The 72089-nt window shown below is 32.0% G+C and overlaps 2 protein-coding genes across 2 annotated transcripts; both read left to right on the forward strand.

Annotated features, from left to right (window-relative positions):
• Nucleotides 1-10931: 10931 nt before the first annotated feature.
• On the forward strand, nucleotides 10932-45756 carry LOC139526302 (uncharacterized). Its single transcript, XM_071321432.1, has 8 exons — nucleotides 10932-11018; nucleotides 11346-11419; nucleotides 13283-13448; nucleotides 28343-28630; nucleotides 40088-40130; nucleotides 43231-43301; nucleotides 44889-44966; nucleotides 45752-45756. The coding sequence occupies exons 2-8, from the start codon at nucleotides 11384-11386 to the stop codon at nucleotides 45754-45756; spliced, it is 687 nt and encodes a 228-aa protein (XP_071177533.1). The 5' UTR covers nucleotides 10932-11018; nucleotides 11346-11383.
• Nucleotides 15896-25373, forward strand: LOC139527389 (uncharacterized). Its single transcript, XM_071322802.1, has 6 exons — nucleotides 15896-16505; nucleotides 17472-17543; nucleotides 18242-18328; nucleotides 21077-22814; nucleotides 23220-23493; nucleotides 24170-25373. Exons 1-6 carry the CDS (start codon nucleotides 16094-16096, stop codon nucleotides 24914-24916), a joined length of 3330 nt encoding a protein of 1109 aa, XP_071178903.1. The 5' UTR covers nucleotides 15896-16093; the 3' UTR covers nucleotides 24917-25373.
• Nucleotides 45757-72089: the final 26333 nt, after the last annotated feature.

Below are 72089 nucleotides of genomic sequence, written 5' to 3' on the forward strand. Positions count from 1 at the left end.
ATTGTGAATGCTGAATATTCTGTCTATGTTTTGGGGAAAAACGGTATTGAACCCTAAGTACCTATAAATATGAATGCTGGTCATTCTGTCTATGTTTTAGCGAAAGACCGTATTGTAACCTAAGTACCTATAATTGTGAATGCTGGTCATTCTGTTTATGTTTTAGAGAAAGACCGTATTGCACCCTAAGTACCTATAATTGTGAATGCTGGTCATTCTGTCTGTTTTGGGGAAAGACGGTATTGCACCATAAGTACCCTATAATTGTGAATGCTGGTCATTCTGTTGATGTTGTGGGGAAAGATGGTATTGCACCCTAAGTACCTATAATTGTGAATGCTGGTCATTCTGTCTATGTTTTGGGAAAAGACCGTATTACACCCTAAGTACCTATAATTGTGAATGCTGGTTATTCTGTCTATGTTTTGGGGAAAGACGGTATTGCACCATAAGTACCTATAATTGTGAATGCTGATCATTCTGTCTATGTTTTGGTGAAAGACGGTATTGAACCCTAAGTACCTATAAATATGAATGCAGGTCATTCTGTCTATGTTTTGGGGAAAGACGATATTGCACCCTAAGTACCTATAATTGTGAATGCTGGTCATTCTGTCTATGTTTAAGGGAAAGACCGTATTGCACCCTAAGTACTCTATAATTGTGAATGCTGGTCATCCTGTTTATGTTTTAGGGAATGACCGTAATGCACCCTCAGTACCTATAATTGTGAATGCTGGTCATTTTGTCTATGTTTTGGGGAAAGACGGTATTGCACCATAAGCACCCTATAATTGTGAATGCTGGTCATTCTGTCTATGTTTTGGGGAAAGACGGTATTGCACCCTAAGTACCTATAATTGTGAATGCTGGTCATTCTGTCTATGTTTTAGGGAAAGACCGTATTGTACCCTTAAGTACCTATAATTGTGAATGCTGGTCATTCTGTCTGTTTTGGGGAAAGACGGTATTGCATCATAAGTACCCTATAATTGTGAATGCTGGTCATTCTGTTTATGTTGTGGGGAAAGACGGTATTGCACCCTAAGTACCTATAATTGTGAATGCTGGTCATTCTGTCTATGTTTTGGGAAAAGACCGTATTACACCCAAAGTACCTATAATTGTGAATGCTGGTCATTCTGTCTATCTTTTTGGGAAAGACCATATTGCACCCTAAGTACCTTTAATTGTGAATGCTGGTTATTCTGTCTATGTTTTGGGGAAAGACGGTATTGCACCATAAGTACCTATAATTGTGAATGCTGATCGTTCTGTCTATGTTTTGGGGAAAAATGGTATTGAACCCTAAGTACCTATAAATATGAATGCTGGTCATTCTGTCTATGTTTTAGCGAAAGACCGTATTGTAACCTAAGTACCTATAATTGTGAATGCTGGTCATTCTGTTTATGTTTTAGAGAAAGACCGTATTGCACCCTAAGTACCTATAATTGTGAATGCTGGTCATTCTGTCTGTTTTGGGGAAAGACGGTATTGCACCATAAGTACCCTATAATTGTGAATGCTGGTCATTCTGTTGATGTTGTGGGGAAAGATGGTATTGCACCCTAAGTACCTATAATTGTGAATGCTGGTCATTCTGTCTATGTTTTGGGAAAAGACCGTATTACACCCTAAGTACCTATAATTGTGAATGCTGGTTATTCTGTCTATGTTTTGGGGAAAGACGGTATTGCACCATAAGTACCTATAATTGTGAATGCTGATCATTCTGTCTATGTTTTGGGGAAAGACGGTATTGAACCCTAAGTACCTATAAATATGAATGCAGGTCATTCTGTCTATGTTTTGGGGAAAGACGATATTGCACCCTAAGTACCTATAATTGTGAATGCTGGTCATTCTGTCTATGTTTTGGGGAAAGACGGTATTACACCCGAAGTACCTATAATTGTGAATGCTGGTCATTCTGTATATTTTTTTGGGAAAAAACCGTATTGCACCCTAAGTATCTATAATTTTGAATGCTGGTCATTCTGTCTATGTTTTGGGGAAAGACCGTATTGCTCCTTAAGTATCTATAATTGTGAATGCTGGTCATTCTGTCTATGTTTTGGGGAAAGACCTATAGCTTCTTAAGTACCTATAATTTTGAATGCTGGCCATTCTGTCTATGATTTGGGGAAAGACGGTATCGCACCCTAAGTACCCTATAATTGTGAATGCTGGTCATTCTGTCTATGTTTTGGTGAAAGACCGTATTGCACCCTAAGAACTCTATAATTGTGAATGTTGGTCATTCTGTCTATGTTTTGGGGAAAGAACGTATTGCACCCTAAGCACCTATAATTGTAAATGCTGGTCATTCTGTCTATGTTTTGGAGAAAGACCGTATTGCACCCTAAGAACTCTATAATTGTGAATGTTGGTCATTCTGTCTATGTTTTGGAGAAAGACCGTATTGCACCCTAAGCACCTATATTTGTGAATTCTGGTCATTCTGTCTATTTTTTTGGGAAAAGACCGTATTGCACCCTAAGAACCTATTATTGTGAATGCTGGTCATTCTGTCTATGTTTTGGCGAAAGACGGTATTACACCCGAAGTACCTATAATTGTGAATGCTGGTCATTCTGTATATGTTTTGGGGAAAAACTGTATTGCACCATAAGTATCTATAATTTTGAATGCTGGTCATTCTGGCTGTTTTAGGGAAAGTCATTATTGCACCATAAGCACCCTATAATTGCGAATGCTGGTCATTCTGTCTATGTTTTGGGGAAAAATGGTATTGCACCCTGAGTACCTATAATTGTGAATGCTGGTCATTCTGTCTATGTTAAAGGGAAAGACCGTATTGCACCCTAAGTACTCTATAATTGTGAATGCTGGTCATCCTGTTTATGTTTTAGGGAATGACCGTAATGCACCCTCAGTACCTATAATTGTGAATGCTGGTCATTTTCTCCATGTTTTGGGAAAAGACGGTATTGCACCATAAGCACCCTATAATTGTGAATGCTGGTCATTCTGTCTATGTTTTGGGGAAAGACGGTATTGCACCCTAAGTACCTATAATTGTGAATGCTGGTCATTCTGTCTATGTTTTAGGGAAAGACCGTATTGTACTCTAAGTACCTATAATTGTGAATGCTGGTCATTCTGTTTATGTTTTAGGGAAAGACCGTATTGCACCCTAAGTACCTATAATTGTGAATGCTGGTCATTCTGTCTATGTTTTAGGAAAAGACCGTATTGTACCCTAAGTACCTATAATTGTGAATGCTGGTCATTCTGTTTATGTTTTAGGGAAAGACTGTATTGCACCCTAAGTACCTATAATTGTGAATGCTGGTCATTCTGTCTGTTTTGGGGAAAGCCGGTATTGCACCATAAGTACCCTATAATTGTGAATGCTGGTCATTCTGTTTATGTTGTGGGGAAAGACGAAATTGCACCCTAAGTACCTATAATTGTGAATGCTGGTCATTCTGTCTATGTTTTGGGAAAAGACCGTATTACACCCAAAGTACCTATAATTGTGAATGCTGGTCATTCTGTCTATGTTTTTGGGAAAGACCATATTGCACCCTAAGTACCTTTAATTGTGAATGCTGGTTATTCTGTCTATGTTTTGGGGAAAGACGGTATTGCACCATAAGTACCTATAATTGTGAATGCTGATCATTCTGTCTATGTTTTGAGGAAAGACGGTATTGAACCCTAAGTACCTATAAATATGAATGCTGGTCATTCTGTCTATGTTTTAGCGAAAGACCGTATTGTAACCTAAGTACCTATAATTGTGAATGCTGGTCATTCTGTTTATGTTTTAGGGAAAGACCGTATTGCACCCTAAGTACCTATAATTGTGAATGCTGGTCATTCTGTCTGTTTTGGGGAAAGACGGTATTGCACCATAAGTACCCTATAATTGTGAATGCTGGTCATTCTGTTTATGTTGTGGGGAAAGACGGTATTGCACCCTAAGTACCTATAATTGTGAATGCTGGTCATTCTGTCTATGTTTTGGGAAAAGACCGTATTACACCCTAAGTATCTATAATTGTGAATGCTGGTCATTCTGTCTATGTTTTTGGGAAAGACCATATTGCACCCTAAGTACCTTTAATTGTGAATGCTGGTTATTCTGTCTATGTTTTGGGGAAAGACGGTATTGCACCATAAGTACCTATAATTGTGAATGCTGATCATTCTGTCTATGTTTTGGGGAAAGACGGTATTGAACCCTAAGTACCTATAAATATGAATGCTGGTCATTCTGTCTATGTTTTGGGGAAAGACGGTATTGCACCCTAAGTACCTATAATTGTGAATGCTAGTCATTCTGTCTATGTTTTGGGGAAAGACGGTATTGCACCCTAAGTACCTATAATTGTGAATACTGGTCATCCTGTCTATGTTTTAGGGAAAGACCGTATTGTACCCTAAGTACCTATAATTGTGAATGCTTGTCATTCTGTTTATGTTTTAGGGAAAGACCGTATTGCACCCTAAGTACCTATAATTGTGAATGCTGGTCATTCTGTCTGTTTTGGGGAAAGACGGTATTGCACCATAAGTACCCTATAATTGTGAATGCTGGTCATTCTGTTTATGTTGTGGGGAAAGACCGTATTGCACCCTAAGTACCTATAATTGTGAATGCTGGTCATTCTGTCTATGTTTTGGGAAAAGACCGTATTACACCCTAAGTACCTATAATTGTGAATGCTGGTCATTCTGTCTATGTTTTTGGGAAAGACCATATTGCACCCTAAGTACCTTTAATTGTGAATGCTGGTTATTCTGTCTATGTTTTGGGGAAAGACGGTATTGCACCATAAGTACCTATAATTGTGAATGCTGATCATTCTGTCTATGTTTTGGGGAAAGACGGTATTGAACCCTAAGTACTTATAAATATGAATGCTGGTCATTCTGTCTATGTTTTAGCGAAAGATCGTATTGTACCCTAAGTACCTATAATTGTGAATGCTGGTCATTCTGTTTATGTTTTAGGGAAAGACCGTATTGCACCCTAAGTACCTATAATTGTGAATGCTGGTCATTCTGTCTGTTTTGGGGAAAGACGGTATTGCACCATAAGTACCCTATAATTGTGAATGCTGGTCATTCTGTTTATGTTGTGGGGAAAGACGGTATTGCACCCTAAGTACCTATAATTGTGAATGCTGGTCATTCTGTCTATGTTTTGGGAAAAGACCGTATTACACCCTAAGTACCTATTATTGTGAATGCTGGTCATTCTGTTTATGTTGTGGGGAAAGACGGTATTGCACCCTAAGTACCTATAATTGTGAATGCTGGTCATTCTGTCTATGTTTTGGGGAAAGACGGTATTGCACCATAAGTACCTATAATTGTGAATGGTGATCATTCTGTCTTTGTTTTGGGGAAAGACGGTATTGAACCCTAAGTACCTATAAATATGAATGCTGGTCATTCTGTCTATGTTTTGGGGAAAGACCGTATTCACCCTAAGTACTTATAATTGTGAATGCTGGTCATTCTGTTTATGTTTTGGGGAAAGACCGTATTGCACTCTAAGTACCTATAATTGTGAATGCTGGTCATTCTGTCTATGTTTTGGGGAAAGACGGTATTACACCCGAAGTACCTATAATTGTGAATGCTGGTCATTCTGTATTTGTTTTGGGGAAAAACCGTATTGCACCCTAAGTATCTATAATTTTGAATGCTGGTCATTCTGTCTATGTTTTGGGGAAAGACCGTATTGCTCCTTAAGTATCTATAATTGAGAATGCTGGTCATTCTGTCTATGTTTTGGGGAAAGACCGTATTGCTCCTTAAGTACCTATAATTTTGAATGCTGGCCATTCTGTCTATGATTTGGGGAAAGATGGTATCGCACCCTAAGTACCCTATAATTGTGAATGCTGGTCATTCTGTCTATGTTTTGGAGAAAGACCGTATTGCACCCTATGTACTCTATAATTGTGAATGTTGGTCATTCTGTCTATGTTTTGGGGAAAGAACGTATTGCACCCTAAGCACCTATAATTGTGAATGCTGGTCATTCTGTCTATGTTTTGGGAAAAGACCGTATTGCACCCTAAGAACCTATTATTGTGAATGCTGGTCATTCTGTCTATGTTTTGGGGAAAGACGGTATTACACCCGAAGTACCTATAATTGTAAATGCTGGTCATTCTGTATATGTTTTGGGGAAAAACCGTATTGCACCCTAAGTATCTATAATTTTGAATGCTGGTCATTCTGGCTGTTTTAGGGAAAGACCGTATTGCACCCTAAGTACCTATAATTGTGAATGCTGTTTATTCTGTTTATGTTTTAGGGAATGACCGTATTGCACTCTCAGTACCTATAATTGTGAATGCTGGTCATTCTGTCTATGTTTTAGGGAATGACCGAATTGCACCCTAAGTACCTATAATTGTGAATGCTGGTCATTCTGTCTATGTTTTGGGGAAAGACCGTTTTGCACCGTTAGTACCTATAATTGTGAATGCTGGTCATTCTGTCTATGTTTTGGGGAAAGACCGTTTTGCACCCTAAGTACTTATAATTGTGGATGCTGCTCATTCTGTCTATGTTTTGGGAAGAGACCGTATTACACCCTAAGTACCTATAATTGTGAATGCTGGTCATTCTGTCTATGTTTTTGGGAAAGACCATATTGCACCCTAAGTACCTATAATTGTGAATGCTGGTCATTCTGTCTATGTTTTGGGGAAAGACCGTTTTGCACCCTAAGTACCTATAATTGTGAATGCTGGTCATTCTGTCTATGATTTGGGGAAAGACATAAGTTTATTGAAATGATTATTGTTATGATTTTACGAGGAACAATAATCTTTTATTAAAGTTTCAATCAAAGATCTCCAGACGACGCTACTGTTATTCAGGTTATTTAATATCACATATCAAAAAATTATAAGTAATCTTGTTTGTTTTGAACGCCTAAGCCTCACAAAATTCTGTAAAAACAACGGTATACTGCCGACTATGCATGTTCTCTACAAAGTTGTTGTCCATTGCATTGACACAATTTCTGTCCGCAGTGAAAGAGGATATGTTTATTCCATAGAAGTATCAAATAAACGCAACAGTTGTATACCGCTGTTCAAAAGTCACAAATCGATTAATCCATGTAGGGTAAACAAAACTGGGTAACAAACCTAATCCGTGGGACACAAATCAATTTTGTCGAACCGATCGGATAAGAGCTTTTGACGAACATGGCTATATTTTAAAATCATTTTTGATGAATAATTTTCAATTTTCATATATTGAGTTTGATTCTATTGAACATAGATTTTTTAATATATTTTTTAAAACTTTTATTTACTTGTATCATTGTTTTTTTTTATGCATTATAAAGCGCTTAGGGTAAATGTTTATTTAGATAAGCGCTATATTAAGCACTGTAAAATATAATAATAATAATAATTAAAAACCAATTGTTCAGAGAACAATTGAAGGTCTTTCCATCAAAACAATGTATTTTGATATGAAAAGTTGTGAAACTAAGTTTAAAATGTCATTTCAATCGTCAAATGATAGCTCCTAGTAAGCTGATTCCAAAAATATATTGTTTCCATACATTTTTTTTAAATAAGGGAGATAATTTGTTACTTCCGGTTTGAAAAATGTTACTTCCGATTATATTTGAATATTTACTTGACACTGATTCCAAAAATATCTGGTTCTATATACTTTTATATTAATAAAGTACAAAAAAATAGCTATTTCCGGTTTACAAAAGGTCACTTCCGGTTGTTTTTTACAAGGTTAAATGGTTTGATACCTTTTTCTAAAAGTTGTATATCTTTATCATGTATACATATAGAATAAAAGCAAAGGTCAAAATCTAGAACGTCAAATTAAGCTATGACCTTGAGATCAATTTCAAGGTCATAAACCAAGGACCTCAAATCAAAAGACCATAGGTCTTTATTATATTTAGTTAATGAGTTATATCACCAAACGCGTATTTTTAAATACAAGAGGGGAGAAAACTCCCTTTTACATTCAACGTACGCTTGCAATCAAAATTTACATCTTACGACATGTCGCAACTAACAATTTAGTAAAAATAATTTGTTGATATCTTATACAGTCTTTGGATATAAGTGAAAATAAGCCAAATTCAAATATTAGAATATGACCTTGACCTTTGACCTTGACCTAATTTTCATTTTTTGGGACCAAGGACCTCAAATCAAAAGATCCTAGGTCTCTATCACTTATGATTTATAAGAAAGAAATTCATATCACTTATATCAGATGCATAAGGGGAACTAACTCTCATATGGAGCGGACATATCGCTTCGGTCAAAATAGGACAAATCATGCGAAGGATATAACGAGCAATTTTGTAAAATAAATTTGTCATAATCTTTTACGGTTGCGAAGGAGATGCGCTAACAAGGAAAACAGTGTTTGGGGAGATAACTCCTACAAAGAAAAGTATTCGTTTACGCAGGGTAAATTTCAAAAGCGCATAAACTGTTCGATATCATATACCAAATATCTAAGCGACATATTGCGAAACAAATGTTTATCGCAAGAACAAAATTAGGCGGAAGAAAAAAAAAATAATCAGAAGAAAAACAATAGGTCTTTCCACAGAAAAGTGGAAAGACCTAATAATAATAAAAAATAACATGTATATTTTATCTTTTGATAATTGATTAATATCAAAAGGAATCTCAAAATACGATATAACGTTTTTTTTTCATTTATTAATATTACATCTGTGCATTGCCATCTTGTGCGTTTAAATGTTTAAGAAAAGAACTTTGATGAAACTAAATTTCTTACTAATGGTTTTTGAACAAAAAACGAAAAAAAAAAAAAAAGGATTAATTTCGTATTTGCTATCGTGACAACTAAGATTAGAAAGAAAGCATATACTAAACAAAGAACAAAACACTAATTGTAAATCATTTTCAAGGTGCATAATGTACAATTCTCTGTAATGACCTATGTCAGGTACATACACTACAAAAGTCAAAAAGTCTGAAAAGACCAGTTTTTGTCTGAATTTGCATGAATTTTTACTCGACATTCTTGATTTGTCTTAATAATTTTAAAAAAATCTTGACATTGTATGAATTTGTTTCATAAGGTTCTTGATTTTTCTTGACAAGTGTCTTTACAGTATGAACATTGTCTTAAAATTTCTCGACACTTCCTGTATCATCTGGTAAGAGTCTGGATTAGTCTCGACCAATTCTTGACTGTCTTAAATTTGTCTCGATCTGTCTTGACATATTCTTGACATTCTTAATAATGTCTGAATATGTCTTGACATATTCTTGACATTCTAAATAATGTCTGAATATGTCTCGACACATTCTTGACAGTCTTAAATATGTCTTGACACTATCTCAACAGTATAAATTTCGCCTAAAAATGTAAACAGACTTATTCTGCACTGTTTGTGACATTCTTTTGCTGTTATATACTTATTATGGCTAAACTAAACTTTGAAGAATCAAGTATTAATTTTGTGTAGTAAGATACCCTTTTGGTGCAACTTAGTTGGAATACCCTGAATAATCCCCCATGTACTTTGATTTTAATTAATTTTTATTAAACGTTTAATTAATTGTTTTCACTTGGAATATAAGTTGAAGTTGCTAACAAACAGCATTTAGATTTGTTCGTGAAGGTCAAAGACTTAGTTCGCATCTTGATTCAAAAACCTTGTTCATTTTTTAGGACAACCAAAAAAACATTTTTTATTTCATTTTGAGTGTTGAATTTTATAAATTTTTAACAAAAATAAATATTTTTGATAACTGACCTTCCGAAAAAGAAAAAAATGTTAAGATCTATATTATGCATGTCTGTTTGGGATCCATTTCATAAGACCAATGATTTCTATAGAAAATGAACCCATTATAAATACATTTTTTATTATTCCTTGGGTAGATAATACTTTTCTTTTAATCTTTGGGAAATATTCAATTTTCAGTTCATTTTTTTTCATCAAAATGATGATTTCCTTTTTCGTCTATGAACAAACTTTTTAAACTGTAGTGGCATGGTCGGTCAATTGATAATTTGTATGGCTTATTACAGGTAATTCAGTAACTTCTATTTGACAGTTGCGTGTATTCTGGGGGTGTGGAATATCTTAATTTTATGGGGAACATCCTGTCCATGTGTAATACTTAAAATATATTCCAACAGATGACATTACACAATTTTTCTTCTGATAAATGAATGATTTGTATATCATCATAATTTGCTTTTAATATAAAAACCACATTTTGGTACAATAATTTTTTACCATATAAACATTTAATATTATGAATGTAGAATGAAATATGTCTACAGTATGATTGGTTTTAATCATTTAATTTATAAAATTTAGGAATCAAAATTTGTTATTATTTAAAAACTCAATTTTAAATTGTTTTATATCAACACATTCAAATTTAAATTATTTTAAACATTAGATATAAACTCAGAACTGTCAAGTAAATTTAAGACACAATTCAAAATGTTCAGAATATGTCAAGACATACTGAGAAAAAATAAGAATGTCGAGAACATGTTGAGAAATTTCAAGACGGTATTTAAATGTCAAGAATTTGTCAAGAAATTTTAAGACCATATTCAGAATGTCAAGAATATGTCAAATAATTTTCATACAAACTTGATATAAATGAGAATTTGTCAAGAAAAATTAAGACACAAGTCATACTTTTGGAGAATGTCGAGTAAAGTTCATGCAAATCAAGACAAAAACTGGTCTTTTCAGACTTTTAGACTTTTGTAGTGATACAATGAGACCTTAACAATACACTGGCCGCATAACATCAATTTTACTTGAAAATGTTGCATAAACAGTTTAATTGAGATCAAACATAAATAAATTTACAATGTAACATAAACCTGTTGTCTTTGCTAGTCTTGCTTGTACTTTTTTTTTATTTTTTCATTTGCAGGTTTAAACTCCGCTTCCGGATGAGGAATTGCCTTTCTGTGTTGAAGACCCATTGATTATCATTGGCGGTATTCTGTTCGTTGGTCAGGTAATTGTCTTTTTGACATGTGAGTTGTTTCAATTTCAATTTTGAAAATTAAATTAAAAAAAACAACAGAATTTAAAAATAAAAAAAACAAATAAAGATGTATTACGATGTCAAAGCCTTCCTATGAACAAAACGAATATTGGAACAAAAGATACTTTCAACTTAAACAGAGCTGATTAATTGTAAATATTTTAGATCCGAGTAATAAGGTGTTTTATTGGCTCGAGCAAAATCATCGCAATGATTTCTGAGTTAACTTTTATCTAGTATTTATTATTTAGCTGCTGACTTTAAACTTCATTTGTTCGTTTTTTTTATAAATTATAGATGAAGAACATAGTTTTACAGAAGAGGAAAGCTAGATAATGAAGATTATTCTAAGCATTATTTTTGTTCTTAAGGTTCGTATAATAGATTTATAAAATCGAGATTAAAGAGACATATTTTCATTCTAAATGTTCTTTTTGTAAACTGACTTTTCTAAGAATACTTCGCCAGTAACTGGCTGTATTGGAATTGCGGGATGGTACACGAATTTACACTTATCCCTTATATTTTTAAAGTTATTGAATATTTTGTCGAGACTGCAATCAATACGGAAAAAAATAATTGACGATCGCTGATAATTTTTTTAACATACTCAAACTGGTAAGTAAATTTGTTTTAATATATTTTCAGTAGTTAAAAACATAACTTTTGAATATATTGTTAATCAATTATTGACACTTAGAAAAGAACCGACATCAGAATGATAATTAATGTTTGCATTTTGGCACAATGAGCTCGTAATTATCCGTAATAACTCGAAATGATTTAATAATTCATGAGTTTCAAACAAACAAATAGTGCTTTAGTTTTAATGTCAATGTTTACTTAAGCTAACAGACACATTTTCAGAAATGAAACCTTTGGTGAAAGAGTATAAATATAAATTTGGTTTTGAAATTTGGTTGTACCTTACTTATTTCAAACGGGATTGCATACCCTCACTTGTACGGAGATGTTGTTTACCGTGCCCGGAAATTTAGAAACGATACTCAGTCTGGTAATATAATCGTATCTATCCTTTAAATTAATATTTTCTAAAATTTACCAATCTAACACTGTCATTGAGTATTGAATATTGTTTTTTTTGGTATTAATATTGACATTCTTATCAGTAAATACAAATTAAACTGAATTTTATTGTTCTAGTAGTTATCAAAAGTACCAGGATTATAATTTAGTACGCCAGACGCGCGTTTCGTCTACATAAGACTCATCAGTGACGCTCAAATCGAAATATTGATAAAGGATTAGTCTTTATGGATCTACAATCTTTCGATTCCTGTATATTGGCATTGCACAAGGTCATGTATTTTTATCTGATTGTTGATGACGTCTTTACACTTAATCCATTGGATGTTGAATGTGTACTGATTGTGATTTTTTTATTAGTTGTTTTTTGGTAAGACCTTGCTGTCAGTAGCTACAAGTACTCTCAGATCTATCCAACAGTTATCACAGGTATCAGGCTTATAAACGATCTGTGTCTTTGTTATATGTTTTGGTAAAATCATTGTCCAAGGTGATCGGGCGTTGGTCCTGCTAACATTCTGTATATGGGTGCCTGTAATTCGTTGGTTGTCATTTGTTGCTGTGTTAAATATTTATTTTTCGTTATTATTTTTTTGGTACATTAATTAGGTCGTTGTTTTTTTTCGTTTGTATTGTTTCACATTTGTGATTTCGAGGCCTTTTGTTGTTTGACTATGTGGTATGGGCTATGCTAATTTCAGGCCGCACAGTGACCTACAGATGTTAATTTTTGAGTCAGTTTGACTCTTGTGGGAAGTTGTTCCGTTGGTAATCATACCACCTCTTTTATTCAAATTAGTCAAAATGTACTTGTCCATGATGTTGCATTCAAATTTAGGAGTGATGAACTTATTTAAGATATGAAGAAACAAAGGGTCCTTTTAAGTACCAGTTAACCTTACAAACGCTCAAAAAGGAAAACTGTTCTATCGATATAATGCAGGGCTCCATGTACTCTTGAACTCAATAATTGATTGGCAATAAATATTAAGTTATGTTTCATTGCAAGACATTTAACATAGGTTTAACATTGTCATATAGAAGTTCGATATATCTATAAATTCGAATATTCCTGCGTAATACGCAATTAAACTTTTAGTCGGTTGCAAATTGAGTATCGGACAAAACATATCAAACCGACTGCCTACCTGTCTTTGTTAATTTACAAAGCTTTTGGTATTTTGAAGGTTATTACTGTGAAGTCGGACTATGAAGTGAGATGCCCAGTTGCAGCAGAATGGCGGTTTAGAGGGAGAAAGTTTAACTGTGGTAATACTCAATACGTGTGTTTGTTTCGTTCACCAGGAAATAAGAATCACGAGACTTGCGATGGACTGGATTATAGCAGCACAGGTAATACATGTAATATTGTCTCTCATAAAAATCATCGACTGGTGGAATATTAATGATGATGCATATTTTACTTTACCCTTCCGAATCACAATAATTGAACACCAGTGAAGTTTGCTCAACATTAAGTGCTCTATATTTTGTTTCGTCAATCTTAGTCCTAGATTATATTTTGAGTAACTAATCATTGACATTTGTCTTTGAAAATGTAAAATGTGTTTCGGCAAAATTTTCAATTTATATAATATATTTATTTGTGAACACTCTGATATTTAATCTGATCAAGTTTTATCTAAATATAAAAAGACGAGATGAGGTATGATTGCCAATGAGACAACTATCGACCAGCGTTCTAATGAAGTCGATGCAAGAGTTTATCGCACTTGTATCGCCTCTAAAAAACTAGAACATCCCATCATGTATTATCGGGTTTTAAAACGTCCTGTCATGAAAAATGACATTAACTGTACTGAACTTTTCTTGATTTTGTTAGTACTTTTGACAGAACACTAGCGCTAAAAAAATGTCTCAAAGTCATTGTAGACGCATATAACTGAGCCCCAGTATTGGGTAAATATTTACATGCTGTTGTGTCGTATATATTCCTGAGTAGTAAACTATTGATTCTGACTTGTATTATATTGATTCTGACTTGTATTATATGTTTGGATGGGATTTTCTTACATTTTATTAATCTATAAGTCCAAAGCATATAACATATCACACACTTTTTTTTTTTTTTTTTTTTAAAGTGTCAACTTGCAAACACTCTAGCCGTTGTATTCACGTTAGAATTTCACTTTAATAACTACGTTACATGTTTCATTCATTTCGGGAAGGTAAACGAAATGAAAATCGTTATCGAAGTCCATAAAATATTCCTCATGTAAACGTAAATACTTGCAAAATTAACAGTGAATGTAATTTGAAAACCGAAATAAATAAAGAAATAATTCATGGACAACATATATTTGTTTTAAATTTACACCTTGTTTGTGCCGTGATATTGGAACTTCATCCTTTGCGTTAGCGAGGGATACAATTACAAATGTCACGGTCCAGGCCATGTGTAAATTTACAACAAATCTATTGCTGCCATGAATTATTTCGATTGTTATAAGACAAATACGGTCATGACAAAAGTGTAACGATGGTGGGTATGTGGTGTGTGGGGCTGTTCTGTATTTCTCCATGTTAGATAAAGATAAAACCTTCTAATAAATATGTTGCTTGCATGAATAAATTTGTAATTAACCGCTAGTAAATAATGTAATCAATTCTTTCAATTCTAAAACCCAACATTTCTCATTTAAATTTACATGTTTTTCTCGTAAGCTACAATAAAATCCAAAGTTGACATTTCGTAACTAAGGAGTCACCGTGTTGACTTGCTGTAATTAGGAAAAAATGCGAATAATGGAATAGAATAGAAAATAAAACGACACCTACCTAAACATTTTATTTTAATATAATAGTATACGAATTTCGATGGTTCGCGTGATTGAAAAACTTTCAGAAATTTTTGAAATGCCTTTTACGTGCCAAAAAGCAGAAATGAATTTTAGCGGATTTGTTTATGATTTTATTTCGTAGATTTCACCAAGCTCTTTTGCTTAAGAGCTTGTCCATGAGAAAACCATGCAATATGCCAGAAATCGTCCGGAAGCTAGTTTCGAAATATAATGTTATGTGACATGTATCTGGAAGGCTACCATGTAGGGACTCTGTGAAAACCATCAAAAGTGCAAATATTTGATTCTATTTTTAGAAATAAGCAATTCTATTTTTAGAACACATTCAAGCATTGGCACAAGCATTTTCTAATGAAAAATGGCCATCTTTGTAATAGTTTTTTTTGTCATTTATATAACAAATGTAGTAATTTTCTTTGACAGAATGCAAGTTAAACATGTTTTCAACTGCATAAAAATGGTTTTTACCGTCAAATGTTATGAATTGGCATCATGCCAACTTTTGGAAAATGATTGGTACAGAGAGGTTGATGCTGCTTACTGTTTTTAGAAGTTAACAATTTGCAAGATAACACTTGAATTTTGTTTCTGTTGTGCTTTTTATGTTTCATAAGGTTGATATCTTCAGAATCTCTAAGCTTTTGCTTTGCAAATAAGTTTTAATGACATTTTGAGCATGTCAAAAAATCAAAAATTTTAACGAAAAAAAAGAAGAATTCCAGGCAGAATATACTATTTACTTGTCAACGAACTCCTCAATTTTATCTTAAAGTTACTGGTATATAGAAAATAATTGAAGGAAAAAATTTTAAACACAACATTATTTTTTTAAAGTCAAAATTGAGAAATTCAAGGGTTTTAGATAAATTTAATTATCAAAATATTTTTCCTATCTTAATCCAATATTCATATACTATAGTTTTTTATTAGGAAATAACAGTTTTAATTTCAAATATTTATTTGGTAGATATATTTGATTTAATTATAATTTCAAACTTATTCTTTAATTTCTGTCTGTACAAAAAATAAGAATAAACCTTCATGGTGCCCCAGTAAAAGATTGATTTACCTCCCCTGATTGTACTCTTTAATGTTTACATTGGAGACAAAATGGAACCACATCTTCTGCTGTATTATTTCATGGACAATTTGTAAATATGTAATTAATGCATAACTATGCAGTATGAGAAAAAGAATGAAATGAAATGTACATTTGCTTATAAATCTGAATGTGGTCAATCATTACATTATGCTTCAAATGTCCCGTGTATCCCTATAACCAAATGTGACAAACCCACAAGTACCCATTTACGTAGTCTTGGGTGTAACTCCACGGACTATGAACTACCAGAAGGGCTTTTAATATTGTACAGAAGTGGGATATTTTCAATAAACTGTTCTTCATGTGACATTTACATATGCCCGAAACACAGGGATGATTTTGGAATATATTGGAGGCGTCAAACGAGAAAGTGTCAGTCACCTACACATCCATACCAGAGTGTTGCAAAACCAAACAGAGGCATACCAGCATCAGTATGCAAAGAGCTATGGATGACAAAGAGAATATCTCTGCCAGTTGGTTCAGGTAAAAATTTCTAGTATGATTTAAAAGTGATAAAATTTCTTTAGATAAAACTTTGTATGGAAAAGGGGGAGGGGGAGGGGGTTATACATGTACATGCACTTCATATGAAATACTCAATGAAATAAAATTCTTACAAAACATCAATGTCATGCGTAAAAAAATATATGGGAGATACTCTTAGACAATTTGTTTGTGGTGGTGGTGGGTTTTTTTTTTTTTTTTTTGGGGGGGGGGAGGGGTGTGGCTATAATTACTATGCATATGTCATGTATGTCAACACAGATTGGTACAAATGTACATGTACATCATAACACTGACACAGATCAACAGAAACTATCACCTCACTGCAGGTGTTATATAGACTGAGCACTGGTCAGAGCAGAATCATTTGAAAACTGACTCACAACAACTGTGATGAACTAAGCTATCAAATAATATTGATAACAAAATCTGCCATATGAATCAAATTTTCCTGTCAAAATTTAGTCAACAATCACAAAGAAGTTTACCAAATGTTACACACATTTAGCATGATTTGACTTCCACAGGGCACTTTAAGATATATTGAATTTACAAATATGACTATATTATGAGTCGAACTAGAAAAATCTAAATAACACATTTTAATTATCAAAATTTTTTCATTTGCACATGATCTACATGTGCAAGCTTAAGGTCCCTATATAAAATAATAATTTTAGTCACTGTACATGATGTTATGGTATGAATTGTTTTAACTCAAAAATGACTTGAGACAAAGTTTGTATTTTGTCTTTCAAGCCTACAATTATTATTAGAGTTTAAACTACATGTACATGTACTAAGTGGAGGACATCTGTTTTAGAATTACTACATTTTTATTAAAATTCTTTGTCTGCAATACCTACTTATCTTTGGGTACTATGTGTAATATTTATAATATACATATATACATGCATCATTGTAAATTATTTCTCTTTCTTTTAGGAATATGTTACTCGTGCATCAGAAAGTATCCTGTATCTCAAGACAGCAAGCAGGCTTTGATAACCGATATTGGTATGTACATGCTTGTAGATGAAGTAAAAATAAATGTGCCTAAGTGTACTCCTTACTTCTTGAAGTGGGCAAGGTACATATTCAAGAATATATATATAGAGATGGGGTTTAAATTTAGTATGGAAATGTGGAATATATGTCAATGAGACAATAACCCAACCAAAGAGCAACCAACAGCTAAAGGTCACCAATGGGTCTTCTACGCAGCGAGAAAATCCTGAACTTGGTGGTCCTCAAAAGTTGTGTACTAGTTACTGAAAATTGACACCAAAACATATTTATAAATGAACTGTCTGTTTTAAAATAGGTTTGTCCTTTTTTTCCGACTATGCAGTTCCTGAACAGGCTGATTGAATTTATGAAATTTTATTATAATGTCATTGTGCACCTCTTGTTTAGACCTTTTTTTGTCCTAAGTATTTTTGTGGTATTTTTTTGTGTGGATTTCTAGTTATAATGCCTGGTTACATTTATATAAAAACAAAGGATATGGGGTACATGTATCCATCATTGACACAAAATTAGTTCATGCACAGCCAAAAAACACACAAAAAGCAAAGAAATAGCGCTTTTTCCACTGCTATTCATCCAAAGAGTCCCTAGCACTTGGCTTGGGCATAATTCTTTACAAAAATAACAACCACAAAAATAAGTTTACAATTTATATTTTTGTTTTCATTATTTTCATAATGTTTTAGGAAAATTTTACGACAGTTCAGAAAGACTATCCACAACAGAAACAGGAATTTCAAAGGCAGAAGAATCTGATAATTTAGCTTTCACCAGTAAGTGTTTACAGTACTATTCCTTTTCATAAATAAGTAAATATTCTGTCAATTCAGAAATTATTGCACTGTTTTTGTTATTACAAAAAAGGGTTATAATCGCAAGAAATCAAACTCTATTTTGCTAAAATATCAATTTATAACATATTATGAAAGAAAAACAATATTTTTTGGTTATTGACCTGGGACAATGAGCAATTGGGATGGGGGGAAGGGGGGGTTGGGTTGTATCCCATCAATAAGTTTATCAAAGCAATCAGATCATTAATGTTTATGGCATATAACAAGTGTTTGCATCATTAATTTTTTTTTACCCACCTATATTAATTATGTTTTTCAGTCTATGCTTCTGTTGTCCGTATTCTGTCTGTTCCCTATTATATGATCTTTCTAATTTATATAGATATATATAGAAAGATGTGGTGTGAGTGCCAATGAGACAACTCTCCATCCAAATAACAATTTATAAAAGTAAACCATTTTAGGTCAATGTACAGCCTTCAACACAGAGCCTTGGCTCATACCAAACAAAAAGCTATAAAGGTTCCCAAATTTATTAGTGTAAAACCATTCACACGCTTAATCCAAATCCAAATCTATATAAAAAGATGAGAAACGAGAAACACGTATAAATTACATAAACAAACAACAACTACTGTAGACAGATTCCTGACTTAGGAGAGGTGCAAACATATGCAGCGGGATTAAACGTTTGAATGATACCAAACCTTTACCCTTTTCTGAAACAATAGCATAACATCAGAACATAGCAAACCAAACAATAAAATATCAATTGGAAGGCTTAACTCATCAAAAACGTAAATTAACACACTATGAACGAATAAATTTGATTGCGATTCCTGAATGCAAATGCACATTTAACAAAATTTCAAACTGATAATTGTATCACGTTTGCTGTCGTCAGAGAAGTCTGAAGACACTTAATTTCTGGACAATAACCTTAGATTAAGTGAATGGATCTCTATAAAATCTAAACACAAACTGACAAAGTTTGAAACTGAAAGAGTATAAGGCTGGGATTGATTTTGGGGGTTACATATAGTTCTAACCATTTAGAAATTAAAGGGCTAAAAAGGTGTCCAAATAATCATTTTTAGCTCACCTGGCCCAAAGGGCCAAGTTAGCTATTATCATCACTTGGCGTCCCTCGTCCATCGTCTGTCCTCGTCCTGCGTCTGTCGTTCTTAATTTCTACAATAATCTTCTCCTCTGAAACTACTAGGCCAATTTTAACAAAACTTGGCCACAACCATCATTTGGGTATCTAGTTTAAAAAATGTGTCTGGTGACCCCCCCCCCCCCCCCCCCCAACTAACCAAGATGGTGGCCATGGCTAAAAATAGAACATAGGGGTAAAATGGAGATTTTGGCTTATAACTCTGAAACCAAAGCATTTAGAGCAAATCTGACAGAAATAAAATTGTTTATAATGTGAAGATCTATCTGCTCTGAAATTTTCAGATGAATCGGACAACTGGTTGATGGGTTGCTGCCCCTGAATTGTGATTTTAAAGAAATTTTGTCGTTTTGGGTTATTATCTTGAATGCTATTATAGATAGAGATAAACTGTAAACAGCAATAATGTTCAGCAATGTAAGATCTATATATAAGTCAACATGATCAAAATGGTCAGTTGACCCCTTAAGGAGTTATTGACCTTTATAGTCATTTTTTACCAAATTTTCATAAATTGTTATCTTTTACAAAAATCTTCTCCTGAAACTACTGGGCCAAATTTAACCAAACTTGGCCACAATCATCATTGGGGTTTCTAGTTTAAAAAATGTGTGCACTGACCCAGCTTACCAATCAAGATGGCAGCCATGGCTAAAAATAGAACATAGGGGTAAAATGTAGATTTTGGCTTATTACTCTGAAACCAAAGCATTTAGACCAAATCTGACAAGGGGTTAAATTGTTTATCAGGTCAAAATCTATCTGCCCAGAAATTGTCAGATGAATTGGACAGCCGGTTGTTGGGTTGCTGCCCCCCAATTGGTTGAAAAACAATACTTTTATAATGCATAGTATAAATTGCTTATTTCTTGACCAATTTCAATGGGGTTTTATTCTTGAATGCTTTGACATGCTAAATCGAACCATGTATTTTGAATTTTGATGTTTGGCTCTTTATTGAATTGGTCCACATAATGGTCCAAAATTTTACTAAAGTTTTATTTTAATATAAATAAATTTGGTGTTTTTACTGTGTTTTGATTGGTTAAAATTATTAGTTTTATTTTCAATGTTGTCAATTTTGATTGCGACACGCCCACTCTGACGTTGTGTATTCATACGCCTACATGTGTGTACGTTGTTTTTGTTAATATAAATAATATAAAAAGATCTTTGAGCCTTATTTTTGATAGAAATTTATTTATAATGAATGGCAATAATTTATTTTGATTTTATTGAACCATAAAACTAATTTTTGACTCTTCACATTTTACATAATCCGCTTCGCTGATTATTCAATGTGAAGAGTCAAAAATTAGTTTTATGGTTCAATAAATTCAAAATAGATAATAGCCATTCATTAAAAAAATTGAAAATATGGGGTTCTTTGATAATATATATATGCTTCAACTATACATGCATTTAAATTTTTGATATTGGGCCCTAGTTTCAAATTGGACCAAATTGGGGTCCAAAGTTAAACTTTGTTAGATATCAAAGTGTACCGTCCAAAGTTCTAAAAAAAAAATTATAATTTGATTTTTTTTCAGATTCAGAATGTGACTTTCTACTATCATCACAATCCACTCAGACATTTTCCCAGACCACAACATCTGATTGGGAAGAACAAAACATGGCTCCAAGAGAGATTTTCAATGCTGCAATGAAAATGCTTTCCAGAAATTTTCCAGCCCTAAATTCACAGCTACAGTTGCCATGGACTAGCCTCTCAAAAAGTTCATCCTCATATTATACCAAAATTATTACAGAAGCTATCCAGTTGATTGCACAGTATGTTGCACCAGGTCAAGAAAATAATCTTTTGACAGATGTGTGCAAGAAGTGGATATCATTAAAAGTAGACAAACCTGACACAATGACTGAGGCACTGATTGCATCCTATCAACAGCAGAACAACAGATTAAGTCAGATGCAAATTTTATCCCTATTTGCAAATAAGCATACAAAGGAAAGATTAATGGAACTGGTACCAGGACTTAGTGTTTTTAAAATTGATGCTGCCCGAAGACATGCAACACTAACATTTCCAGGACAATTAATAAATCCACCAAAGGTCTACCGTTCCAGATTGAGCATGCCAAGAGTAATGCATTTCATTGAATTTATTTCTTGCCCCACTTACCATCAGGCTGTTGGTTATGGATCCAAGACCTTAAAATTGTCATCTGGATTAGAGATAACTATACCTAAGGTTGTAAGAAATGTAATTGCATCTAGACTTGTGAGTTCATACAGCCAATACTGCAATGATGAGGGTTATGAGTGCCTAGGCAGATCCACACTGTTTAACATTGTTAAGGCTTGTGCAGCATCACAAAAGAAAAACATGCATGGACTTGACAATATCACTTCTGAAGGTATGCGTGCAATTGATATTCTACTTAAAATTGTGTCCAAATTGGAAATGTTTGGTTTATCTTCTGAATGTGTAGTCAAGCTTAAATCATTACTTGACCATGTGAATCAACACCTGAAGTTTGAGATGAAGGGGCATGTGGAAAACAAATCAAAATGTGCAGAACACTGTTCTACATACAGCCTTAGTGATCCAACATCAAAATGTTTCAGCGACAAATGTGAGCATGACCATGACCAATCCTGTGATGACTGCTCAACAACAGGGGTACTGGATACAGTTATGTTGGATGCAGTATCATCTGTCAGAAACGCGATTCCTGCTGACATCCAAGAGGAGATAACCCATGACTTGCAGATATCCACTTTAAACTTATCAACTTGGAAAGCTCATTGTATTAGAACAGTACACCAAGAACAGGCACGTAGAGATGTACTATTACAATTAAAATATCATCAATGTTTAATTGTAATGGACTGGGCAATGAAGTTCCTACCTATAAAACACAGAGAAACACAAGCTGATTTCTATGGAAAAAAAGGCATTGGTTGGCACATTTCTTCTGTAATAACAACTTCACAGATTTTAGGTGAATCACCTGCAACTCATACAGACAAATTTGATGTTCAAACCTTTGTCCATATTCTGCAGTTAGGAACTCAGGGTTGGTTCTCAGTTGCCCATATACTAACAGACTTGTTAAACCAACTGTCAGTCAGGACTACAGTGAAAGAGGTCTTCTTGAAGAGTGACAATGCAGGATGTTATCACTGCGCACCACTGCTTTCTTTTATTCAGCATCTGAACTCATGTTCATCCATCAAGGTTCTCCAATACAACTTCAGTGAGGCACAAAGTGGGAAAGACATCTGTGATGCCAAGACTGCTCATTGCAAAATGCATATGATCAGGTAACTTTTTTAAACAAATATGTTCATACCCTTTAGACAGTTATGATTTCAAGTCATATATAAATAATTTTTTAGGAGAAAATATAAGAAAAAAATAAATATTGGACAATGACATGAAGCAGCACTAAACCACACAATGAAAGAAGAGCCTTCAACAATGAGTAAAATCCCTGCCACATTTTTAATTATAAATGACTATGAAATTAAAAATAAAAAAAAATCAATTTAAGCAACTAACAGCTTGATTCATGTACAAATCAATGAACGAAAATCATATAGGATATATAGCAATAAACTGTATCACAGGATTCTGACTTGGGACAGACCCAGTATATTGCGAGGTTAAACCAGTTTGCTAGTTGTTGGTTAATGTCTTTACTTATGTACTTTCATTTTATTTTACAGGTACTCTGGAGAAGGACATGATATAGTTACACCACAAGACATGAGAGCAGCACTTCATGCAAATGGTGGGGTTAAAGGTGTATTGGCATCAGTGGTATCTGTGGTCAATCAACACGAGAGAAAAATGTTGTCCAAAATTCCCAACATCAGTCAAATGAATAACATCACATTTCACAAAAATGGAGTGACATGCAGACGGGCCTATAAGATTGGTACAGGAAGCTTTTTGCCACCCAATCAGTTTAAAGATAGTGCAACATTGACTGGATTTATGGTAAAAAAAACATAACAATAGGAAGACGTTACAATTGTATGGAATATTGCATATGTAAAATTTACACTTCACTAATGTTTTAGATATCTGTTGTCTGCTTACAGCTTCATTTTCACAGTAAACATTTAAATTAAGATTAAAAAGGCTGCAAAAGTGAACCTGGTTTAGTATACATTAAAAAATTGAAAATAAATATATTATTAGTTTAGTGTAAATATTCTATAGTTTTATATATCCTGTTGTCTAATTTGTATTTGTATCTTCCTTAATATAAATGGCATAAATGACTTTTAATTAACAACAGCTATATGATGCAGTCTGGATTTTGTCATTGTTGAAGGCAGTTGGTTGCCTATAATTGCTTACAACCACTTCATTTCATCTTTAATTAATTATTGTCTATTTGGCAATCATGCCAACTCTTTTAATTTTTATACATTTCAACTTGCTTGACTTAGTTTCTAGGTCCAATTTTTTCAATAACCTGGATGGTAACTTAATGACATTTTGCACAAACAATTCTGTTATTGATACAAAATCAAGGTCATATGCACATTAATTTACATTTGGTTTCTTTTTGGTCAATTTTTTATTGGCATTTTAAATTAAGTTAGTAGAATGCTAGCTTAATACATTGTATGTGTAATGTTTGTAATATGGAATTACTTCTTTGTAGGTTGAAGAGCCATTCCCAATCTTGCTTAACAACAAAGGTTCCTTGAAAATCCTCTCTGTAAGACCTGAAGAGCAAACTATTGAAGAAGTACCAAGGAATGATGGCCATGAAACTGATCAGTCAATTTCTGAACCAAATAACCAGTTGTATCCATGTCCTGATATGTCTTGCTCAAAAGTGTATACAAAATTATGTTATCTGGAAAACCATCTTTGTCTTGGTAATCATGTGTACAATAATAAAAAAGAAAATCAGTTTGACTCTATTAAAAAAGCTTGGGCTTCACAGTGTGTTGCAGTGGAGAGAGAACACAAAGTGCTTGTACGAGCTACAGCACCTTCAACTGTTTTGGTTTTTAACAATGAAGGCTGGGCATTGAAAACTTCTAAATCTGTCAAACGTTTCTCAACAAAAGTCAAAGACTACATATCTTCAATACATCAGTATTTTAACACAACAGGCAAACGACCAAATTTTGAGGATATAGCTGAAGAATTAAAAACTAAAAGGGATGATGATGGGAACAAAGTATTTAAGCAGGAAGAATGGCTTTCACCATCACAAATAAGAAGTCTGTTTTCGAACTTTGTGAGAAAGAATGCACAGTCTATTGAAATTCATACTGGTACTCAGAAAGAAACCAAGAATGATGAAGATCTTCAACAAGCCCTAGCTGAAATAGATGCGTTGGAGTATCATGCTGACATGGTCAATGTTGCTTTGGCATCTGAAAATGATTTTTCATAAACTATATAGTGCTGTATTCTTATGCAGATATTGTTGTTCACAATTATCCATTTTAAGTTGGTACCCAACACTTTAACTGAAATCAATTTGGCTCGTTTAATTTTGATAAAATTTTGACAAAGTACATGTATTTACTTTGATCCTTAAAGTTTGACAAAGATATAAAAATTTCAAAAAATTTGAACCAACTGTTTAATCAGAAAAAATACACTGGTTATATAGCAGTTTGACAAACACTTATTTTAATCATTGAGAAGCTTAATATTACCTAAACAACACAATGTAAGTAAAACGTTTAACTGATTTTACAAAGTTATCTCACTGTAGTGTTAGGTACCACTTTAATTGTATAGAATAACTTGAAAGTAGAAGACGTAATTAGCATAATTGATAATGGGACACCTCTCCTGGTATGTTAATTCTCAAATTGATATTGTCACACTTAAAGCTTGAAATACTTGAGTTTTTGCTTATTAGAATGAAATTCAAAACAGTGTAGCTGTGGCCATTGATTGACACATTAAAATCATCCATTGACTGGGACAATTTACGTGAACGTTTGTCTGTAACGACCACTGTTCACGACGTACCTACGATAGACATTTAAACTGAGGGGTCACCAAATGTTTCTTAACGCCTTTAATTATAAAATAATTCGAAAAATTAATCAGGAATAACCTTTGTGTTTTGATTTATATCTTGATATCAATCAAAATATCGTGTTATTTCTGATTAATTTTTCGAATTACTTTATTTAGGTGTTGAGAACCTTTGGTGACTCCATAGTTTAAGTGTCTTTAAAAAGTACATAGTGAGCATTGGTCGTTACATACAAACGTTCACCTAAATTGTCCCAGTCAATGGATGATTTTAATGTGTCAATCAATGGCCACAGCTACACTGTTTTGAATTTCATTCTATTTGGGTTTTGCCCATTTTCTTTTCCTCTACGTACTGATGAAATATTAAACAAATGATACTTTAATAAGACAAATTAAATTGATTGAACACCTATGAGTATGTTAAAATTTTTATGTGAAATAAAAGGAAAGTAACTAGGGACAAAAACAGCATAAAAGTAATGATGAAATTTAAAGAATCATTTTTTTAAGTGTTCAGAACAGTTTAATAGACTTCAGTAAGTACAAACAAATGTTCCGTTTGGATAAAAAAATATCAATCCTCAAACTAAAGCATGCAAGTAAGTAGTAAGTGTTAGTGGTATAACATTGTTCTATATAAAACTGTTGTAAATATTACCATGGGAGATAATTAGAATTATAGAGGACCAGATTTATCTCTTTGTTTTCACTAATCTTTATTTGATTACATGCAAGTTGTTATTTTTATTGTATGTCAAACACTATATTAATTATATGTTCAGATGTTGAAATTATTGCTACATTAAGGGACATACACAGACTTATAATAATGTGTTGGGGTCAGTTATGTTTTTCATGTTAAACAAATTCATGCTTTCTGTAGAAGAGGAGCGAGTGATATCAGATAGTCATGTAGTCGTTAATTAATGTTATTTTATTTTTATAGAATACAGCTGTTTGTGCTTTAAAAAAAAACGTTGGCTATAAATTTAAGCAAGGAAAAACTAATTATTCATGAATTCTTTTTAAAATATTTTGAAACAAAGGGGGTTACTTTATTTTAGAAAATTGTGTATTTTTTTTGTTTTTAACCTCCTTATAATAAATTATCTCCCTTTTGATAGAACTGTTTTAAAATGTGTAAATACATTATTACAATAGGTTCAGAATTTTATCATATCAACCTTTTCATGTTCTATTTATAATTCAGCAATATTTGATAAAGTACTTTCACAGAAAATAATTTGTTTTAAAAGGCAAAAAATGGTGTTAAGCCACTCCCTCCTCCCCTATCATTTTAAAGCAACCAAACATCATTTTCTAAATACTGTGTATTTATTATTTCTATGTAGTCTGCTTTTTATTAATTTTTATGTAGACCAAATTTTAATATCTGGTAGAATTATTATTTTGCAATAATGTGTCATTTTTTTTTCCCTTTGCTCAAATTTGTTGTCAACCAATAACACCATGATTTTTAATTGTCCATACCCACCGAGATATTTTAAAAGAAATATTTAATTTAATGTAGTTTCTTGTATAATCTGAGTAAAACCCCACTCCCAGTGTTAATTTTTAATAAGTCACTGTTTACTTTATTGAATCTTGAATTTTATCAATTTTTCAAGTTTGAAAAAAAAGGGGGGATAGTGGATTGGATTTTTTTTTTTATTAATATTCAAATGCAAAGCAAAACCTGTTATATGGTAGCAATTAAGACTTGAATAATTGTAAAAAAAGCAAAAAGAAAGAAATAAAAGTGTTATCTTAGTATATACAACCCTATGAACTTTGGCATTTTTTAGAAAATAGGGAATTTGAAAAAATTGCAAAATTTACAGAGTTATCTGCACTTGGGTAACTTCAAATTTTTTTATGGCAGATATGGCTATGAAAAGGTCTTTGTGTTATGTTTTATAATTGATGCCACTTTTGTTGATGATATGTTTATAAATACATTAAATATTGTTTCAAAAAATGCTTATTTTGTGTATTTTCTGTTGGTTTTCATCCGAAAATTTCCAAATTACAGGTGGCGCCCCCTACGGCCAAGATATATAAATCAGATCAAAACATTATATTTATTTACAGTAGTTATGGTAAGGTTAACCTACAAACAAGATTTCATAAAGATTGGCAAATATTGATACCGGACTATTTTGCAAGGTTTTCTCATGGACAGGCTCTTTAAAAATTAATTTTGTTATGCATCCGAATAAGAGTTATAGCGATTTTTTTTATTCTAATTTTTAAAACAATAAAATTATGAAAATCGTCATATCGTTTTCAAATAGGTTCCGATAAATGTGAATTTAAGATTAAAAACCATTGTAGCTTTCAACGCTACAGTTTTTTTAAATTTAATGAACTATGCAATAGCTTTATTTCAAAATGGAGGAAAAACAAAACAAGTAATATAATTGAGATGACATAGTAAGTTGAGACAACCCATTTCACACATCTTGCATTTTTTTTTTATTGTTTTAAACTGTTCTTCCTTTCTTATAAGCAGACTTCTTTTGTCCGCTAAATCAAACATTCTCATTTTTTATAATCCTCTTTGTCTGTTGCTAACAATTTCCACAATGATATACTTCATCGAAACTACGTTTACCTAAATTTGGCCAAAATTATCATCAATATATCAATTACAATTGTGTGCAAAAAACAAAATAAAATTCGTCGAATTAAATAATCCATTGTTTGCATTCGTTTCTTATTTAGTTTAGCATGCGCAATATTGACTTGCAACTAGTTAATGCCATATTGTCAATGTAATGGAAGCAAAACTAATGGTTTTCAAATTTGTTTATTTGCATTGTAGGCAGCAAACTTATATTCGAACCGTATTTCAACAAAGCACTTTGTGACTACAAACGCTATCAACCTTTCCCATTCTCAACTGATGGTAGCAGCAAATGTGTGTTTCAAAAGTCATTTTGTAACGAAAAGGGAAACTACGTCTTTCAAACAGGGAGTCGGAAAAGTGACATAACCTGTGGATGCGACTTGTCAAAAGGGTATGAGTTTGTTACCAAACCAAAAAACAACTGCTTCTGTTTACCCTCGGAAGAAGATTGTTCCTGTCTCAAAACTCCTTGTAATGATAAAGGTATGTGTATTACAAGCCTGAAACTGTATCTTCGTTTGTATAAGGGACAAAAGCTGTTAAATTCAGGTTCATCCATTTGACTCAAATTCTAACATTTGACTTATAACACAATAAACGCATATTCAAATTATCAAAAAGTCTAAAAAAAATTGAACATTGCATAGTCCCGATACTATGTATAAGTATTTCGTTTGTATTTATGTCTAGACGCCATTACATTAATTTTTGAGGTGATCTTCGAAGACTGCCGACGGTCATATAACCAGATATAAAAATAAACATAGATATCGATAGATCTCCAACTCGTTCAGAGTGATTTGTTAGGTCTGTTTGATTTTATATTATATGTTAAAAAAATATGTTAACAATCGTTTTTTAACTGTATAAAAATAACAATTAATAGATCAAATTAGTCAACAAATTGGTTTACAAATGTTTTATGATTTAAACCGAACAGTTTTACATTAGAAATAGTGACTCTTAACACATCATATATTTTTACTAAACCAATTTGAAATGTACTTTTTCCTCTTTAAAAGTAAATGATTTTCTCTAAATATGAATACTTTATTTTTTATTGATAGAAAATCCACTGTTTCTATTAGGTTAATTACAAAACGACAAGTTTACATGTAATCAGTATCGCCACATGTTTAATCACACTTCATCTACTTCCGGACTATACAAACCTTTTAGCTGATTTTCTCTTAGATATATTTCAATTGTTGTTCTGTAAACCTACTGTTGTGTGCTATGGTACCCACATTTGGAGCTGTATATACTGTTTCTTCAATATTGGTGTTATTAGATATGAAAGGTATTAACAGATATTGTCCTGTAGTTCGTCTTACTTACATTTCTGATTATTTCGAAAGTATTTCATGTCCTTGAATTTTTTCACTATCTATATCTGTAAGTTTTTTGTTTACTTAATTTTGTATTCTTTAGAGGATTCGTTTGAAAACTCAAAATTGGCTTTTCTTTTCTGGCGATGTTTACACCATACAAGTGTGTGGCCTTAATCTGCAGGATGACATCCCTGGGTGAACAATAGGTCATTTTTTGTTTTAAAAGCAGACGACTAATCTTTTTTTTACCCGTAAATAGGTCTGAGTGAATTTTGTTTTTTCACATAGATAAATGTTTCAGTCGATTAAAATTGTCAACTATTTTCTAAATTTTAGTAGTTTTTATTTAATACATATTCCATTGTATTCCTTGATCTGGTATTGGCTGTTGCACTTATTAATTTTGAACCCTTTGTAACACCATTCTCCCCCATGTTTAATTATAAGATCTTCTAATCGTATATCATCCACTTTGATTTTCAAAATAACAATGGTAGCATATGCTATACATTAATTGCTTTTGGAAACTGTACGTCACATTTTTTTTAACATAAAGTAAAAAGCAGAATGCTCCGTTGTAAAATGATCTTATCACTATGAGGAATTTTCTTATCGACAACATCTTTGTTGAATTCTATGGCAAAATTATCATAAATTGTCATTATTTTGATTGGAACAAACCTTGCGCATCTCCTTGCCTATCTCTCTCTCTCTTCGTCTTGATTCCTTTAGACATTTACAAAAAAAAAGAAGATTATGAACATGGTTTGGTAAATGATTGTTCCCCATTTATTTATAACTTGTATAATTTTTTTCAGAATTTTCAGATGTGAGCCTAAGAAGGTGTAATATTAATACAACCATTGATTTCCCCCTATTAGTAAAATTTGCACTTTAAAACATTACGTCGAATTTCTCTTTGTTTTAAATTAAACAAAAATTGACATGAGTAATTTTTTAATTATGTCTACTACTTTCGAAAAAAAATTCACATAACATTTCATTGCAAATAAGAAAATAACCATCAGTTGAAGTTAACCAATCAAATCTTCTCCTTTTTTAACTTGTCTACAAGCTTAAGTTACCAGGTAACCTCAAGGTTTCAAAATTTTCAATAGAAACCCCAAATATCGCTCTTGAAGTACCCAAAATATATAATGTTTATGAACTAGAAATATTTAATTGCAATTAAATAAAGGATCAATTATCAAAAAATGTCAAATTCTAGGGAATATTTTTGTTCGACCTATTTTCGTATGCAACTGGATGTGACATACTATAATTTGAAGGTATAACACAATTAAGCCATTGCATTATAAGTCAGTTAGTTGTTCTTATTTTTTCTTTTTAATATGCAAGTAGGTCCAGTCAGTCAAATTGATAAAACGACCTGTTACTTCAAAATTGTCAAGATGGTATTACTTTTTGATTCTTATTTTTTTTTGGGGGGGGGGGGGGTGTCAAATTCCTGATTTTGTTCATACGACAGATTAATATGTATGGACAGATTAAAGTTGTTTGCATCTACAAATTGACTAAATTGTCATTTAGTTTCTTCTACCTGCTTTTATCTTTTTCTATTGATTGCATCTGATATTTTAAATGCCCAATCTGATCGAACAACTTTTTGTACACTCTGTTGTAACAGTCAGGAATTTATTCTGCAGAGTTATGTAATTGATATTTATTTTTACTATGATGACTTTATTTGTTTTTTTCGATATTGGAACATTTGTATTTTGAAACTCCGGATTTTTTTCAAGGATATATAAACTACTGCTACCTAGTAATGACTGTTTCCAATTCATGTATACGTCTTGAAATTATCTGGAAAATTGTTTAAAATATTACATTTTTTTTTTCTTGGAATTTCTTAAACTATTGTCTGTATATTCGTTAAATTAAGCTGAATTGAATTTCCCTTTCAGTTTTTCTTTTGAAAAATGGAATGCAAAATTTCTATCATATTAGATTTGATTTCTTATACTGTTTTCTGTGTTTTCTGTGCTTCAATCGTATTTTAAAGCTGCAACTTTTGTTTGAAATTCAAAAGTTATTGTGTAATATCGAAATACTTATAATTTACTTGTTACATATTGAATAGCACGTTTTGTATTGGCATTTACTTCTGATTTTAGTCCGTTCTTGGTCAAACGTGTTTACTTGTATGTTATACACTTTCATGGATCTAAAATCTGTCAATACTTGTATCTTGGCATTGCACACAGTCATGTTTTCTCTGACTGTTTATGACGTCTTTATAATAAATCCATTGAATGTTGAATGTGTACGGATTGATAATTTAGTCTTAGATTCATGATTTTTTATTAGTTATTTGTGGCTTTGAACTAGCTGTCATTTAACTGCTTGTATGTTTGTCCATCTGATGAGTTAAGCTTTTTTTAACTGATTTTTTTATCGTTCGTTCTTATGTTGTACGGTTTTGCCACTGTCCCAGGCTAGGGAAAGGGTTTTGATCCGGTAACATGTTTAACCCCGTCACTTATATATGTATGTGCCTGTAATTCAGTGGTTGTCGTTTGTTTATGTGTTACATATTTGTGTTTCGTAATTTTTTTTTATATAAATTAGGCCGTTAGTGTTCTCGTATGAATTGTTTTACATTGTCATTTTGGGGCCGTTTATGACTTACTATGCGGTATGGACTTTGCTCAATGTTGATGGCCGTACGGTGACCTATTATTGTTAATCATTGTGTAATTTTGGTCTCTTGTGGAGAGCTGTCTCATTGGCAATCATACCACATCTTCTTTTTATATTAAACTTAATCGTTTCAGCAAATGCTAATTGTTGAACTCTTGCTTAGTTACTCCAGTAGTAACAGTATAGGTTTCTACCGTACTCAGGTAATTTGTGTTCCCTTTCTTTAAATCTTTTTGCTTTATACATATCAACCTTTTCTTTTGTTAATTACTTTTTAAGTATTTATTAGTATGTTTCAACTTTATCAATATAATAAAATTAAATGCGACTGTCATTAAATACTGATTAATTGATTGTTTGTGTTTTAACGCAACTTTTAAGCACCTCTTTAGGGCTACAGTATTTTTCAGTATGATATGGCGTTTAGTGTTTATAAGTTACGAAATTCCCAATAAAAACCACCGACCTTCGATAGGAAAACTAACAGTCCTTGCCAATTAAGATTGGAGTCGAGTGCATCCGCACGAGTAGGTTTCGATTTCACAACCTCAGTGTTGACTTGCTAGCGATAACAGTAGCGGAAACACTTTTAGACCATCGAGACCCCCTGTCATACAAGTGAAAAGGTTTAGCTAGCTATAAAACCATGTTTAATCCACCATTTCCTACAGAGGAAAAGGTTTATACCAAGTGAGGAATATGACAATTGTTATTTATTCGTTTGATGTGTTTGAACTTTTGATTTTGACATTTATTTGATAACGGATTTTCCGTTTCGAATTTTTTTCTTTGAAGTTCAGTATTTTTGTTGTTTTACTTGCATGTATGAGTAAATTCTGAATAAATGATAGAGTAGATCTGATTCATAACTTCTACCCGAGGGGATTTGTAGTTTTCTCCCCTCACTTGATGAATAACAGCTTTCGTTTTGGGATGTGTTATTTTTTGGTAGATATTAAACAAGATCATTTTATAACAATGTATGGTGTATTTTTAAGTGTACAGGAATAACCATTTATGTATGTCTCCGTTATAATTACATGATGCTATTTTATTTTTAGAAGCATGCACTCATTATGTATTTATAATAAGATACGTCTGTATATATGTGTAGTAACATCTATAAATTGTACCTTGTCCATTCGATCTGTGATTACTAAAAAAATATCAAGCGTTAGAATTAGTATGAAATGCCTAATCAAGATAATACTGTTAGATTAAACCTGATTCTTTACATATCTTACTGTCAAAATTGATAATATGATCAAGCGGAAACCGTAAAGAAAATAATGAATATGTGTTCGTGACAAAATAAGGTTGGTCTGACTATGTAATGATATGTGTGATGGATGTAGAGTGATGTCCCTTTGTAAATGGACGTGTGAGTTTTTGTGCAGTGGAAAATTAATTTAAACTCCTTATATTGGATATTTCTGGTGCCAATTTTTTCAAGATTTTCATATATTTGTTCTTTAAAAGATTAAAAAAACAAAGATAATGACATTTTGCACATTATATGCATAATTTGACTTTGTTTATGTGTCCTGTTGTGACATCCTAATTTCTACTCACGAAAAAATGTCGAGGGTAAGCACACACTTATCCATACATGTTTACACCAAAGGTTTCAAAGGGATAAAACACGATGAAATTCTAACAGAAATAAGTAAGCAAATCAATATAAACAATATTGGATCTATACAAATTACAGAAAAAGAATGTATTGTGTCTCTTAAAGACGTAGAGTCAAAAGATACGTTGGTAGTAAATGGTATAACACTAAGGAACAGGTCAGTTAACTTTTTTGATGTATAAAAGTCAATAACACATGTTACCATAAAAGACGCTCAGTACGAGCTTGATGATCGTTATATTGTTGCACAAATGATTCGATTTGGTCAAATTGTTCCCGGCTCTGTTAAAAGAGGTTATATAAAAGGGACCGAAATAGAAAATGGGGCAAGGTATATCGATATATTGAACTGTGAGCCTGTGCTTCCTCTCAGAACTAGCCTAGGCCGCTTTGAAGTTCGCTTATTTGCTGACAATCACCGAACACCATGCTATCATTGTAAGTTGATCGGTCATTCCTCATATCAATGTAAAGATCGTCCAAAAATTATGAATGAGCGAAGGTGCTATAACTGTGCTGCTATTGGTCATTTGGCTAATGCTTGCACAAATGAACCGTATTGCTTTTACTGCAACAGAAATGGGCATTCTAGACGAGATTGTGAACGTTTTAAGCAAGACCAAGAAAATCAAGGTTATAGTAAGCATGGTCCGGAAATAATTGAGGGTAGACAAGAAACTAAATTAGATGCACACTCAGATACACATTCAGTTTGTGATAACGACACCTTTTCCGAAAGTGGAAAACATGACACTAAAGATACTCTAAATGTCCTTATTGGCGCGTCCAATTGTACAAGACTCGGCGAAACTGATGAACATTTATTGAATGCTTCAAAATCAGGTGCAAATTTTGAAAATTTCACACAAATTTTAGACATTACTGTTCAGAAAACTGATAGTTTCAAAGTTGATAAGGTTGCTTTTTGTCTCGGTACAAATGATATAAGTAAACATAAGGATGACAGTCACCAAATAAATTTACTTGTGACAAAAGCAGTGGCTCAAGTGAAATCCGCCAATCCAGAGTCGCATGTTGGTCTTTGTAGCATCATACCACGTAAAGGTAACAGTGCGCAAATGAACAGATTAAACCAATCGGCAACAAGCGTTAACAAGTTTCTAAGAAAATTGTGCGCTCGCGAAGATAATGTAGATTATGTTGATTTAGAGAATCTGTTCTATAAAAATGGAACAATCATCAGATCTTTGTTTGACAAAGCCGACAACAGCGGTGTGCATATAAGCACTGACGGTGCACAACATATTAACAGAAAACTTGACGATTTTCTTCATCCTCTGAAACCGTGCGTACAGGAACTACACACACCAATGGACCCAAAAGGAAAGAGAAGTGACTGAACAACCACACCTACCTCCGCGGATAGAATGAGCAAACGTTCCAATACTGAACCTAAAAAAGCTTAATTCAAAATATGTCAAACCAAACTGTATTATGTTAATAAGAAATCAAAAACCTAAAATTGAAAAAAAAATGCATGCCTGAGTTTTTAAATTTTGTAAATATGTCCACTACTTGCAAACATCATATTTGTATATTGTTTCTATTGATTGTAGATTGTAGTTTTTCATTTCATATATCATATATGTATAAAAATAACTGTTTCAGGAAAGGTGAGCAGTATAAAGTCAAATTATTTAATATTTATGATAGGTTGTTACGTTTAACCAAATACGGTAATACAAACGCAATATATGTGATATGTAGTGTATATAGTGTACATGTATGTGTTAAAGTTTACGTAAAGATAATTACTCTTCATGAAGTCAAAAGTCTATTGTTTGGAAACAAAATTAAAGATCATCAATTGTCATTATACGTTACATCAGAAGTAAACAAAATTACCTTTTCAAACTTCTACAATGAGTATAAAAATAGCATCAATAAACGTAAATGGATTAAGAAATGTTAAAAAACGTACATTAGTTTTTAATTGGATTTTTTTCACAAAATATAGATCTTGTCTGCTTACTAGAAGCACATTGTACACAGGACTAAACTTGGCTTTGGAGCAAAGAATGAAAAGAATATGGGGGTGGTGAAAGTTTCTGGAATTGTGGTACAAACGAATCGAGAGGTGTGGGAATGTTATTAAAAAACAAATTTACGCTTAGCTGTGATGTCTCAATGATAGATGATAAAGGTAGAATGCAAGTTGGTGAATTTAAAACAAACACTGCAGTTTATCATAATTTAATTTGTACACCCCAAATAAGGGTTCTGAAAGGAAACATTTTTTTGAAAACCTGAAAAACTTTAAAAATGACTTGTATTTAGATGATGGCTCATATCATTATAATATTTTTTAGGAGATTTTAATTGTGCATTAGATAGAAAGTTACAATGTAGATAGGTCTCCTTCACACCAAAATGATGATGCAGGCTTAAACGAGTTGAAAAATCTTCTATTGCATTTGGATTTATATGATATATGGCGATCTAAATTTCCAACAAATAGACGGTATAGTTTTCAAAGAGGCAACTCAAAATCACGAATAGATTATATTTTTTGTACGAAATCCCTTAGCTGCAAAGTTTTAAACACACGTATAATCATATTTCCATTTAGTGATCATGACATAGTTACTTAAAAAATAAAATTAGATGATATTGAAAGAGGACCGGGAATGTGGATCATGAATCTAAATACAAATAAGACTGATAAATTTTCAAATGCATTTAAAACGTTTTTGGAAAATTGGGTCAAAAGCAAGAACCGATTCAATAGCATTCAAGAGTGGTGGGATGTAACAAAATCAAAAATCAAATTTTTGACCATGGGAATTAGTCAAAAACTAAACCGTTTATCAAAACAAAATAATGTCGTTGTTTTAGAAAAACAGCTTGAAAAATTGAAACTTCAATTAAACGAATCAAATAAATCATGTGACAAAATTTTTGAATTAGAAAATAAAATTAAGGAATATTATACTAAAAAAACAGTCTCCGCAAAAATTAGATCAAGAACTAAATGGGCCGAAGACGGGGTGAAGTCGACAAAATACTTTTTCAATTTAAAAAAGAAAAATGGGCAGAACAAACTATGGCAATTTGTAAAAGCAGAAAACGGTGAGCATAAATGTGACATTGCTTCAATCTTAATAGGAACAAGTAAAATTTTATACTAAACTTTTTGCCACGAACGTGTGAGACAAGACAGCGGGTTAACAACTTTGTCAATTTATCGTAGACAAGGTAAGTAAGGAAGATCAAGAGATGTTAGATAGAGATATAAATATCTCTGAAGTAATAAAGGTACTTAAATTACTTAAACAAAACAAATCACCTGGCGAAGATGGTATAATATCAGAATTTTATGTTTTATCCTGAGATATAATAAAAGACGATTTCTTTAGTTTACTACAAGAAATTTTTAATGATTCTATATTGAGTAAGTCTCAACATAAGGGGGTCTTAACCTTATTACATAAAGGAGGGGAAAGAAAAAATATAAAAAATTGGAGACCACTAATTTACTAAATTGTGATTATAAAATTATTGTAAAGATTCTATCTGAAAGACTTAAAATAGTATTGCCTAAAATTATTCATACCGATCAGAAGGGGTTTGTTAAAGGTAGAAATATAAGCGAGGCTAACCGAATGATTCAGGACATTATAGAATATATTGACAACGAAGATGAAGAAGGAATTATATTATTTTTGGATCAACAAAAAGCGTTTGATAGGGTTGAATGGGAATGGATAGATTTTGTATTGGAAAAATTTGAATTTGGCGGGAAATTTAGAGCATGGATAAAGATGCTATTATACAATGCTAGTACGTGTATCAAAACTAATGGGTTTGTATCAAGATACTTTTCTATTACTCGCTCCGCTAGGCAAGGGCGTCCAACAGCGCATCTCTTGTATATCATACAAGCTGAACCCATGGCATGTGCGATAAGGGGTGACATTAAAATAGAAGGATGAAAATTACCAGGAGGGGAGGGAACTTTATAGAAACCAAATTATGTATGTTTGCAGATGACACCCAGGTATTTAATAAAAATGAAAAATCTGTAGAAAATACTTTTAAAATTTTGTCCTTGTACGAAAAAGCTTCGGGTTCTAAAATAAACTATGATAAAACAAAAGGCTTACTATTAGGGGTTTCTAAAAGAAAACGATTAAAATTTGATAAAATCAAATGGATCACAGGCAATGTTAAAACATTAGGGGTATGTCATGGTTATGATATAGATGACGATGATATTTGCAGAAAAATAATAGAAAAAGTTAAAAATTGTATACATGTATGGAAAAGTAGGAAGCTTACATTTAAAGGTAAAACACTTATAGTAAAACATATGATACTTTCTCTTTGTTCTTACGAGATCGAAATACGAGAAGCTCCGGATAAATATACTAAAGAGCTAAATAATATAATTAAGAATTTTATATGTGAATCATATATAGAAATGTCTGTTGTTTAGACGAAATAAAAGGGGAGATGGGAATGGTAAGTATAGATACGTTTATAAAAGTAAACAAACAAAACTTGTATATCGTTTAATTCAAGAGCCATTGGAAAGCTGGAATGCGATCGGTAAGTATTGACTTCGGAAATTTGACGAAAAATATAATGATGTTTTTTTTGGTATGTGAATGTTCAAGTTTAAGGTGGTATGGGTGTCTTCCTCCATCTTGGATTTTAAAAAACAGTGAACCAAAGGTCCAGATTTTCTATCAATTCAGCAAAATTTGATGCAGGAATGCAGATATTTAATATGAATTTTCATGTAAAAGAAGCAATTTATAAGAATATAACTTATGAAAATTAATATTTTTGCAAATGTTGATTATTTTTGTTTGTTATTTAATTTTTTTAAAATTGCCATTTTAAGGGGAGGTAACTCTAAATTAGTGCATTTTCTGAAGGATTCTACATGGAATTTTCCTATTTTGTATTTTAGCCGGAAAAAACTCACGGTGACCCTATCTTTTCTTTTAAAATTCTCAAAGCATTGTCTGAAAGCTATCTTTTCCTTACGTATTTAACAATTCTATCATTTTGCTTAGTTTCTAACCACAAAATGGTGTTTTTTCCTGTATAATCCTTACAAAATGGGTCATTTTGTCGCGTCCTGTAGCTTGAGAACATGCGCGGTGACCTATCATTTTTATTATATATTTCAACATATATCAATAGATACTACGTTTTGGCAATATATGAACTAATTCTATAATTTTTATTTTAGACTCCCATACCACCTTAAATGGTTTAGATATGAACCAACTACCACAGGTTTATCAGAAACTTATAAATACGTGGTCAGGATTTATTCAAAATGTTGAAATACCTCCATATAAAAGTGCTATTTTAAATACGAGGATATTTGGAAACTCTTTTTTTCGTTTCAAAAACAAACCATTGTTCTACTCTTCTTTTTTAAAAAGTGGTATCACAACTATCCAGGACATTTGGAATTTAGACTCTACAGATTTCATTAGCTGTAATGAAATTGATAGGCAGCTGATTTTTCAGATTCAAATCAAACATAGAAATAAATAATCCTTTTGATGAAAAGGAGGTTTTATTGGATAAAAACAAGGGAGAACTAAAATATGAAAAATTTTTAAAACATAATTATCATATATTTTAAAGGGACACTATGAAAAATTAGGAATTCAATAAAACAAAACGCCTAAAACACATCAAGATATTTATAAAATCTGGAAGCAAAACTTGAAATATAATCTAAAATTTGTTCTTCTTTTGAAAGGCGTTGATATCATTGATAAGACAAAATTGGAGTCTGTTATAATGAAAATTTAGACATTTGATATACAGCTTGAGTCAAAGTACATTTTTATGGTTTATAGTATTAGAATAATGATTGTATAAAAAAAAAATGAAAAAAAAGTGTTAGCCTATCATGGTTATTGTAGTAAATGCACATCTTTTATGTGGGTATCCTATACTTATTTACTTACTATTTTGAAATTAAAGTATAGAACTGTTAGATGCTTCTTACATCATATGGTTATATTTTTTACACTAAATGTAAATCCAAGGTTAAAAATGGACTACTTTTTTTTCATTTTGTAAACAGGGACCCTTAGTCTGATCCTGGACGACTAAGGTAATTGTACACAGGAAATATTTTGGAATAAAACGTTTATATGTTTTTAAAAAAAAAAATGATATGTGTCATTATTTAATATGCAAGTGTATGAGTTGCAAAGGTTAAGTTGATGCTTGGCAATTCTGTATTTTTTTTTAACTTTTAGACAAAGAAAGTATATCTTTTTAGAATTACCTACTAGGTGTTTTTTATTATTATTACAGATAAGCAGTGTCCCAGTGATAGGGATGAACTGTTAACCAGATCGTAAGTGTAATGTTAACTTACATGCTATTTTAGTCTTCAAATTTTAAATGATTACCTATAAAACTTTAAAATTCGGAATCGCAAACAATAAATTTCAGATTACGAGCAGTACATCAATTACGCTGGCCGTTGTGATAAAACTATTTTAATTTGTGATACGATATTCATATCGTAGTTCCTAAAGGGAATCCATTTCGTTTAAGAGGTACATGTACTTGATAATCAATTTTAATATTATACTTATAAAATATAAGTACGTCTGAGTCAGTGACAACCCTACAACAGATGTATCCATCGGATCGCCATCAATGATGGTGATACATGGCTGTGTACATAATGTATATACAACTCGTCTAAACATCAACCCAACAATGTTAGATCTGTAAATTTGCGAATATATATATACAAAAAAAGTTTCTTTTCAAGCAGTGTACAGAATTATATATTAAAAATTAAATACACAAAAAGAGTTTTAAAAGCAGCATTGTCTAGCGCTTTTATCCATCTTGGGACTTTTCAAGACTATGAACGTCGTTATGGGGAACACATTAGTATTATGACGTAACGTCATTGTTCGTAACATATTAGTAGTATGACGCGACGTTATTGTTCATGTAACTACTAAGCATTAAGCTTGGCGTCAAACACTTTTATGAATTTTCTCTCTAGTTCTTTACGGTATTCTTCTGTTGGTTCCGTACATTTGAAGAACGGGAAAATTTTGAATTTTCCTCCCGCACAAATGTCTAAATGTTCGCTCAACGGAATTTGTCTGTACTCGGGTTGCCGTATTTGCTGTTTATGGATCCTGACCAGGTGTGTGAACGGGTCAGGATCCATAAAAGATTCTCTAATGAGCACAAACAAAATTATAAGTTGGAAAAATTTGTTTAAAATAAGCAAAATTTTATATGTATTTTGGACTGAACATGTAAGATGCAATGATGTTTTGTACTTTAGTACATTTTACATATATTTTTACTGGTAACTTTATTTCATCCATATTTCAACTTCCATAAACTGCACATTGAAATACATATAAAGTCTGGAAGAGGTTAGAAGAAACAAAGAGCAAACTCTTTATAAAGCTTTATTCAATTGAAGTAAAAAAAATCAGAGATCAATGATGATAAAGTGTAATGGGTTAATACCAGTGACACAATGTTCATGTATGTAGTTTACTTTTGTGCTCTTTTAAATAGATTAAGTTAAAAGTTATCATTTTACAATATATGAAACATAGTCCTTTCTAAAAATGCTATAGTTTATTAAACTTTTATTCATTCACTTCATTTAATATGTTTTTTTTCAAAATTCATTGTAATCAGATGTAATCATGATTACTTTGCCAATGTAATCATTATTTGATCAGACACTTTCAGAAATGATGTAATCATTAATTTAATTTAATCGTACAAATGACATAGGAATTGTAATTTAATCAATTACATTGAAAGTAATCGAACCCAACTCTGGAGGGATGGGCTTCACATCTGTATCTTACACAAGAAGTTCAGAGGCATAAAACTTGCAAAAATAGTTCAAACCCACGGCCATATAACTACTGATCATTATATTATTGAAATACGCATTGGAAACAACTACGTCCATTCGAAGTCAAAAATCGGCAAAAATCGTGAAATTCAGTATTTTTGGTCCACTCTGAACCAAGATCAGGTTCACTCCGCCCTAACAACTGTTGGGGTCAATTTGTTAACTAGGGTCCACTCTACATGCAGGCTACAGCTGGATACCTTTACCAGCATCCCTGGGTCTTCTGGGTCAAGAGAAAGGATGAAAAATCGGCAAAATTTACGCTTTTTGCACCTGATGACCCACTTTGGGGCAAATTTTCTCCCACCCACCCCAGACTCCTCACCCCGACGACCCCACCCCGTGATCATCTACATTAGATTTAAAGGAATCAATATGCTACAGCAACAGGGCTAAGCTCATTTGCATATAATTTGCATATTTTTGCAAATAAACGAAAATTAGACATTTTCTGAAAACAATTCCGCATGGTAAGGTTAAAATAAAAATAAAAATGTCCGATAAGAGTAGATCAATTCTAAAATTTAAAAAGGGGCGACAGCACGATGCTACTACAGCGATTGGGTGGATATACATTCCCAATTAACATCACTGACCGATATACGATTGTATAATATTGAACATTTGACAACGGTAGAATAATTACAACAGAGGCTGCGTATTAACAAATAGCAGTTCGATAATGATTAAAAAAAAATAATGATAAATTTTAACTACGGTTAAATATTTTAACATGACTGTGTTCTTATCAATTCTTCCAAAATGAATTGAACCAAGCAATGTAAAGTGGTATAATTACAAAACAATTACATTTGGCAAAGATTAAGAAACAGATTTTGCAGTAAAAAGAAGTATAACATAAATGTTAAGCACTATGAGAATTCGAACAACATCTATTCATTTATCTTAATTGGTGCCATAGTTTTTAATTTTCTTATAAAAAAAAATATTCCAGAGTGATTTTATCCTCCATAGACCAAGCAAAGGGGTCTATGATTGTCATGGTCAGTCGATTGAGATCTGACTTAGAGTGGTCAGGGCATCCCAAAAGTCGACGGTGACTCCGGGAGGTTTGGAATGCATTCATACCGATCATTCGTTTGTGAAATGGCTGTTCAGTTCATTTATATAATGTCTTAAAATAGCAACATTCAACATTTAATTTTTAAATATAAACATATACATAGTTTATAACTTTAAAATGATCAAATGCACACCAAACCTTATAAACGATTGGTATAGACACCATTTTATTATAAAATTTACCCATATTTTGGGAATTGTCTGTTTAATATATATGTTTTCATTCGGATAAAAACCAAATGAAAGATTAAAATTTTGATAAAAATGTAAAAAAAAAAGACCAAAACTTAACACTTATATTTAATGACTAAAGAATAACGACATAAACTTCATATTTGAAGTAGAGTTCATTTTTTTGTTGGTCTGTTGATATAGTGTTTTCTGCTAGTCTTGATCATGTTGTTGTGTATCGAATAGTTTTTTGAGCAATTGTTACATTTCGAATTCATATTTTTGTAACTAGGTTGGCAGACAATCACGTGTTAACAACATTTGTATTAGACCGATTTAATAACGCAGATGATGACTACAATGGTAAGTTTCATAACAAAATTAGGATATTTTTAATATTTACACAAATTATTCTTCTTGACAATTGAATTATGTCCGGGACCTATGTTTCCATGTACATGATGTACGATGAACAGAGTTTCTAAGAAATAGACTTAACCAAGAAAACTAAACATAGACCAATAATTATATTTGAGATGTAACGTGTTTTCTGAATGATTGACAGGGCCTTTTCTTTCACTTCATGTACATAATTTGTCAACGGCTGTGACGTCATCAACAATTTATCACGATTTCATCTTGCTTAAAATGGAATTTAGAGTTAAATGAACCACGAAAATGAAGTCAAGGTCAGATGATACATGCCAGACAGACATATACACCTTACAATCCTTCCAGACTAAAACACAAAAAAACTTCACACCCAGCAATGAACCGTCACAATGAGAACAAGGTCAAATAAAACCTACAAGACTGACATGTTCAGGTTTTACATCACATATATCCCATTTCCTTTCCCAATTGTATTATCATGATATATTTTTATAGACCAAATATAGTTGACCTATTGCATATAGTATACGACAAAAATACCAAAACACTAAAAAAACTCAACTGTGACTATTGCACCATGAACATAAGTTCAAGGTCAGATGACACCTGATAGGTGGACATGCACATATTGCCATGCCATACATAAAATATGGAAGAAGTTTTGTTTATAGTATCTGAGCTATGGACTTGACCACACAATACTTAACCTTGGTAGTGCGGTGACAGAAGCGTAAAAAGTCGTCTAGATTGAGAGTTTAATCTTCTAAAAAAAAAAAACGGATTTTATCAATATAAACTTTAAGGATATTAGCCCTAAAAAAATCAGAATAAATAATTGGTCTTTGAGACAATGTTTTTATTTTCACTGAACTAAAATGTACAAAAATATGCTTGTATAAAATTACAATTTGTTGCTCACCACAGGGCTTACATACTTTGTGTTCTACTTGTGTCATTTTCAAAACGAACTTTTGCACAGAAATAGGTGACGTACTATTTAGAAATCCTGGTTTCTATGATGAGTTTATTCAAAATAGCTAGGTCAAATCCACTGCTGGTGTCAGTTCTGTATAGGCAGTTTAAAAGTTCTTACATTAATATTCCCCTCTTTTATTCGACCAGTATGGAATTATAGCACTTGGTTTTTATACTTTTAATATCAGTAACAGTAACAGTACTAATCTGACTTTATACTATACAGAAAAGTGAAAATATGATCTTTTTTACATTAAGTAGTCAATGTTGTAGTTGTGGTTGGACAATTTCGTTAATAGATCCGTGTGAAGAAGATATAGTTTTTAGTTACATGTGGAGGATCGAGACATGTAGCACAGTTCTTTATAGACTTGTAAAGAAAGAAGAACTGCACAATATAGGGAGACACAGATAAGATCAACTCATTTTCCTTTAATTTTTTCTATTCAAATATAATCGTACACAATCATATATAAAAGTCCAAAACTATATATGTTATACTATTATCTTGATAAAAGTGTATAGAAATAGAAATACTCATGTAATATGAAAATGTTATTTAAACATTCGTTCTCGTTGCAGGTAAGAGACATAGACTCAAGTGTTTATACATTACCACAATTTTACTAATGTTCATGATAGCTGTCGTTTTTCTCTACGGTAAGTTTAAGTTTTATGCAACACAAATAATCAGGTTTGTCATGATTTGAAAACCAATTAAGATTGTAAAATAAATATACTTTTATCAGTGAACCTTTTCTGTATCATTTCAAGATCTTCAAAAAGTATTATGAGATCATTCATCGTATTATGAATATATTGTTTTGAACGGTACATTAAGGATGTACTTAGGTGAGGTAAGCTGAATAGTTATCAAAGGTACCAGGATTATTATTTAGTACGCCAGACGCGCGTTTCGTCTACATAAGATTCATCAGTGACGCTCATATCAAAATATGTATAAAGCCAAACAATAACGAAGTTGAAGAGCATTAAGGATCCAAAATTCCAAAAAGTTGTGAAAATTGATAAATCAAGAATTTAAAATTGATACCATAAACTGGTAGAGCATTCTTTAAGGATAAGAATAAGCTAAAAATATTGATAGATCATGGACCTCCTTTTCGAGATATTTGAGATTTAAAATATGGCGGGAAAAGGCTGACTCTGTCTTTTACCTTATGTTTGCATTGGTATTATTTGTGTCCCAAAACAAAAGAAAAAAAATTAACAATCTTCTAAAATTTTGGTAAATGACCTTTCATGAGCTATTTAGTCTTATATGAAAAAATAAACAGGTGTTATGGGACAAAATATTTTACCTTGTTTTGTACGGAAAAACACCAAGGAGTCCGAAAATTTTACCGGAATTCCAAAACCTCACATAAGTACATCTTTAATGTCGTTTCCTATTTACATGATGTAATAACACTTTAATTCAACAGCTTGATCACACAAATGTTATCCATAGATAACCAGATCTGTGACAATACAATATTAGGGGGCATCAAGGGTTTTGCAATGATGGATAACAAACACGACTAATTAAATCGCTTTATTCGAACTTTTTCATTTTTGTTTCAAATGTCTATCATTTTCAAGTCTAACCCGGCCATTTGAAATTTGTAAATCAAAAAGTCATGGCATCATATTTTTTTTCAGTCATGGCATATATCATTCTACAAAGGTTAAGAATACAATGGTGGTTAAAAAGTAAAAGTAAGTTAATAGCATATTTTCCGTTTACAACCATATGTTATAAACAATCCTGTCTGGCTATGCAAGCAGATCTACGAATTTATATGAAAGGAGATCTCGGAATTGGACAATCATTGAAGTGCAATATATAAAAAGTACCTAATTAAATTGCTTAATAAGCCGATTAGTTCGAAAGTATTCTATATAATGTTTTGTTTATATTTTAAACTTAAATGACCTCACATGACACTTTAACCTATATAATGTGTATATCATTTTTAATTGCTATTTTTATGATGGTTACGCTCAAGTGCGATGGTCTGCCTGTGACATAGAGTAAAATGCAAAATGTGCATGAGATGTTTAAATGCAATAACATTATTAAGATTTTAGCAAAATAGTTGCTAGCCTCTTATTTAAAATGTCTTTCAATTTCTGTTTAGTTTAAACAAAAACGGCGAGTATGTCCTTATAATACAGCATAGTGCCATAAATAAGTCAACTTTTTTAATGACGATGGGTGATGATTTTCGTTGTCCGACTTTTAAGAACGTCATTATCGATTTTGTGTAACGTAAAATCAATAACATGTGTTCAAAGATGAATTACTCGAACTAGACTTTGTAAATACGGATTTTTTAACCGGAATCGTAGCGAAGTTTAGCCATTGTTGATATCATCAAAAATGGCGAAGCACGGGAAAGAATTGTCAGACGACACCAAAAAGGCTATCATTAGTTTAATTGAAAGTGTTCATCGAGCAAGCAGTATTGCGAAAAACTTAGGAATAGCTAAATCCACAATTTCCAGGCTTTTGAAGCGTTTGATGCCAAACTCTCGAACTTCAGCGAAAGGACCATCGTACTTCGGCTTGGACAATCTCACTTCAGCGTGACCACTGCACCTATGAGTCCTATAAATACAAAAATGGTGCTTTGAAATACACAAGATATATTTTTATAACTCGGAAATGTTTTACTGCAATGAAATGTAGGATTTATAACCAACAACTGACGTACTATAATGTTTTGGTATTACACCTAAATGTTCTTAAAAAAAAATCTCGATATTGGAATAAAGTGGTGGTTAGGTGTTCAGTTTTTTTTTATTTGTGCGCATATGTTTTTTGAGTATTTGTGTGTAGGATGTCACATCATACATGTATTTGTCTTTAAGGTATCAAGAAATGAAACTATAATAATGAAATCTGTCCATTTCGTTCAAACTCTGATATGAATGTATATTAAAAGGTAGATGTGGTATGATTGCCAATGAGACAACTATCCACAAAAGACCAAAATGACACAAACATTAACAACTATAGGTCACCGTACGGCCTTCAACCATATCAAAACAAAAAATGCTTTTACAAGTAGCAGAATCAATGTTGTTACAGATTAGATGATGGGGACACAATTTAAAACAGTGTAATCGTGACAGCAGAATGACAACAGGTGTCTATTAACACGTTGTTCACCTGAATGTTTAACTGATTTTATAAATAGACAGTCACTACTTTATATTAGTATTTTGTTAATTTAAATGTTTCGAAATTATAAAATGATAATTAAACATAAATGTTCTATATACACCAATAACAAAAACAAAAATCTATCAATTATTGAAAATTAAATCAAATAACTATACGTAAATATAAATCCTGTTCAAAGGTGACAATACTCGTATAGCTTCAATGGACTTTTTTCAAATTGAAACATTGCACAAAGGAATTTTACTCAGGTATACAAATAACAAAAAAACAGAACTATTAAACTACACATTCGTGCTCCACATTCAACAAAAAATCGGAATCATCTATATAATCATAAATTGTTAATCTAAAGGATAGTGACAAGTAATGAATGTTTACCCACAGAAAATAATGTTTGCTTGAAATATTTTTTAGACTCACTCAGAAACATTCTCGAACCAATTGACTTTCATAGCTCATAATTAACGCGAAATTATTATAATAGTTGAAGAATATTTGCTTTTCATAGTATCAGACGCAATACGGATCGTATGCTTGCATCAACTTACCCAAGTGCAGATTTAATTAAAGGCTTAACCTTTAGTCATTTTTTATTTCTTTTTGTCGAAATCAATTTTGTAATATTACCACTATTTCCTGTTAAAATCTGGCTAAATACCAATATCCGCATATCAACAGGTAAATACGTTATGTTATAATGAGAGATTTCTTTTTGCCACAATAATATATTTTTATAATGAAATAAATAATAGAAATTGTAATTTTTCAAAAGTAATTTGGAACTCATCATTAAATATTTTCTTCAAAAAATGGCATTTTACACTGATTAAAAGCAATCAACAGTGAATTAATAAACCGATTCTCCGAAAAGGTCGACGGATTTCAGGATAGATAAGATGTAATCACATATTTAGATGTTGGTTAATAAGTGACAGGACATCATCAATATAACCAAAAGTGAATTTAAGAAGCTTTACCAGACGTTTCGTCTTTTTGTTTTAGAAAGGTACTGTATGACTTCTGCTACATTTGAGTACAATAGGAAAACGATATATTCGAATACCGACTGTTTGCAGAAATATGATTTCTTCAATCTCAACATGAGGTTATCAAACATGATGTCAGAATGATAACATAGTAAAGAAAAGTTATTATCTCATTGAACATATTGTTTTAAATATTTTAAAATAATGTTTGTGTGGGTCAATTAGGCGACCACATCTACACATCTATAACAAACGAGTGCATTAACAGAATGCAAGCGAAGTAACGGTTACATATGGATTCCGTTTTATTTTATATATAATTATATACCCTGTTTATACTTTGATAATCATTATTATCAAATGGTTAATTGATGACCCTATACTTCAATCTGAAATTGAATGTGAAAGTTTGATCAAGATGCGTAGGTCGGGCCCTTTTCGGAGAATTATTTTATAAACTCTCTGTTGATTGCTTTAAGCCACATCAGTATAAAATACCATATCGTGAAGAACATTTTTTATTATGTTCAGTGGTTGGATTTGGTTAATATGTGACATATTTGTTTTTCGTTCATTGTTTGGTTGTCAATTATACAGTTATTTTTTGGAATGTTATAGTTTTTAAATTTTTGATGTCAGGGCTTTTTATAACCTAATATATCGTATACGTTTGTTTCTAATTATTGTAGGCCGCACAATTGCTTGTAGTCTCTAACATTCATTTCATTTAAATAATTCATGTAATTGGTGATCGTTTCATTTTCATTGAAAATCATACAACATCACCTTATTTTGATATCAAACATGTTGTGTGATATCTAACACTCCCTTTATATTACTTGCTAATATAAGATTAAAAAAAAACCACATACACAGCAAAACGCACAGTAAAAATCAAGTTCAAAAACATTCGAGCCCGATGTGAGAATAGGGAACTGACCAAACTTTGCAAATGACAATGATCAACATTAATTGACAAAGGACTATTAGCAGTTACTGTCTGGTATCTGTAGATAACAATTAACTGATCAAATGATTATGTCCTCCGTATTTGAAAATCTAGCCACAATCCATTCCTGTTGTGATTTATAATCTACAATAACGTAGACGTATTCATTGTGGTAATAGTTATCACATAAAGGTACCAGGATTATAAGTTAGTACGCCAGATGCGCGTTTCGTCTAAACAAGACTTAGTGACGCTCATATCAAAAAATTTGTAAAGCCAAAAATGTACAAAGTTGAAGAGCATTGAGGATCCAAAATTCAAAAAAGTTGTGCCAAATATGGCTAAGTTAACCTATGCATGGGATAAGAAAATACTTAGTTTTTCGAAAAATTCAAAGTTTTGTAAACAGGAAATTGACCACATAATTATTGGTAAGTCTTAAAAAAAGGTTAGGTTATTTTTTACTATAGATATATTTATTACGTATAAGGTGTATGCACATTGGTTTACATTCATGAGTTGTAATTAAGTAAAAGTCTTGACGAGTGTGTTTTATAAAAAAAAATCCGAGTTTTATAATGTTTCAATAGTGTAAATATTTCTTGCCTTAAGAGCCAGTCTGACATAAAACCATGCAAACTTTCATATTTCGTCCAAATTGGTTGTTACAACTTTGCAACACTATATATATTTCCAAAATCCTTGGATATTCAGAAGTTAAGATAGTTTGTTTATTCACACTTTTTTCCATTTAAATGACTTTTTGAATATTTGTGAATTATTAAAAAAAAATGCAAAAAAAAATCACCATATTTAGGTACTTTTTAAAGGTCTGGATAATTGATATATCTCTTAAATATAACATTATCTTGTTATATTATGTAAAGAACATCATATTTGAAAAAAATGCATTTTGAGATTTTTTTATCTTTTGGCAGGTTGCCAGAGAGGTTCGTGCAACATATGTATTAGATAACTTGCATGTAGTACATGTACTCAGTCGGTGTTTTTTTCAAGATCATATTTTTTTTTGACATTTTAGGTCTTTTTAAAGGTTCATATCAGTTTTAAGACAAGTGGGAAAATTTAGCTTGGCAAATAATGGGAAGTTAGTAAAAAAATGCTCCCAAAATATCTATAAAATGCACTAATTGTAATAGTTTTTGCCCCTTAATATTTTAACTAAAACTTATTAAAGTAGACTTATATTCTGGACAATAACTTTAGTTTAAGTGTATAGATCTTTATGAAAAGAAAGGTTGGGATCGATTTTGGGGATGATGGTCCCATTGTTTAGGAATTAAGGGCCCAAAAGGGACCAAAAACAAGCAATTTATATTTTAAGGATAATAAGTTGTGTATAAGTATTTCAATTGTTCTAATATTGTACCACAATGTTTAAACCACAAGTAGAAGGTTTGAATTCATTTAATGTGTTATGGGTTCAAAGTTAGGAATTAAGGGTAAAAAGGGACCAAAGACAAGCATTTTCTAATTTCAAGACAATAACTTGTGTGTAATTGCATGGATCTCTCTCAAATTAGACCTCAATGTTCCATATAACAAAAAGGGAGGCTGGTATTAAGTTTTGGATTAATTGCCCAAAACATGTAGAAATTATGGGCCAAAAAAAGGGCCTAAAAGAAGCATGTTTCTAGTTGGGGGGAGGGATTTGTTCACCAATTTTTTTTTTAGGGATTTTTTTTTTTTTTTTTGTTTCTTCAAATTTCAAATTTTGAAAAGTTTCAAGAAGAAATCTTTATTTGCACAGTATTGTGCAATAGATTTGTCTGATCTTTGACCACATTTGTTTTGTAACAAAAACCTTTATTTTGTCAAAAAATAAATCACAATCCAGACCAAATTTTATTTGCTCCAACCGTTCAGGGTCCAACCACTGCGGTTGTATAAAGCTACGCCCTGCAGAGCACCTGGTTTTCACATACTTTCAATTGATGACAGTCTTTTAAAAAGCTTGTTATATGAAACAGATTTGTGAACATACTTGTACTTCAAGATATCTTTGACCAGGTCGTCTGACAGGTTTAATCCACCATTTTCTACATTTGAAAATGCCTGTACCAAGTCAGAAATATGACAGTTCTTGTCCATTCGTTTTTGATGCGTTTTGTTATTTGATTTTGCCCTGTGATTATGGATTTTCCGAATTGATTTTCCTCTAAGTTCAGTATTTTTGTGATTTTACTTTTTCCTCTTTGAAACTTTTGATTGGAATGAAACCAATTATAGGGGCAATCACTCATTGAGGGTCTCGATTAGAAGGTTGTGTCTATTAGAGCGTATGTAAAAAAAATGTGGTCATTTTTTTTTTTTTATCTACGGTAAAAGTTTATATGTGCATATCTCATGTGCCATATATCCATGATAACAGTTATTGATTTATATCTCAGATTAAATACAGATAAAAGAGAGACAGTTGAGGTGACCCTACTTCTTCAAAAATCGGAAGCTTTTCCAAGATTATCTTGAATGTCTACAAAGATCCGCTCTTTCCTGTTTGTTGATACTTTCAGATTTTGATTTTTAGTCCACCAACGGCTAACGTTAGATATTTAGTGGTTCAAATTTGTTCCAGTCTGATATTTGTGTGCAGAGTTGTGGACTATGGACAAAGGAAATTCTTTTAGACCCTGTTCACACTAGCATTTTTTTTTATCGATCTAATTTGAATCGATCTAAATAAAACCAGTTAGCGTTCACATTATCTTTAATCATATCGGTCTAATATGAACCACTGCGTTCCCACTACAATTAAAAACGCAATCGATCTAACTTTGTTGCCCGTAAAACTGTAAACACTGTGTAAAAAATAGAACTGATTTATCAAATTCATGTGCTGATACACTGATACACACACTTGGGGAAAAAAATGGATAAAGTTATTGTTTCTCTTGAATCACAATTCAAAATTTTGATACTGGTGTTATTGCAGTTTTCTTTAATTTTGAAAAAAATAACTGTAGCAACGAAGTTACAACACGACGCCGGAAAGGTTCCTGCAAAGAAAAAAATCAACATAAGAAAAGAAGACACAGATTTCGCAAATCTATGCTATGGCGAAGACAACATGTTTACAGTTTGTTTTAAAGGTCTTTTAACAGAGAAATATGGGGTAAACAACAAACCTCTGAGATAGTTTTGCCGCTATACATGCGCAAACTTATTTTCGATTCAATCGTACTAGTTTAAACCGATCTCTGCGTTCACATTTAATGTAAGATCGGTTTACTTTTCATCGATTCAAACTAAACTACCTCTTTTGGTGTTTTAGTTTAGACCGATTGAAGATCGATTCAATGCGTTCACATTAGCCCTTAAACCGATCTAAAGTGAACCGGTCTAGTTTAAATCAATAATGGCCTAGTGTGAACGGGGTCTTAGATAGTCAGAATTCAACAAGTTTTTTCATTATGCTTGAAGATTTTGTCTCGATATTTTTATGTTGTTTACACCATGACAAATTAAATGTATAGATCAAGTTAAAATTTTGTTCCATTACAATGAATTTGTATCGGGTTGGGGACTATGTATTGCCATGCATTACTCACAAAATGCTTGTTATTATCAAAATGTTCTCAACTGTGATGCTGCAAAATTGTTTGATATTTAGTTAGAATAGATATTGATGACTTTATTTTGTTAATTTTTGTCAGATTTATCAAACTTTTACTGTTTTTTGCTAATACCTTCATCATGGTCATTCATGACTAAAAACTTGTATTAAGACCATTTTTCACTTTTTTTACGGCAGACCACCATAATATTATATAAACAGTAAAATCATAAATATTTTAATGACAATGTCTGCTCAACAGTTTGACCATTTATCTGTGTATATTTGTTTTTATTACAATGTGGTTATGGAATATATTGCAATTTGAAATATTTGTGTTTGTCTCAGCTGGTAGTTATAGGCCAATTGTATCTTACATGTCTTATTCCCAAACCTAAAACTGCTAGAGATTACATTCTTGGAGGAAACTTAAAGTCATAAGAAACGAGTGACCGGTGAAAAATCATGTTTTTCCAATTCTTGAACCAATGCATACAAACATCATAAACTTAGTCTTCTGTTCAAGAATTTTTCATTTTTTTCGCATAAATTTCGTATAATCGTCAATTTTGTTTTCAATCGGTCAGTGTTGTTGTGAAAATATGGCAGGTAATTAAAGTTCGTGTTTTTAAGCCGAAGTTTAATGATTTCCACCTGTTTGTCAACAATCAACAAAAAAACATGAAAATCGAGCACGTGTTTAACATGTAAATTCAGATACTAGTTTATTTTAAGGACATCCATGCGTATTGCGATCACTGGATTTTTACGAGATGGGTCACACTACGGTCACTTTGCATACGGAAAATATGTCAGGGGAATTGCTTCCTGGAAGAAAGCAATTCAAATAAAGTAAACTTCTTCTAAATATGAATAAATTAAAGAATTTTCTTCAGAAAAAAGTATATGTACATAAGTTTTATAATGAAAACTATCCATTGAGATATATAAAAAAACATATTCATTATTTTTTTTAATTTGAGGTTTCTTATGACTAACATTACTGTTATGTCCACTGTTCTCCCAAAATTGACATAGGGATTACTAACTGGTTCATGTCAGCGGCACAAAATTTCAGTTGCAGTTTTATTAGGAACTATTCGGAGTAGTCTCTTTATATTTGCATAAAGCTTTATCACAATATACAAAGTATAGCACTTTTCTTGGTGAGAGGCACAATTTTATAATATTCACAAAACTTATAAATCTTCCTCTTTTCTGGTAAAAGATAACATAAACGTACAAAGCTGCACAGTTTGTACAATTTTGTCTACATTTTCATAATATTTTAGAAAAGAAATTCCCCCAATTTCATCTGAAGGAGAAGTGCTTAGAATTTTTAGTACTTTTACGATAGTTTTTTTGTCTTGTAAGGGGATGCATTCATGTTGAGTCTCTATCTTTTATGTTAAACAGTTTTATGAATCATTATCGAATACAACATGTTTTAAAAATTTGAGACTGAACTCATTTGTGGCCACTTGAATTGAAACAAAAAACGTTTAAAAACTAGAATATTATTAAATGCTAAAAGTATGAAGAACTCATGATGATATTACCTGATGAGTGTGCATAGTATTGTAAATAAAACAGCCAATTTTTAAGTTTCTAAAGTAATTTTCTTTTGAATAAGTTTATACTTTAAACTTTAAACATATTGTAAAAATGCTCAGTTAAGGGGCAAAAAAGGCAACAAAGGGGTCTTACTGGGTTTTATCCTTTAGTATATTTTCTAATTTAAACTAAGTTAAACTTGGTTTATTCAATTAATATAACCAGTAAACATTTGTTCAGTCAATTTTTTTCTTATATTTTGACTATCACATACTTTTGAAAAGTTTCTATTGAAACAGATAAAAAAATCAAAAATTCGGCAAAATTGCCAGCATTGCCTATCTTTAATTATTATTTTATTGTAAGAAGGTATCATATGCCGAACACTGTTTTCTTGCATTTTGTAGATAAATATATAAGCTTCATGAAATAATACATTTTATTGAAAATAAAACCTGATCTTACAAGATTTAAGCCTTTAAAAATATACAAATTTTGCAGAATAGGACCTTTTTCAAAACCATGCAATTTCAACCTGTCAGTAGGGGTATTGAGAAATGTCACAACTTTTTGAATTATCCTAATTTCCTTTCATTTTAAGTTGTTTGTTAAGATATTTGTTATCATTTGGCTGTTATTTTTCTATAAAACCAAAAAAAAAAAATCTGGTCAAAATACCCTAAAATAGGCTCAAATTGCCTTTTGTCATTACAGAAATGGACAATTATCAAATGTTCGGCATACACAAATAATGGCTGAATATTTTTATACCCCACCTACGATAGTAGAGGGGCATTATGTTTTCTGGTCTGTGGCTCCGTTCGTCCGTGCGTCCGTCTGTGCGTCCGTCCGTTCAGGTTAAAGTTTTTGGTCAAGGTAGTTTTTGATGAAGCGGAAGTCCAATCAACTTGAAACTTAGTAGACTTGTTGCTTATGATGTGATCTTTTTATTTTATAGCCAAATTAGACTTTTGACCCCAATTTCACGGTCCACTGAACATAGAAAATGAAAGTGGGAGTTTCAGGTTAAAGTTTTTGGTCAAGGTAGTTTTTGATAAAATTAAAATCCAATCAACTTGAAACTTAGTACATATGTTCCCTATAGTATAATCTTTCTAATTTTAATACCAAATTAAATTACTACCCAATTTCACGGTCCATGGAACATGGAAAAGGATAGTGCGAGTGGGGCATCCGTGTACTATGGACACATTCTTGTTTCAAAATATTTTGCACAAATAGTTATTACATATAAGGTATCTAAAAAACAAAATATCAGTCTGATTGGAATATTTTGGATTTGAACCATTTTGCATGGTTTTATCACAGACTGGCTCTTACAATCAAACACCTAAACGAGCGATTTGAATAATATGAGATATATAAAAACCATCTAGATGAATAACAAACGGAGATTTAATCTAATTTATTTCTGTCACTTGTATCAGCCTGATCTTCAGAACACGAGTTCCAACTAAAACTAAATTTTAGTTGAAGTGCTATTACTCAAAATATTTAAATAATAAATTTGTCTTATCGCAATTTCGTTTTTAACAACTTTTAAAATCTGCTATTGATACTTACGAGATATTTTAGAAGAATTATTAGCAAAACATACTATAGTCAGAAAGTACAAAAGTCGAAATATAATCAGCTTTAAGAAGTTTCCTACAATCTTAATATGTTATTAATTGAACTTGAAAGACAGTAAATTTACCATAAATTTATTTCAGATAAGACCTAAAGAACACGATTAATCTAAAACCAGTCTTGCAAGTTTTTCAGTTGAGGAATATATAAATTGTTCTTATAAATCCATGTTTTATAAATTCATGTTATTCAACATAAGTATTGTTTTAATAAAACAAGGTCATACTATTATAATTTTGGGGAAAATGGTACAACATTCTTAAAAATGTCTTATGTTTCGACTTACAGGCGGATAGACAGTTGATATAAAACAAAAGAAATTGAACTCTTTGAGAAACAAATTTTAAAACAAGGGCCAAATTGTTTTTTTGAAAAGTTCACAGCTGTTTTTGTTCCAATTAAGTTTTTCTGTGGTTTCGTTGTTCTCTTTTTATAGTTGGTGTGCTTCCCGTGGTTTTAGTTTGTAACCCGGATTTCTTTTACTCTTAATCGATTTATGACGTTTGAACAGCGGTATACTACTATTGACTTTCTGTATACTCTTTAGATATAAATCATGTATAAATGCTTAAAAAGATTAATAAAGGTGCGTAAATTAAAATTGTATGTGTATTGTGGACGTGTTTTTACTTCATTATAGTATGGGGATTTTCGAATTTTGTAAACTTTTAAATTTTACACATATTTTCATACAACTGTCGATTGTGGAATGTGGGAACATAAGTGGGTCTTATTTGTGCATAAACATAAATTCCACAGAATAAAGGATCAACAGAAAGATAATAGATTGATATTTTTAAAGCATTCATCAAATAGATAGTCTAGTGCACCTTTTAATGTTTGGTCGTGCTTGAGTTGACTATTTTGTCTCATAAACGTACAAATAGAGATATACTATACATCATTTCGCTTAAGATTCTTTTATTTTTTTCATATTTAGGCTACATGGCGATTAAATAACGTTTCAAATTCACAGTAGTAGGAAACATGCATGTAAAATTAAATACCATTCTAATTAATCATTAGAACATAGTATGTGTTCGAATGACAATTTTTTTTACTAAAAGTACTTGACAACAGACTTTAAGTTGATCTACAAAATGCATAACTTACAAAAACAATATTTTGTGTGTGTGTTGTCTTGAGCTATATAGCGTTTACCTCTTCTGCTAAGTTTTAATCTGCCCTTCAACAAAATATGTAAGTATGCTTTTTTTAAATTCCACCTGATCAGAAATTGATTTCATGTTGACTTAATGCAAAAAAATACAGTAAACGATGCTCAATATCTAGCAGATACATTGTATTTTTTATTCAACTGGCATGTACGGATCGTAATGATGGTATATATATTTTTTTCGATTATCCTTTTGACAAGATATAAGTAGTTTTCAAGTTTTATTTTTTTTCTTTTTTTAAACAAAAAGTGTTGTCTTTCTTCAGGACATTGCATCTGACGTCATAGTACACATTTTCCTTTCTTGCACACTTTAAAAAAATAAAGGCAAATTGACCGTTTAAATCCACATTTAAATTTTCAAGATTAACAACTACATTCAACTACTTTATTATCCTGTAATACAAGAGATCACATGTACGTATCAGTATCAAATCTCATGATGTGTTTGCTGCACAAAACTAACATTCAGAAACACCATCCGTCGGACTGACAAAATGTTTGAAATAACTTTTTACGCCGCTATAGAAAGGAAAAAAATGTTTATGTCCTCTCTCTCTTTGAAAATTGAAAATAAAAAGAGAAATGACAGATGAGAATGTCTACTTAAAAACTATTTGACGATATTATACTAGATGTTTGTGTGATATATTAAGTAAATTTCAGAAGTTTGCCATACCGCACTCTCTCGCCATTGTTGACAGACATAAGCACGGACTGACTTCTTTTAGCACCCTCACGTGTTTTGAATAAACGTGACATTAAATATAAAATACAAACAAGTTTTTAATTTAGAATCTTAGAGTTAATGTTTCGATGAAAACTATTAATACAGTAGTATATTTCTGTTTGAAATTCATAAATCGATTGAGAAAAAAACAATCGGGTTACAAACTAAAACTAAGGGAAACACATCAAATATAAAAGGAAACAACGACAACAGAAACGCAACACTAAAAGGGAACACACATATATAAACGACTATAATAAAACAATGGCCATTTTCCAGACTTGATCCAGGACATTTTAAGAAACAAATGGTGGGTTGAATCTGGTTTTGTGGCTAGCCAAACCTCCCACTTTAATCGCAATGTTAAATATAACATTATAATGACAAAATTACATGACAGGACTACACTACAAATAACTGGGAGAATATACAGGATATTAAGGTACACAGAACCCCAATATTAAATTTATTAGATTTCAACCGCTCGAAACGATCCAGACACAACAAGGACAGTCGCATTAACAATTTGAAGATTCCCGTAAAATGTTTGAACCGTCTTGGATTAAACGACTTCAAAAAGCTTATTCCCCTGGGTCTTAATGACAATACACTTGGACAAGGGAAGATATTTACGACTTTTTCTATTGACATCATAAATATTATGGATAAAAGGCAAAGAAATAATAGGTCTCATGGCAAACGTATCAATCGAAACCAACGAATTAAACAACGTATAAATTATACACTTGGTAATCGATATTTAAAAAAAATGGTAGACATCAATTATTATGACAACTGAATCAAATACCCATTAGTAAATTACACGATATTTTCAAGACGTGTGACACCATCTCTCTCTTCAATCAAGTGTATGAACATTTGCTTATAATTACAGCTTTTTGCCACCATAGACTGTTCCCGCGTATCGCCAAACCTGAGTATAATAAACGTCATTTTTTGAAAATAAATTAGCAGAGGTATTGCTTTTATCAACTGATCTAGTATAGTTAACGACTCTACATTTTAAAACTTTATATCTCACGATTTTTATATCATGAAACCACATTTAAATTCCTACATATTAAAAAAAAAACACAGCAGAAGTTTAATTTTCAATTATACGTCGGTAACATCAGACGTGAATAAAGAATATAATACTCCTTCAACTTGAAACTGTGAATCGTTGGAGTTTATTTATCTTCCCTATGGCCATGTTATTACATGTGACCATACTATCGTCCAGGAAAGAGAGGTTAAAAACGTTTTTTTTTAAAAGGATCAACATATAGGCCTCCATCTAAATATAGATTGGAAAGAGTGTCGTCAAAAGATGCTCTATCCTCGCTTTGAAAAAAATGGGAAAAATCTGATACAAAATCTCTTGATTCTCATTTGAATAAATGTATGAATGTGGTAGATAATAGAATATCTCATTAAGAAAATAACTTAGAATTAAAAGAAAACTACATAATACGCCTATTTCCCGAAAAAAAACAAACTTCAAGAACTTTGAAAGCGGTTTGTGTTGGTACCCGCCGAAAAAGCAATAATGTGATGATGGTATGCCGTAAATACTACACGGACGTTTTTGCGAATGAAATTAATTTTAAATTCATCTATATTCGCTCCACAGAGAGTAATATAGTAAACAAACATATCATAAACACATCAAACCTTGAGGCTTCTTCAGAACATTTGAAAGTCTCTTCTATGTATTGGTTACCTAAACTTCACAAACAAACATTTAAGGAGGCTCGCGGGTATAAGATTTTCAGAAAATAATTAAACATTTATTTTTCATTACAAATTTTATTTATTACCTTAAGTAAAACAAAACTTTACGGCAAAAGAGATGATTTCAGCTTTCCAATTGTGAACTTTCCATTTCTAAGTAGCAACATTCCAGCAGCACCTGCATACGGGGTATATATCTCCCAATTGATACGATATTCCCGTGCTTGCATTTCCTATCATGATTTTCTTGATAGAGGGTTGCTGAAATCATCCCTTCGTAAATTTTACGGACGCCATCACGAGTTGGTTGACCGTTATGGAATAACCGTATCACAAATGATATCGGATATGTTCCTTACGTTGTAACTACAATCACCTTCCATTTCCTGAATGTGACCTACCGAATTAGACTATTTACCGGATTTGTTATCACATAAGCAACACGACGGGTGCCGCATGTGGAGCAGGATCTGCTTACCCTTCCAGAGCTCCTGAGATCACCCCTAGTTTTTTGGTGGGGTTCGTGTTGTTTATTATTCAGTTTTCTATGTTGTGTCGTGTGTGCTGTTGTTTGTTTGTCTTTTTCATTTTTAGCCATGGCGTTGTCAGTTTGTTTTAGATTTATGAATTTGACTGTCCCTTTGGTATCTTTCGTCCCTCTTTTAAGTAGTAGTTACTTTATCATATGGTACAAAAATCATTTCAAAATACCAAATCGTGCTATTGGCTACAGGTGACTTCTAAAATGTAGATGTTTTTGATAAAGCTCCAAGTTATCTTCTTTTTGTGCCAAAAAAACATTTTTTTGGCATTAAAATTGAAATATCTTTTTTAACTCATAGGTGACCTATATTTTTTATTGTTGTTTTCGAATAAGCTGTACATAAACTACATAATTGTAAAATTTAAGCGATTTCTGTAATTTAGTTCATTTTTTATTTCGATATTACCGCTATTTCTTTTATTAGTTCAACAGAAAAAAAAAGAACATTAACAAAAATGTATGCTTCTTTCGAAGGCAGATTGTGAGCGTAAATGAACGGTGATTACATTTTTATTTCATTTTTGTTTTAAGTATAAGATAAAGTTCATTTATAGAAAAAAGTATCGAAATCCTATATTAAATACAAAAAGTGATTTAGACCCGAGAGCCCCCTTAAATATCGTTTCATCTCGGCCTCTAGTAAGTATTCTACAACTAATCTTTTAGTGATTTTAACAAGTTGCCTAACTACTATCAAAGAGTTTATCATAAACTATTGTAATGCAATATATGAATATAGTGGAATTAACTATTTTTTTTAGTGTAAATAAAAAAAATATTTGCGTGTTTTAGATAAATTACGTGCTTTTGATGGCCCTTTTGATTCTGTTGACAGTTTTGATTTTTCTACAATTACACTACACTTCCACACTATCAAGCAAATATATGATGCGATGCCTGATCTGTTAAATTTCTCCTTGATAATATCTATGTATGTTTCGGCAACAAAGTTTATCGACAGGTTGTAGGTAACCCTATGGTCACTACTTGCGCCATTTTAATAGCAAGTTTGTTATGAATCACAGTTTATGACCAAACTCAGTAAACTCCGAATATAATTGTTAAATTCAACAACACTTGCCGTTATCTTGGTGATATTTGTCCGTTAAATTATCAAGCATTTTCTCAATATACTGCTGAAATAAACCCAAATGAACTTACTTTATATAAATCAAATTTAAACGTTAGTAACTGTTCTTTCCTACATTTTGATATTTCGGTTTTTAAAATTTACGACTAAAGGGACGATTTTTCGTTCTCTTTTGTTAATATTTCATTTTTTTAGACGGTGATGTTCCTTTGGAACCATCTGACGATATTTATATTTCACAGCCCGTTCGCTATGTCCATGTCTGTTGTGACGTTTTTGATTTTTATGAACGCAATCTATGGATTCTGGTTAATAAAAAGTAAAATTACAAAAATACTGAACTTAGAGGAAAATCAATTCGGAAAATCAATAATCACATGGCAAAATTAAATAATAAAACGCATAAAAAACAAATAGACAAGAACTGTCATACTCCTGACCCGGTACAGGCATTTTCAAATGTAGAAAATGGTGGATTAAACCTGGTTATATAGCGCTAACCCTCTCACTTTAATGACAGTCTCTTCATATGCCGTTATATTTACATTAAACTCATCATATATACCAGGATTAAACTTTGTTTATACGCCAGACGCGCGTTTTGTCTACAAAAGACTCATCAGTGACGCTCGAAACCACAATTATAGGCCAAATAAAGCACGAAGTTAAGGAGCTTTGATGACATAAATACCTAACATGTGTTGCCAAGTATAGCTATGGTAATCTTTTTCTGAGGTAGAAAAGCCTTAGTATTTCAAAATTTCAAAAGTTTTGTAAACAGTCAATTTTTAAAGACTCATTAGTGACCGTCGAATCTAAACAAAAGACTTTAAAAAGGCCAAAATAAAGTACATTTTCGAAGTTGGAGATCATCAAGGACCAAAATTCATAAAATATTTTTCCAATAAATTATTTAGCCAGTGATTTCGTAACCATACATTACCTAAAACCTTAACTAAATTTTTCTATAGATATACATATTTAGTTTTTAAGTTTAGTTGTACTTATAGGAAACTTATTTCAAACGAGATAGCACATTCTCATTTTTACGGAAATGTTGTTTACCGTGCCTGGAAATTTAGAAACGATCCCGGCAAACTTATCGATCCTTTAAATAAACTTATTCTTAAAGGATACTAATTCAAGACTGTATCATTGAATACTGTTTTTATTGGTATAAATATTGATTTTGTTATCAGTAAATTAAAAGCAAACTAAATGTTACTAGTATGTTATATACATATACATATACATATTCATGGATCTACAATCTGTCGATACCTGTATTTGTCATTGCACAAGGTCGTGTTTTTCTCTGTTTGTAGAAACGTTTTTACACTAAGTCCATTGAATGTTGGATGTGTACAGAGTGATAATTTGGTCTTAGATGCATACGATTTTTTTATTTGTTGTAAGTGGCTATGAACTAGCTGTCAGTTAACTGCAAGTACTCTTTGTTATGTACCTAGTGTCTTTTTGTTGTCACGTCCACTTGTATTTTTAAGATTAAATCTTGTAAAATAGACACAAATTACCGTTGCTATGGGAAAAGATTTGTTGGAAGGAAGAAATAAAAGTGAATTTGCTAAGAATTAAATTGAGAAAAGTAATGGGGAATGTGTCAAAGCGACAACAACCCGACCATAGAGCAGACAACAGCCGAATGCCACTTATGGCTCCTCAATGAAGCAAGAAACCCCCGCACCCGCAGGCGTCCTTCAGCTGGCCCCTTAAAATATATGTATATCAGTACAGTGATAATGGACGTCATACTAAACTCCAAATTATACACAAGAAACTAAAATTAAAAATCATACAAGACTAACAAAGACCAGACGCTCCCGATCTGGGAGAGGCGCAAAATTGCGGCGGGGTTAAACATGTTTATGAAATCTCAACCCTTCCCCTATACCTCCCCTATACCTCTAAAAGAAATATGCTTTTCATTATGGTATATTCAAAAAGTGTAAACGTGTAAAGTTTACTACAGGTTGGATTCCAAATAAAGTTATGTTTAATAAAATTTGGGGTTGGGGCCCTTATAGCTTCTAGTCCTTTATTTTACTTGATTTATAAAAAGGAGAGCCAACACATAATGCCATTCGGCTATCTTTTTTTAAAATTACTACAAAATCCCAACCCATCCTATTACAATGTAGCAAGACTTCCGCCGTTAATTCAGTAATTTTATGTCGATCAATTGTGATATAAATATCGCCAAAGCGTCACTACAAAGTCATATATATATTGCTAACTTACGCAACAATTCGACTTCTAACAACAATTAATTGCGTAGTTTATGAAGTGATGAATCCAACACTAACGTTAATTACACTCCAATATACATTATTAGACATTAAAGGACAAAATATTTTTTCTCCTGTTTTTGGTGATGATTTTCCATGTAATAAAATTGAAAGTGGACATCTGGAATGTGCCAAAGAGACAACAGCACAACCAAAAAGAAAAAATTAAAACAAAACCGAAAGCCATCAATAGGTCTTCAACAAAGAGAAAACATTCGATTGTGAGATCTATGTGCTTGGATTAATACAATGATTATCATGACCAACTATGACCTACGCAGGACAACACAATCGTCTTATGTGTGACGTTATTGGTGATAAATGCATTTTATTGTCATAATTACATTACAAATTGATTTCAATAGTAATTTACATACAAAAAATTTATTTTATGAAATATTATTTTCTTATGATATTACAATTATTAGCAGCCAGTTTTTTTTATCAGTTTTGTCAAAATAATCAAAGTAGTAAAATTCATGAATTATCACTTGCAAGTGAATATATAATTCGACATCATTAAATCCCTATTCATATGTACTTTATTTGAAACTCGTAGCTAGAGATCGTCTACGCACGAATTATTCACTTTCATATAGTTGAAAAAAAAGATCTAACATTATTAGGTTGATGTTAAGACGAGTTGTATATATATATATGACACCTTATGTTTGTGGCATAACATCGTGGCCACAAGTATTTTTTTTTTCTGTTTAGTATTAAATTTATATTAAGATCCATTTTGTTACATCTTGTGATCAATTTTATTTAGCAATCGCCAATGGCAGTCAGCAGGGTTAAAGAACATCAGTTGCTCGACCTGTTAGTCAAATGCGTTTTGTTTAAATATACTCTTTCACCTTTTTGGTCTTTTGGAACATTTTGTTTGTGCTGTTTTTAGACCCTTCTACAACGAAATTTGTTTTACAACTGATGCTCTTTAACCCTGCTGACTGCCATTGGCGATTGCCAAATAAAATAGATCACACGAAGTAACAAAATGGATCTTAATATAAATTTAATACTAAACAGGAAAAAAAACCAAATACTTGTGGCCACAAAAAATAAGGTGTCACTATTTTTTTTTAGTACACCAGATCCGGATTTCGACAATAAATGTGTCTTCAGTGATGTTAGTGATCGAAACGGTATTTGGAAGGCCAAAAAAAAGTACCCTCATTTTTAGAAAAAGTATCCTCATTTTTAGATAAACTCTTGAATTTTAAGAGTCAATATAGGATGAACGGATCATATAAACCGGAGGGAAAATATGATACCAGCCCAAACGAAAAATTATAAACGAGTCTTAATTGAAAACTACGTTCAAACCTATGATTGCATTGGATAAAAACCTCAATTTGTATACGTGTGCATGTAAAACAAATTTCGTTGTAGAAGGGTCTAAAACAACCCTAACAACATTTTCCAAAAGACCAAAAAAGTGAAAAAGTATATTTAAACAAAACGCATTTGACTAACAGGTCGAACAACTGATGCTCTTTAACCCTGCTGACTGCCATTGGCGATTGCCAAATAAAATAGATCACAGGATGTAACAAAATGGATTTTAATATAAATTTAATACTAAACAGAAAAAAAAAATTATCTTGTGGCCACGATATATATATATATATTGATGCAAATACCAATATTTCGTTACAAAAGTACGTTAATCTACATTTGATGCATTCTCATAACTCTATATACAGCACAATATGTATTTTGTCATGGATTTTTCTTTTATAATGTTGTTTACTTATAATTAAGTTCAAATAACAATTACATACCTTGCTGAAACATTGACTACATATTATTTTTTAGAGGACCCTTCCAATATTGATTGCATAGAAGGAAAAGATGTAGCTTTGACCTGTAAAGTACTCTTCGAGGATCAACCTGTAATTTGGATGAAAGATGGCAAAGAAATAACATATAACGAAAATTTGGCAATGTTCAATAAAGGCACAACATACAACCTTAGAATAAAGCAAGTTAAATTAGATGACAGTGGAAAATATTGTATGCAAGTTGGGAAGTTTTTCAGAACATTTTATCTGAAAATATTAGGTATAAATAGATGTTGTTCTGTAATTTGTTTGTTTGCAAATGTTATTTAGACCTATTATGTGTGTACAAAATAATGTATTTATAAACATTCAATCACATAATTTACGCTAGTAACCAGTAAAACATTTTAATTTTGATTTGAATGCGTTATCAACTCCTCCTCAATAATTTCATCATAATAGAAAAAACAACTTCTTGATATGTTTTAAGCTCGTTCTGTTGAGTAATTTTCTATGAGTCCGCTTATATAGTAGACAAAACACTTCTACTCCCGATTCCTATCACGAGGAAATTAAAAGAGAAAGTAACAAAAAAAAATCAAAAAAAAAATTCAAAAATTAAAAATAAAAATCAATTTAAAGACACTAAAGCCCCAGTCCCACTAGACCACGATCACACCACGCTCATCGCGATCTAAAATAAATTAAGATCGTGGTGAGGTCGTGGTATAAGCGGCATGAAAATGTAAATTTTCGTTGCTTTCACGATGCTAGTACAGCCTCATTACGCTTCTACAACGATCCCGCTACGATCATGCCACGTTCTCACCGCGCTTATCCAGTGGCCTAGCTACGCTTATCAAGATCTTTCTACGCTCATCACGTTCTCACTACGACCATACCACGAGTTATCCGATGACAACACGATCTTACCACGCTTCTTCTGCGATTATATAACGTTCTTACCACGATTATATACTACGTTCATACTGTGATCTTACTACGTTCTCAACAATAACGTCAACATCGTGTTCAATATCAATACAGTTCCATTCCTTCTATTTCCAATCAATACGTAGATTTCTCGGAAATAATATAATCTTGCCACCAAAATCTACTAGAACACGTGGGCGTGGTGGTAGGGTTGATGTATAGGCAGACGGAGCTCTGATAGTAACGAATCCTGATCAAGCAGAGATGTCGGACCGACCAATCCAACCTAAATCACAACCTATTGCTGGTCCATAAAGCTCAAATGACAATATTTTAATGAACGATAGCAGAGATGACACATCTACATGTGTCAATAGATGTAGGAAGATGTGGTATGAGTGCCAATAAGATATAACTATCCATCCAAGTAACAATTTATAAAAGTAAACCGTTATAGGCCAAAGTACGGCCTTCAACACGGAGCCTTGGCTCACACCGAACAGCAAGCTATCAAGGGCTCCAGAAATCATATTGTGAAACCATTCAAACGAGAAAACAAACGGTCTAATCTATATAAAAACACGAAGCATGGTTGAGCCGTTAGTGAAAATGGACAAGCAGTTCTAATTACATACAGACAAACAAAACCTTAAGACATTTAATATATTTATGTGAAAATGACAATGAGAATGATGGTCGTAGTATGAACGTAGTCAGGTTGTAAAAAGAGCGTTGTGAGGACGGCAAGGGCGTGCTAAAATCGTACTATGGTCGTGAACAGCGTGGTATAGTCGTAATGGAACCGTAGATGGGTCGCGGTAAGAACGTGATGGCCATTGTGAGGTCGTACTAACGTCGCTGTGAGATCGTAGCGCAGTCTCTCCGAATAGAACCATGCTACGATGTTACAGCGACCTTTGCGATCTTACTATGATCTTAGCGCGCTCTCACTACGCTTCTCCTATGACCAGATTTCGCCACGACCTTACCACGATTGTTTTGAACATGTTCATGCCATGCTCATCACGATCTTGAAGACCTCACCACGACCGTGATACGACCTTACTGCGATCTACACGATCGTACTACGATAATCAAATTTTGCATTTTTTTCACAGATCGTAGTGCGATCGTGGCCTAGTGGGACTGCGGTATAAGACAGAAAATCCACTAATAATAAAATTAACAAAGACTAAAACAACATTTATTCTACATTTTCTAAAGATGTGAAATGTCAATCTTAAATGAAATTTGAGTTACCTGTACGGGTAAATTTTAATGAAACATACTAGCTGAAAACTTCAACTCTGATTGATTTCAACAGGTAACATCATTATATAATACATCATCCTATATTTTATGACCCCAATAAATGGCCACCATCTCAAGTTTTAATACCCCAATAAATGGTCACCAAAAAACTTTCTATGTTTCTAGATTTAACACGTCCTATATTTATACCCTGCGTTAAATAAAGTGGAGGTATACTGTGTTACCTGTGTCTGTCTGTTCATCCATCCATCCGTCTATCCATCCATCCGTCTATCCATCTATCAGTTCATCCATTCATCCGTCCGTCCGTCTTTCCTTCTGTCTATGAATATTTGTTGTTGCATCTTTCTTAGGAACTACATTATACGGATTTGAAATTTGGTTACAGGTTTATATAAATTAGCTATACCGTGTGATGCGTTTTAAGAGTCATCGCTCAACAACTTCATTTTTACCGAATACTTGTATGATTTTACACATGATAGTCAAATTAAACATTTTCGTCATATTTTTCTCTGGAACTACAATACAAGGATTTCTGAAGTTTGGTTTCAGGGTTCAATTAAGTCAGCTTTATCGTGTGATCGATTTCAGATTCGTCACTCAAAACAATCCTGTTAACCTAAAAATAGTATGATTTTACACACGATACCCAAGTTTAAAATTTTCTTCACATTTTTCTCAAGAACTAGAAGTCAGCTATACCGTGTAATGCGTTTTAAGATTCATCACTCAACAACTTCCTGTTTACATAATACTTGTATCATTTTACACATTATAGTCAAGATGAAAATTTTCCTCACATCTGTCTTATGAACTACAATAGAAGATTTTCTGAAATTTGCATTCAGGGTCAGCTATAACGTATAATGCGTTTCAGATTCATCACTCGATTACTTCCTGTTTACCGAAATATTTGGACGGAGTATCGTCAGTGAGCAAGAGCTCATAGTTCTAGCTGTTGACTTTGTTTAGGATTCTACTAAAGGTAGTACCCTACTACCCCGTTTGAAATATGTCAAATTCCAAAACTTCAATTAAAGATGCGCCTCAGGTTGTTAAAATATCTATATCTTGGCTTACAAACGTAGATAACTTATAATAGTATACAACTGTCTTACTAGTGAAAAGTTAAGCTGCATATTAAACCACGTTTAATTCACTATTAGCTACATAAGCCTGCGTACCAAGTCAGGAATTAAACAGTTGTTATGCACACGTTTGATGTGTTAAAGATTTTGATTTTGCTATTTGCTAAGGGACTTTCCATTTTTATTTTTTTTACTTTTAAAGTCACAAATAATCAGCATATCAATATTTAGTCATGTAAGCATATGGTGTACTCTTATTAGTTGTTACTTGGAAGGAGAGTTGTCTCATACCACATTTTGTTATATCTAGATCAATGAAATTTCATGCACTGAATACTGTGCTAGTAAAATCCATGTAATCCAAGTAATGCATTTAAAAGTGTTCAGACTTGCATGTCATTTTTGCTTTAATATCGAATACGTTTTTAAAATTTTATTTTGGATCTAAAATAAAATCCACATTTTGAATGTTCTACATATAGTGATCAAAGCAACATGCAAACTCATAAGTTCAAAATAAACTCACAATGCTAGCACTAAAAAGAAAAAATAGACAAACAGACAAACAATAGTACACAAATAAAGGCAACAGTAGTTTACCGCTGTTTGAAACTCATAAATCGATAGAAAAAATCAGGGTTACAAACTAAAACTGGGGTAAACGCATTAAATATTAGAGGAAAACAACGACACAAGATTAAAATGTAACACACACAGAAACAAACTAAGCAGTAGACAAAATCCGATGAGAATAACAAATAAAGTATCAAAACTAAATACATGAATTTGGGATAGAAAAAAGTACCGTCACATGTCTTATAGCAAAACACATAATAGAAAACTAAAAACTAAGTAGCAACATCAACCATATAAAAAACCTTGGGATGATCTCAGGTGCGGCAGAAGGATAAGTAGATATTCACCAAACGTAGCAATTGTCATGTTACTCATGTTAGTACATACCCGGTAATATGTTTAATTTGGTATGTCACATCCGTGTCAATTGTTAATATTCATCAATAATATTTAGAATTCAAGCTAACATGAAATATAAGTCAGATAACTTGGGATATTGCCTAACATGACCGAAATACAAAACAAATCTGTATTGGATACTGGAAACAGTATTTGCGAGAAAGAGTCAAAATTCATCAGCAGAAAATCGTATAATTGAAATACAGCCACAGCCAATAAATGGAAGATTTAGATTTGAGCTGAGGAGTATTTATATTTTTGTGTTTATAGATATACACATATCTAAGTTTATGTAAATGACTTAACTTATGAATCGTCCAACACTTAAAATGTGACTGCTACAAGTTGTACGAGTTATAATTAATGTAGTACAATGCATACATGTATATTCATATATATTAAGTCTTAGATGCATGATTTTTTTCTATTAGATGTTAGTGGCTTTAACCTAGCTCTCAGTAACTGTGAACATTTCAGATCTGTACTTAGTGTATTTTTGTTGTTGGAATATACAAGTACCCGGCCACATCCACTCTGTTAAGTATTTCTATTTGCATTCATTTGAAGAGTAAAGCTTTTGTCAAATTCTTTTAAGCTCACCTTGCCCAAAGGGCCAAGTAAGCTTTTCTCATCACTTGGCGTCCGTCGTCCGTCGTCGGTAACTTTTTCAAAAACCTTCTTCTCTGAAACTACTGGGCTAAATTAAATCAAACTAGGCCACAATCATCATTGGGTAATCTTGTTTAAAAATTGTGTCCGGTGACCAGGCCAACCAACAAAGATGGCTTATATCTCTGGAACCAAAACATTAAGAGCAAAGCTGATATTGGGTAAAATTGTTTATCAGTTCAACATCTATCTGCCCTGAAGTTTTCAGATGGATCGGAGAACCCGTTGTTGGGTTGCTGCCTCTAAATTGATAATTGTAAGGAAATAGTTCCGTTTTTGGTTATTATCTTCAATATTATTATAGATATAGATAAACTGTAAAACAGCACTAATGTTCAGCAGAGTAAGATCTACAAATAAATCAACATGACCAAAATGAGCAGTTAACCCCTTAAGGAGTAACTGCCCTAAATAAATAGTCAATTTTTAACAATTTGTTGTAAATTTTTGTTATCTTTTACAAAAATCTTCTCCTCTGAAACTACTAGGACAAATTTAACCAAACTTGTTCACAATCAACATTATGGTATTAAGTTTAAAAATTGGGTCCGTTAACCCTGTCTGCGATCAAAGATGGATGACATGGCTAAAAATAGTACATAGGGTAAAATGCAGTTTTTGATTCATATCTATGAAACCAAAGCATTTAGAGAAAATCTGCTATGATAAAATTCTTCATTCGGTCAAGATCTATCTGCTCTGAAATTTTCAGACCAATCAGGCAACTTGTTGTTGGGTTGCTGCCCCTTAATTGGTAATTTTTAATTTTATGGTTATTATCTTGAATATTATTATGGATAGAGATAACCTGTAAACAGCAATAGTGTAAAGAAAAGTAAGAGCTACAAATAAGTCAACATAACCAAAGTGGTCAATTGATCCCATAAGGAGTTAATACCCTTTATAGTCAATTTTTAACAACTTTTAAAAACTTTGTAAATTTTTGTAAAGGAGTAGGTTCAGTAAGACCCCTCTTTGGCCTCAAAATATAGCAGTTTTAGAAAATTGTGAAAATTTAATCGTTTATATATTTATTGCAAAGTAGAATGCCTCTGCTACATAAATATGGGCTGTTTTTGACAACACAATGCACATATATCGGGTACTAGCATCATTAAGTCATGCTAAATTACTAAAATCTTCACAATTGTAGCATTTTCGTTAAATTTTAGACGGTTTCCGTCTGAAATGAAAGTGGCCGCATTCGTGTTCATTCATAATATTGAAATGTAAGTTGTATTTGATGATAATACATAATATATATAAAGGTTGAGGATGAACACGGATTCGGCCACTTTCATTTTTGACAAAAACCATCTGAAAAGTGACGATTTTTGGCATATTTGATAGATTTTTCATATTTAACCTTGAATCGGGGCGTTTTAAATGACTTATTAAGTTAAAATCTTCCACATTAACGAATTGAATCAATTGAAATAGACTCTTAAGTGTTCAGAAAATGTCTAAAATCTTTCGTTTGATGAACTTGAAAATTGAGGCCCTTACCGGTCCTACTCCTTTTTTACAAAATATTTTCCTGTGACTTCTGGGCAAAATTATTATAGGCAGAGA

This window comes from Mytilus edulis, chromosome 6 (genome assembly GCF_963676685.1).
Source record: "Mytilus edulis chromosome 6, xbMytEdul2.2, whole genome shotgun sequence".
Classification (NCBI taxonomy): Eukaryota; Metazoa; Mollusca; class Bivalvia; order Mytilida; family Mytilidae; genus Mytilus; species Mytilus edulis.

Coding starts and splice junctions, on each gene's coding strand:
- LOC139526302 (XM_071321432.1), top strand. CDS start 11,384: ATGAAGATTATTCTAAGCATTATTTTTGTTCTTAAG. Junction 28,631..40,087: donor AACTCCTTGTAATGATAAAG/GTATGTGTATTA, acceptor TTATTATTACAG/ATAAGCAGTGTCCCAGTGAT. Junction 40,131..43,230: donor GATGAACTGTTAACCAGATC/GTAAGTGTAATG, acceptor TTTTGTAACTAG/GTTGGCAGACAATCACGTGT.
- LOC139527389 (XM_071322802.1), top strand. CDS start 16,094: ATGCAGTATGAGAAAAAGAATGAAATGAAATGTACATTTGCTTATAAA. Junction 16,506..17,471: donor ATCTCTGCCAGTTGGTTCAG/GTAAAAATTTCT, acceptor TCTTTCTTTTAG/GAATATGTTACTCGTGCATC. Junction 17,544..18,241: donor GGCTTTGATAACCGATATTG/GTATGTACATGC, acceptor ATAATGTTTTAG/GAAAATTTTACGACAGTTCA.